At 40.7% G+C, this 70,968-nt stretch overlaps 7 protein-coding genes across 8 annotated transcripts in view; 4 read left to right on the plus strand and 3 right to left on the minus strand.

Moving 5' to 3' along the window:
* The window catches only part of LOC115689795 (leucoanthocyanidin reductase-like), a 3,899-nt gene extending 859 nt beyond the window's left edge, over positions 1 to 3,040 (plus strand). Inside the window, exons 3-5 of the mRNA XM_030615947.2 lie at positions 66 to 303; positions 2,260 to 2,463; positions 2,575 to 3,040. Coding sequence (XP_030471807.1) covers positions 66 to 303; positions 2,260 to 2,463; positions 2,575 to 2,831 — 699 coding nt within the window. The 3' untranslated portion in view covers positions 2,832 to 3,040. The remainder of the gene's footprint in view (positions 1 to 65; positions 304 to 2,259; positions 2,464 to 2,574) is intronic.
* Positions 3,041 to 3,367: 327 nt separating this feature from the next.
* LOC115689794 (uncharacterized) lies at positions 3,368 to 12,528 on the minus strand. The gene is given in 15 exon segments (XM_056309491.1): positions 3,368 to 3,458; positions 3,493 to 3,757; positions 4,341 to 4,420; positions 4,912 to 4,992; positions 5,156 to 5,216; positions 5,974 to 6,048; positions 6,146 to 6,351; positions 6,466 to 6,715; positions 6,808 to 6,853; positions 7,474 to 7,543; positions 9,427 to 9,496; positions 9,874 to 9,943; positions 10,159 to 10,243; positions 10,365 to 10,455; positions 12,298 to 12,528. Coding segments are annotated over 14 exon segments (1,407 nt in total). The 5' UTR covers positions 12,435 to 12,528; the 3' UTR covers positions 3,368 to 3,458; positions 3,493 to 3,672.
* A 7,099-nt stretch (positions 12,529 to 19,627) lies between these two features.
* LOC115689792 (uncharacterized) lies at positions 19,628 to 20,284 on the plus strand. The gene has a single exon (XM_030615945.2). The coding sequence runs from the start codon at positions 19,714 to 19,716 to the stop codon at positions 20,182 to 20,184; it is 471 nt and encodes a 156-aa protein (XP_030471805.1). The 5' UTR covers positions 19,628 to 19,713; the 3' UTR covers positions 20,185 to 20,284.
* On the minus strand, positions 20,174 to 26,567 carry LOC115689791 (protein CHUP1, chloroplastic). 2 transcript variants are annotated; one of them, XM_056309376.1, is made up of 10 exons: positions 26,069 to 26,567; positions 25,781 to 25,872; positions 24,881 to 25,633; positions 22,952 to 24,352; positions 22,734 to 22,865; positions 22,109 to 22,290; positions 21,731 to 21,842; positions 21,243 to 21,386; positions 20,849 to 20,947; positions 20,174 to 20,542 (listed from the first exon to the last, which is right to left on the minus strand). In XM_056309376.1, the coding sequence occupies exons 1-9, from the start codon at positions 26,181 to 26,183 to the stop codon at positions 20,849 to 20,851; spliced, it is 3,030 nt and encodes a 1,009-aa protein (XP_056165351.1). In that variant the 5' UTR covers positions 26,184 to 26,567; the 3' UTR covers positions 20,174 to 20,542. The 2 variants fall into 2 exon arrangements, with proteins under 2 accessions (XP_056165351.1, XP_056165350.1); XM_056309375.1 differs by lacking the exon at positions 20,174 to 20,542 and adding an exon at positions 20,701 to 20,747.
* Positions 26,568 to 33,752: 7,185 nt separating this feature from the next.
* Positions 33,753 to 36,328, plus strand: LOC115689830 (clavaminate synthase-like protein At3g21360). Its single transcript, XM_030615993.2, has 3 exons — positions 33,753 to 34,176; positions 34,933 to 35,186; positions 35,775 to 36,328. Exons 1-3 carry the CDS (start codon positions 33,808 to 33,810, stop codon positions 36,118 to 36,120), a joined length of 969 nt encoding a protein of 322 aa, XP_030471853.1. The 5' UTR covers positions 33,753 to 33,807; the 3' UTR covers positions 36,121 to 36,328.
* A 12,741-nt stretch (positions 36,329 to 49,069) lies between these two features.
* Positions 49,070 to 49,899, plus strand: LOC115689820 (protein IDA). The gene has a single exon (XM_030615980.2). The coding sequence runs from the start codon at positions 49,249 to 49,251 to the stop codon at positions 49,555 to 49,557; it is 309 nt and encodes a 102-aa protein (XP_030471840.1). The 5' UTR covers positions 49,070 to 49,248; the 3' UTR covers positions 49,558 to 49,899.
* Positions 49,900 to 62,259: 12,360 nt separating this feature from the next.
* Positions 62,260 to 63,667, minus strand: LOC115689812 (protein MIZU-KUSSEI 1). Its single transcript, XM_030615967.2, has one exon. It carries the CDS (start codon positions 63,415 to 63,417, stop codon positions 62,593 to 62,595), a length of 825 nt encoding a protein of 274 aa, XP_030471827.1. The 5' UTR covers positions 63,418 to 63,667; the 3' UTR covers positions 62,260 to 62,592.
* Between the last annotated feature and the right edge of the window lie 7,301 nt (positions 63,668 to 70,968).

Raw genomic sequence — 70,968 nt, forward strand, 5'->3', positions numbered from 1 at the left:
TGGGAAATGTGTATGTGGCGTTTGGTGGGTTGGCGAAATGAATGTTTCCCTCCTGTGATTTTCAGAGATTTCTGCCGTCGGAGTTCGGGCACGATGTGGACAGGGCTGATCCAGTGGAGCCGGGCCTCACCATGTACATAGAAAAGCGCAAGGTCAGGCGGTTGGTAGAGGATCATCGCTTGCCTTACACCTACATCTGCTGCAACTCCATCGCCTCTTGGCCCTACTACGACAACCGTCACCCTTCCGAGGTGCTCCCTCCGCTGGACCAGTTCCAAATCTACGGCGATGGGACCGTCAAAGGTATGCATCTCATTAAAGTAGGGTCGACTTTCACACGAGAACTTAGCATGTGGCAAATGGTCATTTATAAAAAGGAGCCGGCCAGGCGGACTGTCAAGGGTATGGACCGGGTCAAAGTAGGGTCGACTTTCTTGAAAAAACTTGGTACTTTGGCGAATAGTCACTTATAAGGGATGGGTGGCGAGCCGGCCCATCCCCACCCGCGGCATTTGCTCTGTGATTCAAGGGCGCATCAGGGGGGACGGGGCAGCTCACACGGAGCAACGGAGCCCCATCCCGCCGAAAGTAAGATTCCAAACATTTTCTCATAAATTTTGAATCCCGTTCTTACTTTAACATTATTTGAAGTCAACGATTTGTAAAAAGATTACAAATTACATAACGGTCGCAATCAATCACCCCAAATACAAAAGAGAGAAGTATTATCAAATTATAGTTAAGTTAGGTTACAAGTATCTTATTCTATTACATCTATTAAAGTGGACAATATCACCATCATGAATTGCATTAACAATTTATATATCAATGTACTATCTATGATAAACATCTATGAAAGTGTGTATGCGGTTGGGGGGGGGGGGGGCTGGGCTGTGTTCCTGCCACGTGTCAATCTATAGTCGTTGATAAAATTATGACTTAGGGACTTAGGTAGGCAGGCTTTATTTGGATACTTGCACGAAACGTTTAGAGGAAAGAGACATGGATGGAGACTCGCCCTTTTAAGCACGGTCAAATATGCCGGTCTATTAAACGACAATGTTAGGCTCGAGCGGAATAATCAAAGGATGTCATGTCAAGGAAGTGTTAACGTGTGTTAGGAGACACGGATTAAATTTACCTTATTTAACATAATTTCACTTTTGAGGTATTAATTTGGACCACGCAATCAAGTACATTGAACACTGTAAAGCTTTCTTCGATTAACTTATTAACAAGTCCCTCTAAAGTAGCCATTGACGAAATCCGGGGCGGCACTAAACTAGGCTCGCATGAATCAACAGCATCTTGGAGGGTTTTTTCCATCCCAATGTGCATGTGCCCTCGTGCCGTACGAGGAGGATCACATAACGTGTGGTGTTGTCTTGTTGGCCTTTCTTCCGTTAAGGCGACGTAGGAGAACGAGCCGACAGGGTGAATATCGGTCGTAGTGGTTAGCGTTATTAGTCAATGATTTTTTTTCTTTCTATAATGAAAGATTATGCCATCTAGAATGCCAAAATTTAGCACACGACACTTGCGTAAACCTGACGCTCGCCCACGTCCAGGTCGAATGAGTGTAATGCCGTACGGGTTTGACAGACATCCCGAGCATCATCATGTTAGATAGATGGAGTGAATATGAAGCTATGAGATCTTTTGACTTGTAGTTAGGCATGCGGTAGCTTCCCATCCCAGCTTGAGATCTATAAAACATTTATCTATTCACAATGAGAAAATATGGATAAGTGCAGGAGAAAGTGGTAGGAGAAGAATGCACGCTTCTTAAGTCTCAGATGCTTCCAACCACATTCAGCTTTCACGGCTGAAGTTGTTTGCTGGAGAAAGTCGTATCGAACGGGCCCTAGAGATCTTTGAGGCAACCCTTTTCTTAGGATTGTAGTTTGATTTTTGGAGCGGTGACGCGCCAATACCCGGTTCACATAATATCGAACGGTGGAGAAGTAGAAAAACTAATCGTTCGTTCTTCAGCTGCAGTTCACCAACTTCCCAAAGCGCCAATATAAGCAGATTATTCGTTTGCTTTCCAACTGCCCGCAGCTTAAGTTAGTCAGCAGGCCAGTTGACATGATCACTGGATAAGACCTAGAAACGTGTTTTATATATATCTTAGCCTCGAAAAACCTTTCATGATCATAACTAATGAGCAAAATCAAATGGTAGGTGGTTCACATGTCAAATTTCTTGCACGCAATCAACTCAGCTAAGAAGGTTATATGTTTTGGATGCTTTTTGCAGCTTATTTTGTTGCTGGGACCGACATCGGGAAGTTCACCATGAAGACGGTGGACGACGACAGGGCGCTGAACAAGTCGGTGCATTTCCGACCGCCTTGCAACAAGTACAACATCAACGAGCTCGCGGCCTTGTGGGAGACGAAGATCGGGCGCACCCTCCCTCGCATCACCATCACCGAAGATGACCTCTTATCTGCTGCCGCAGGTACAAACTTACCCCTAGTTAACAATGCCCCCAAACGTGCAATTAGAAGATTTCAATTGGTTAAGTGAAATGTTGATTAAAAGAAGACCTTACTAGCTCACTTTGATGTAGAGAATTGCATACCGCAAAGCATCGTCGCCTCGTTCACTCACGACATTTTTATAAAAGGCTGTCAAGTTAACTTCTCGATCGATGGCCCCGACCACGTCGAAGTGACCAGTCTCTACCCGGAAGAACCCTTCCGCACACTCGACGAGTGCTTCAGTGAATTCGCCGCCAAGCTGGGTAAGAAGGTCAATCCCAAAGGAGAAGTCACCGCACAGAACCCCGTGATGGAGGCCGTTGCAATTGCGGCGACCTGTTCATAATCGTGTTTTCGGTCTCAGCGTTCTTTTATTCCCGATTTAGGTGGAACAGAAAATTGCCATTGATCTCATACGTTGTCCCGGAAAGGAAGTGTTTAAGAAATCTTGTCTGCAGCTTTACATGGTTCATGTGACTTGTGTTATCAGAATCCCATGTTCTGGGTCTGGTGCACAACCACTCGGAAATGGAGTCAATTTTAAGTTCTTGTCAATTTGAATCTTACTTCTCTATCTCCTGTTAAAGTCTCCACTTAATCCCAAAAGGGATCTGAGAACTTTGGCAACCAGCACTAACATGTAATCAAATTATTTAATCTACATCAACCATAGATTAAAACGGACAACTAAATATACCATAAATCAAACCCTAGTCTAAGCTCTCATTTCCCTCAATTCAAGCGTGTTACCTCCCGAATCAATAAATTAATCACGGTGCTCGTGCCCCTCCTTTGCGTAGAGCTGTGGAACTTCACACCTAAATTTAACCCTATATACCATCCAACTAGATAATCACATAATTTAGCCCACTAATCTCTGCCTTTAGGGCCAATTTGCGCCATCTTCAGGCCCTTTAATTCATTGACTAACCGGAAGTGACTAGGAACTACAAATAAGAAATGCAAAATCTACCTGACAAAAGGAAAACCCAGAATGTAAAATCTACCTGACAAAAGGAAAACCCAGAATGTACGCCCAGTCCAGAATGATCCCGTGTATATATGTACAGTTTTTTTTAATTTTTGAGTTGGACTACAGCGCAATGTATCGCGCTTGCTCCGTTAAAATCACAAGCGCGAGGGGGTATGATGTTGGTATTGTCCAGTCTGTTGACGGATATAAAATTTTATACTTCATGTACAGCCACAGGCAACCTCCCTTCGATGGGGACGCGGCAGATGGGACACTTCTTACACTTGTTGCAGCAAGACCTGCGAAGCATGACAGCAAACAAGAGTCACAACGCCGGAAAGGCACACTCATCCCGGGTTTGCTCGGGCGTAAACTCAAGATTTGCTGGGAAGTATTTTTCTCTTCTTTGCCGCTTAAAAGTTCACATTGAAGGACACACGATCATTGAAATGTGGATACACAAATCAGTAAACAACAGTTCCAAAAGCCTAGAGGATTTTTACAACTGTGGGGTCGGGGTTATAAACCACACGAACCTTGCATGCATTCTCAATGTGGGAAGATTTTTACTTCAAATGAGAGAATCTGAAGGTGGATAGATCATATATTTGTTTGAGAGATAAGGAAATGGAGATGCAGAGTAGAACAGGAGATTTTAAAGCGCTGGAGAAGTCATTTTGAGTAGAAGATTAAGAGTCAAGGAGTTAACAAACAGACATATCCAACTTTAGATTCTTCTAAACTTCCATGCTCATGTCTTACATTCTAAACCGAAACTTCCAACTCATCTCTCAATGACCCTGAGTTACATATCATCCCCTAGCCTGCTAATTAGAAGCTCTGGTATATAATGACTAGCAGCCGGCCGATAAGAGCAAATACCTGCAGAGGGCATGATGCCGGCAGGGAAGCATGACCACATTGATTTGATCTTCAAAGCAAACTCTACAAAGGATCTTTTCCTACAAAATTCACCATCTACATTAGTGAAAGTGGAGTATGTCCAGAATATCTTGAACAGAATATATCTCAGGCACTTGGAAGCAAAAAATTTAGCATCTTATGTCCAGAACATCAATTCCAATTATTTGATAAACAACTTCTTTTCAATTTTTTTGAACATAGACCCTAGTGATCAGCAGCAGAGTCGAACACAGAAGAGCATCAATTTGTGCTGGAGAGACCACGGCTCATTCAAGGGAGACACAAGTGAACTCAGTTTTTTCCATTTCGGTTGATTTATCTTCTTCATCATGCTACACTCTGTAGTATCGTTGCTACCCAACACTTGCATAGAACACATTCAGAAATGCCATGCAGTGACTTGCACTGCCAATGAAGATGGTAACATCAACTTGGACCATAAAGTATTGGATTGAAAACACAATCATCTGATCCCTCAGCGAAAGCCGTGAAAAACAAAACTCAAGCATCCTAGGTGCTAAAAACATACATTTTGAAGTCTCTCATACTCTTGCTGGCTGCTTTTTGTTATTTCTGTCTGCTCACTCAGTGCAGCCTGTAATCTCCATATCTGAAGTCAACAAAATTTTTAACATGAAAAAGAAAAAAGCTACACACATATAGATATTATTCTATTAAAGTAGCATAAAGAATCAATATACTATTCTACAATTGAAAAAACAAAAATGAGATACAGGTAAGACTACATCACATGGAAAACAGACTCTTCTTACCTCCTTAACAAGATCTGACTTAGGCAACTTCTTCACAACATCAGGCGAAAAGGTATTGTAGCTGAACAAGACATGGAAAGAACAACAAGTAGAAGATTATTCCCGGAGGAGAGGGGTGGGACAAAAAGTCAGCATGCATGTGCAAACAAGCTTGTGTTAGTTGTGGTGCACATTCATGTATGTTTTTTGAGGTTTACATGTAAGTGGCTGTGGCGGCCTGCATGCTTGAATGTGAGTTCATACCTATCTATATACATGAGAAAAAGTTCAGGCAATGAATTAGGGAAACAACACAAAAAAGAAATTAAAAGGTGTCAATACAATTTGAGGCATTTCTTCATCTTGTATATGCTTTGCCAGCAAAGACAATTTCAAATTATTAGCAGAAGCAATTGGATTAAAATCAACTAATAAGACGCTTTCACTCTCAGAGCCTGAAAATCACACAGGGGGGTTTCTTGTAATGCCACCTTAGAACTAGTGTGAAGACACGAGGATATTGCACCTGTGTGAGTCCATGCGAATTTGAACTTACAAGAGCATCTTTGTAATAAATTTGCAGAATCCAAGCTAAAGGTGAGTAATCTAAATCACAGCAAAAAGAGGTCTATATGTCAGGAATCAGTCCATCTAACCATATTAAAGGTGCTTCTGGAACTGCGATGCTGTAGCAGTTACAACCACACAAAGTGATGACAACAGTGACAATCGGTGCAACAAAAACCTCACAAACCAACACGTCACTCAGTCAACACCAACAAACAAGTGCATGAAGAACATTACAAAGATAACAGACTGCATGGAATAGGAATACACACCCAGAAGAGCCACTGCAGAAAAGTCTAGCTCGTTCCTGCTGGCTGGCTTCATCTATCGATCACCAACCCAACAACCTGGTAACATCATTGAACCCTTGTCAATCAAAGTTTAAGAAGATGCATCTTTATGCGAATAAATTAGGTTTTCATACTTTCCAACTTAAAAGATTACCGTGACCCATGATGCAAAAATCCAAAGCAATCACGAATTTTCAATGAGATCAGGAAGTAATTGCTGGAACAAGCTCCACTGTGCAACATAAAGACAATCTTTTCTATCAATCTATATGCAGCAAACAAGAGCCCAGCTCCTTGCACCAGAAGAAGAGGAGCAAAAACAACTGGAAGAGGCATTTGCTTAGCACCACGAGGTGTTCCCTACAATTTAAGAGAAAGTGAGTTAGTAGGTGCACAGCACATAGCCAATGACAACTAAGAACAATATTGTATCATGTCGAATAGCTGAGAGCTTCTCAAGATGTAACGACGTACCTCCAAACGCATGATCAGAAGGATCTGGAAGACAACTATGGGAATTTTCATAATGTGGCCTCCTATATCTTGCAAGCTGCTGCACATTCTGAAATTTTGATCTTCTTCTGAAGAAACTATTAACTGTCTGTCCCAGTCAATATATCTGATAGCCATCGAGGATGGACCCGCTTCTCTTATGTAAGAACGCCCATGAATAGCTGGATTATCCCACTTAGTGCAAACCAGGAAGGCAAAGCATTCCGCAATTCTGTGGAAGAAGTCCCAGCATCAACTTTATCAGGCAAAGGGACTTGAAAAGGAGACCTTGTCAATTACAGTGCTAAACTAACTGAGCTCTACCCGTAATTTATAAATAAATCCCACCAAGTTAGACCAGTAACATCACCTGCATGAAGTTGGCAATATGTCCAATTAATCATTGGAAAGCACTCTTATATACTCAATACTAAAGCATGTCGATTTGTAGCATAAAATCATCCAAGGATGTACTGCTATGCAATATAGATTCTAGATGCCAAGAGATGACTATGACTAACATAGGCTGGTCATACATTTTGAGCAGAAGAGTTATCGGAATGTAGTCTTAGTAGCTAAACTTTTTTCAGTGGGATTAGGCTTCGAGTATAGTCCCAAAAACAACTGACTTCAGTTAGATGAAAACTGTTCCCATAACTTAGCAAACAAAAAGTCAAAAAAAGCAAAATAGTTAAAGACCATTAAAATCCGATAAGGGATTAAAAAAATAGGGGCTTTATTGGGGCAAGTAATAATGCGTTGATTGGAATTCCTCCCAACATAATCAGCACACGTTATAATATTTGAAGACAAAATGATTTGCTGCATTATTTTTGTCCCATGACAATGAGATAGGTCGAGAAACACTAGCACTAAGACAAATTGAAATAATGTATACATTGGCATGAATTTCCATGAACTTGAATCACTTCAGTCCAATTGTAAGAGGAGGACATAAGTTGTTCTAATGCAGAGAAATAAGCCAATTACCACATAGCTTTAGAAGAGTAAATGTTGTTGCAGCAATGCAGAAGACCATAGATATTGCAACCCAGAAGTGCTAGAAGCAAAAATATGAGAAAAGCAATTAGCATATACTACCGGTTGAAAGATGATACATCACTAAAGTGGTAAAGAAATGCTTAATGAAGCATGACTATCAAGAGACACAAGTCCCATCATCAATAATAGTAGTTCTTCAAAAATCAAATACAAAAGAACAAGAAAGCAAGTCTTTACCAAAAAAAAAAAAGAACAAGAAAGCAAGTCAAGGAAAAAGCACGACTTCGGTGGGACTAAGGGAAAACAGGGGAAACTAAGAGACTAGGTTAATAGAGTTGGAACAAAACTAAAATCGCATCCACCATCTTTCAATCACACAAACAAAATTAGCACAGTCAATCAAAGGTAATCTTAAGAATATCCAAATATTACATCCTCAAGTGACTCAATTCAATCAGGCTAGATACTAAAGAAAATAAATCCACATCATGTTGCACAATGTATCTTCAATAGCCAATCTAGCACACGTTTCCCAACCATCATTTTGCACACAAGTATCTGTCAAGGAACAATCAAGTTGCAGGTCCAAGGTTCAACCGGCTGAAATGGTTCAATAATCACTCAGCAGAACTTCGACCAAGAATAAATTATAGCCCAGCAGAAAACAATTAATCTTGAAGAATCTACTCCCTAGTTCTAAACTTGAGGAGGCTTTCCTTTTTTAATGACTTATCTCGTCGACATAAAACCCTGATTATGCACAAGACCATGAGAGGACCCTCATGCTCCTCACCCCCTAGCAGACCATTTCCTCCCATTCTTTGACAGGTCAGGCCATTAAAGACCTCCGTTTATCTAGCAAAAATCCATAAAAAACCCTAAAAGTAGTGTGAAAACCCTATCTCTCTCTCCTGCCCAAAGCTTGTTTATCAGCATTTTGATGATGACGAGTTGATAACAATGAGACTACTGGATAAAGAGCAGAAAGGGTTTTTAAATCGGCATTCCATTCAGATAACTTACTTAAAACAATTCAACTCCATAAGTGGCCTTGGCTATAGAGATCCCGAGATCAAGAGATAGGTGGATGACAATGCCAGGTTTTACTATAGAAGCAAGGTTGACGATGATCTAGACCGGTTTTCCACCTACTGCGTTTAAGTGAAAGTTCAAAGGGAACAGACCTATGGGAGTTTCAGTTGAACCGGCTAGTGCAGTCTGATTTTTAGAACACCCTGTTAGGATAGGAAAGGAAAAAAGAGAGCAGCTTTGATATTCACCCTATTGGACACCTTAATTAGCTAAAAGGCTAGAAGCAACATAAATCCTAGATGAATCTCACAAGGATAGGGAACGTGTGAAGCCTCCATACATCCAACTAATGCCAGCTTTCTGGAAAAATTTTCATGGTTTCCGCTCCTCAGCTAGTGAGAATTGTCCAGATGGATTGAATAGTAGAAAACATCTGAGGGGGATATTTTACATCATATCATACATAATAAATGAGGGTATTACATGACATTACAAGGATAGGATGAATGGAGAAGGTTCACACGTATTGGAGGAATTTTTGCTGCCGATAATAGAGAACAAAAGAAAATAAAAACGGTGAAACAAAAAGGTTTGTTGCCTCAATCAAGAAAAACGATGAGCCACCCATCCAGTGAAACAATTAAAAAATAGCAGCGACATCCCAAGTCCGCTAAGACAAAATTAAAGTTTCTCCCAATTTCACTTGACAGCCAACATAAATGAGCTAATTACATGTAAATGAGAAGATCTATACCCAAAAAATAGCTTAAAGATACAGCACATTTATGGTTCATCAGGAGCTCTAAGACGAAGAATACAAGCTACTCTACAAGCATAACAAACATAGCAGTCAATGGAGAACCTTTCCCCAAGCATCGTGATTAGAATATGAAAGGGTTACAAACTTACAGGAAGGGTGGCCCATATTGCATCGTCAGTCAGGCTTTCATCATCTCCTGGCATTAAGGCCCTGCACATCCTGCATCAAACTGATGATGGTTAAACCTTGAGCGCAAATGCCATATCAACCAATTCCAGGATCCGTGATCAAAGATTTTTTATAGACACTCAGATATTCGATTCTTCATGTACTTTTAAAAGCATGACAAAAAAATGATGCTTTTTTAAAAGCATCTGAAAGAACTAGAAGATAGTTTTGCATGAGCTGACAGTATTCCAACGTAGCTCTCATAAGAACGTGCCTGTGTGATTTATAAGAACTTAACTTAATCTGGGGGCTAAAAGAGCAATCCAGTTAGCCACTGGATATGAAAATTTTTAATTTGAAGTAAGACCACATTTAATAATCTTTGACCTTTTGTCAACAAAAGAAATTATCAATTGAAAGAAAAGTACCTGATGTTATCAACCAAGACTGCAATCTCAAAGGCCAGTATGGGAAGAAAGAGAATCTTCAAGTCCACAACTGTAGCATATTTCAAGTTTGCAGAACATGTCAGTCAGTCTTCTAAGATATATAAATCTATAAAATTAAACCAACTGATATCTGGTAATAGGAAAAAATTGAGATGGGTGCAATGATTCCTTCAAACAGTTTCCATCTAGAACAACTTGCAAAACCATGAAAAACCAATCATTTTGTTGACAGTGAACAAAATAAAATATTCATTTCCTGCATACCATAGGTCCTGTCGAGGTATAGACACAGAAGTAATTCAAAAGATACAAACAAGGGGGTCGCCATGATAGCATGATATGGTGCCCACTGTTCAAGAAAATAAGACACCAAGTCAGAATACGTTCATGCTTGTAGGACTCATGAAATTTGAGACACTATTCAAAAAGAAAATGTTCTTGTAAGATTCAATGCACAAGACATGTCATACATGACGATCATGAGGCAAGGCTGGTGCCGGTAAGGAGAATCTGCCACGTGCTACAACAGCATGAAATAGCCACAAAGGGGCAAAAATGACCCTGCAGGACAATGACCAAACAGAAAAACTATTTAGTGACCAAAAACCAAACAAACCACTCTTGTCGATAGCTCCATACAATAACCTACATCAAATGATCCACTTAATAAAGATTAAATCAATGCATCAGAAAGAAATTTGAATTTTTATGCAATGAATTATATCGTTATGGAGGAATTCATACATCTACTGCTCTGCTGTCTGTAAATTTACATGCATACATTACATGTCGAACAGATATGAACATATATAGACGCAATAGGTGTCGAAGAATTCATCCCACAAAAAAACTGTCGGCTGAAAGAGCGTTGATGCAAGTAACATTTAAACCCCATAAACACTTTCATGCAAGCAAGAAAGAAGAAGAGGTGGAACAAAATGATCTTGCACTTGGAGTAGAAGAGGGAGCAAATGGTATTAGTATGAATCCGTAACTAGAACAAGGGATTAAATTGGCTGTGAAGGAATAATTAGCATTGCTAAGAATCCGAGTGCTCGAGCAATTAGATAAGAATGTGTCAATAAAGCCAACAGAAGATTCAAAGACGAGCAATAGGGGACAATGCTGAGACATGGCATCGCGAACAAGAACAATTTTACTTGTTAACTTAAAACCAAGACGGAATGGTAAGGCTTTGTTTATTCTAAATTGACACCAATGGCCTATGCAAGATGACCAACTAATCTCCTAACGCTCTGCAGAGCAGGAGGTTTTACCCAAAGCTGTGATTTTGCTCACTCGTAAGCTCCGTAGAAGCATGTGGACAACTCCTAAAATGGGATTGACTGGCCCTTACTCCTAACGCACGGGCACATCTCAGGCGAAAACCTCGAATTCAGGCTAATTGATCCATCAGCTTTTATTTGCCTTTAATTTCCAGATACTGCATCATACAAGTAATGACTTCTTGATTGTCTACATGATTCAGGCTTTTCTTTCCTTGAGACGTGATTCATCCATTTTCAATAGCTTACTCTGTGCTTTCCACTTCTGGAGAATCCGATGACCACATAGCCATCAGACCAGCATTTGACAAATTATGAGCCCATTCAATTTCTTTGGTTGAACAAATACTTCAAATTCTTTTAAGTTCATCAATGCAACACCTTGCATAAAAATTTCGTTGTCCATGAAAGGTCTTATGGAAACAAATTACACTCAAGATAGTCCTCGGCGTTGTTGGCTGTTTCACGCTTGCCCAAATGCGAATCATATTTTACCATGCAGAATCATTCATTCCAAATGTGGCACTTGATTAGCGTTGGGACCGTGCCAGCCCAAGGGCAGAACGCAACCAATGCCTACCAACATCAATCTCTCTTGCCAAATTTTTCAGTACCAAACAAAGAACAGGGTCACCCATTACAGGGAAAGTTACTCAAGCATGCGATAAAGCGAAATCCAAGACAATGAATGACAATGACAAACGCAGCACCTGAATAAACCCAACTAAGGAAGCTTCCAAAAGACCCCAACAACCGCATCTACATCACCTTAAACATACTAAAACCGATCATCAACAGAACCAATGCGAGCAACATAAACAGGAAATGGGTCAAGCCAAAACATAAAAAAAAAAAAAATCAAATTTCTAAGAAAGTGAGAGCGAGAGAGAGAGAGAGAGACGAGCAAAACAACTCTTGGGCTTATCATCCGTAAAATGCAAGCAACGAAGGACAGGGAGATGGTGGACCCCCGTAGTGGGTGTCGAGTAAAAATTCTAAAATTTTCCCCTCGTCGACTTGCTGGCGACCCGAACAGAAGAGCAAAGAAAAGGAAGACAGAGAACGGAAATGATTCGCAGACAGAGAGAGAGAGAGAGAGGGAGGGAGGGAGACCGACCACCAGGGGTGCCGGACGGAGCGGTCGAGCTTGAGGAGGAGGAGGAGGACGAAGGAGAAGAGCAGAGCGTGCGCCACCAGAGCCTGCGCGGACTCGGCAACTCGCCTCCAGCTCATCACTCTCATGTCGGTGTACATGCCTGAGCTACAGTCGCCGCCGCACAGAGCAAGAAAGACGGAGAGCGAGAGAGAGAGAGAGAGAGAGAGAGAGAGAGAGAGAGAATTTAGTCGGAGATTTCAAGGAGTGGGGAAGACACCGAAGCGAAGCGAAGCGAAGGGAAGACCCCCTGTGTCTTTGCTCTCACGTTAGAATAGTCGTTAGTGGGACATGATTACATCATCTGCACTACGACGACGCCCACCTGTCCCAAGACGAGAAAAAAGAAGAAAAAAAAAACAGAGAGGATTTGGGCAGTTACTCCGTAATAATAGCAAAACTCATGAATTTGCTGCTTTTCCCGGTTTTTCGTGTCGTGCCATATTCGAACTTTTCGACTTTATATGCCTATATATGAAAAAATCGATTGAGGAGATTAGTTAGAAGGTTTACATGTCGATTGTTTAAAATATGTACATGTTACCTTTTCTTTTTGCCACTTAAATTGCCTTTTTTTCGAGGGCAAATTAGTTTTCGAACTCCGTTTTTAGATATTGATTATTTTTAGGGAAAAATTCATCAAAGGCCCCAGATTTGTATCTGTGTGGCACATTTAGCCTCCGTTCAAGTTTCGTCAATGAGAACCGTTAAAAATTTTCATGCATGGATATCGGAAAGCAAACGGTGTTGACATGACGGCGCCCACGTGGCTCAAATGAAATAAAATCGACCTTGGTTTGGCTGAAAAATCATCTTGACACGATAAATATGTCACGTTGGTACAAGTTTTTTTTGGGTAAATGTGATTTTTGATACTACAAATAAAAAATTCAGGATAAATATATCTCGGTGAGCATAATTTAGGATCTTTTTGTGGCCTTTTTTTTTTTACTTGTTTTTATCTGTTTTGGGGAAGCTTTTTATTTTGGAAGCCTGGTCGCCATTGCTATTTGGTGTTGGGTTTATATTAGGGTTAGCCGAAAAATGAAATAAAGTGGTCAGAAAAGAGAAAAAGGAGAGAATATTGCTCTTTCTTAAAAGCACAAAAAGGAAAAATTAGAGAAAGATCCGATATAATAAAAAAAGAAAGCCACTAAGAAATTACTGGGGTTTGTCCCGGTAGCCACCCTTCTTATTTGGAAAGGAGGAGGTGGGGAGCTCAATTCCCCACCTTCTTGGGGGCTAGGGGTAGGGACATGTAATTTTAGATGCGGGTTTCGACTCTTACGCCCTGCAAGAGGTAGGACAAAAGTTTGAGAGCGAGTCAAGAGTTAGAGTATGACAGAAAAAAAAAAAAAAAAAGATCCACTAAGATGATGAGCTGGAGTCGCCGTTGGTACACGTGGCACCGGCATTGGTCATCGGATCAGTGGGCCACCACCGTCTGCCGCGTCTGCTTTGCGGGTGGGACCCACCCACCACCGGGGGGGGGGGCGCACATCCGATTTTCGTTCTCTATTTATCCGCTTTGCCGTTCTGCACCGTGGCACGTGACGTGGCACCGACGGACCAATCAATGATTATTATTTTATTACTGGGAGACTTTAGTCTAGCAGGCGCTCTCCAACGCGAAAAAGATTGCATTTTTGTTTTCTCCCCAAACTCAAAATTTTATCGTTCATGTCTCATTTCGACCAAAAAAAATATATCTTATATTTGAGATAGCCAATATCTAGTCGAGTAATTTTTACTATATTCAAACATTGAAGAGGATAAGAATATAATATTATATAGGATTAATACTATAAAAAATCCTAATCCGGTACTCCCGTGACGAATTTATCCTCCGTCAATTTCCGTTAAATTTTATTGTCAAATTACTGACAGTTGACGGGTATACGAGTTTAGGGTTTTACCCTTTTGTTTATCACAAATTTACAAATTTATGATTTTTCATGGTATTAATCCAATTTAGCGGAAGGTAAATTTATTACAAATGTACTGATTTGAAGTTTTTGGTGGTCAAAAGATTAGTTTTGGATAAATTTATCACATGTGTACCAATTTAGAGTATTTGATAGTCAAAAAATTAATTTGAGGTAAATTTATTACAGATATATCGATTTTGGGATTTTCGAGGTATTAACCTTATCCCATATGATCTTGTCCAAGTCAAAAACACATCAGTATATTTAAATATTAAATTGAGCACACCAAACTTTAATGTTCTTACATTATATATATATATAAAAATAAAAAAGCAGACCGCACTCCAATATGCAAAGGAAAGGACATTAGTGCATGAAAAAGTTGAAAAGAGATTGTTGTGTGAACATTTACGAAAAGTATAGATTCGCGTAACCATACGATTGACTCTCGAATACGAAATCAAGCAGCAGCACATTAATAAGAAGGACAAGGGACCCCACAATATGGACAAAACAATATACCTAAGTTCGATTTCTGAATAATTAAGGTGCGAATGATAACCATTCTGTTTTCGAGCCAAATTTCTGATCAGAAATAGATTTTAATGTCATTGTTGATCCCTCCGCTCTTATTTAATAATTAAAATCATCCCTCTATATACGTTATATAATGATTCAAAACCGTTCTCATACTTTTCGAAACGTGCCAATTCTAAGTCGTTCCATTATAAGTTTTCCCTATTCCTAGCCGATTTTTGTTGACGTAAATAATCGGATCGCTGAGCTCGACTTTGGAGAGCACTTGCCCTGTTATGATTCGCGAATTCTTTTTTACGCAGTGCTAACTAAGCGTTGCATCAACCGCAATAAAATTTAAAAGTTAATCGAGAGAGAGATTGAGAGATTCGGAGCTTGCGACAATGACAGCTCGAGTTTCTTCGAGCTCCATGCAGAGATTCGCAATAAGTTTTAGGATTTGATTGCAACAACCGAAAGTTTTAGCGCTTAATTGCACTTTGGCACAAAATGTATTTATCCTATGAATTGGGGTGATCGTACTATGTCCAATTTACCTAGCTCAAGAGGACCCCTAAAGATAATGACAAGTAAATTAGTCCATTTACTAATGATTGCTCCAAACCAACAAGATACAAAAGATTCTTAGCTAACGATAATTTGCACCTAATAGAATAATCGATTAGGTAGCTAGTTCACGCTTCAAAAAAGGATTATGTAGCTATGGTTCGATAATGATGAAGACAACGACCCATCAACTCTCAATCATCGTCACGTCACGTTCAAAGAATGCGATGGAGTAATTAGCTATCATGAAATACCGGCGAATTATTATTACAATTGAGTTTTTCTCTGGGCTTAAAAGTTGCATCGAGAATAATCTTTTCATTGAACACCTTGAAAGACGAAATCATGCATAAGTTTTTTTTTTAATTTTTATTATTTTACAGTTTGTATATTAAAAGACACGTTGAGTGGATGTACATTAAGCACGCAATTCCTTACTTCAATGTTTATAATAGAACCCTCCCTATTACGTGAGACATTTTAAAGAAAAAAGTTCAAGGCACCACTTATTTAAATTGATAATTTGCATGTAATGTGTAGTCAACAATCTAATTTTGGAAGTGCATGAGTTGCTTCTAAGACACCAAATTTACATTGATGTACCCACATAAATTTCGACACATAAAAGGTTCCTATAACAACACTTCATGGGAATTCCTAAGACGAACTTTTTAAATATCGCATTGCATAAATTAGCGCATGCGTATCGGACAAAAGTTATCTTTTGTCTGAAAAAATATATATAGTCGACGCAACTTAATTACTGTGGATTGAAATATTCTAACCATGTGTTAAGAACAAGTTGTGTTACAATGTAACGCGTTATAGGAATACTGCAAACTGCTGTTGTCGAGGATTGCTAAAAATATAGAAATAAATTATACGAGATTGACTACACAAAAATGGGAGGGAGAAATTACGAAGAAAATGCTTAGAGGTGGGAGTAGGTTTTGGAATTATTCACCCTCTCCATGATGAGCCAACTCTTGGTAAACCATCACATTTTCTAGTCTCTTATATGAACTCAAGTCTGAATTAACTTATACTTTTTTTTTAATATTTTGGTCAAGTTATTCAATAATTTATTCCGAGTTCATAATATATCAGTGGACGACGAAGCTTCCTGTTTCTTTCTTTTACTTTGTGGTGGCTAATTAACACAGTGGAAAATGAAGTTGACGCAACAATAAATAATGGGGGATTCTCCTATCTCATAACGCTTCGAATACATCAGCTTGGCATTTATCGTCCGTCGTTTTGTCATACCAAAGTGCCCTTAATTTGAGGGCACGGCACGATTTTCTATTCGTTTCGCAGAGTACGAGGAGGGACAGAGCCCCGAAGCTTCGTCGCTTGTAACGTTGGCCCTCGTTGTTGTCGCCGCAACGGAGCCGAACAGGCGAAGAAGCTCCACGAGTGATCCTCCTGTCTAGACTTCTGTTCTAAAAATTTCAATAGAGGGTTTAGAAATCCAAGAGAAGTCAACAAAACCTGCGTGCAGTGCAGATGTTAGAAGTCCAAACGAGAAGTTTCAGCACCTTATGGGCCCTGCTGTTCGTGGAAAATGTTCTCAATTTCAATAAGGGGGTTCTTCAGCTCAAAGCTCATACGGCCCAAGCTCAAACAAGCATGCATGTAATAAAAGGCTGTCCAAGCTCATAGGCCTTTAGATCTGCAGGTAGCCTTTTTGATGTTTCTGCTGTTTTTTCTCGGTTAAAGCCATCGTTTGACCCTAGTGGGATTTATAAGCCTTTGGACATTATTCGCTAGGATTGCTACTTGATTTAAAGTGTCTCGTGTCTCTCTAGTTTAAGCCACAGCCCTGTTAGGACGTGATTTATACTCCTCATCGATAGGAAAGCATGGGCGTCCCATTCCCCAATGAGCGGGCGGAGATATGATGGGGTAGAAGGTTTTTATAATTTGGGTCTGTATTTTATTGGTAATTTGGATTTGGGCCCATAAAATCTCATTTTCTTGTAATTGAAGAATGTAACGGAGAGGTGAGATGTGCTGAATATAGTGCAATCTACTGCTGGACGTAGCCTTGATTTAAGGGTGAGCCAGGATAAAACCTTGTGCCTCAATTTTTCTTCTTCGCCTTTACTATCTATTTCATTGTATTTGTGCAACTAATCCTAACAAGCCCCAATTCTTTTGCCGACACACATGAGACTAAGGATTTCATGGTCGCAATGAACTCGAACTATCGAGAAAGTTTAACTTTGGAGGGTCTGGGATGTGTCCGCGTCTCAAACCCGAACTCGACAATGCCGAAAAGCCCGACTCGAAACCAAGGTCAAGATCATCGAGACCCAATTGAGAAGTTGGTGGAGGTCTTTCCCCCCTTAATTTTAATTCCAGCTTGCTTAGAAACTATGCATATCACATCCACGAATCTATCTCAATGCATCAACCATTATTATACACGAGTCATGCTAGGTATTATGATGAGTGATATTCTACACACAATAAGATTTTGCCAAATTATTCAATACATGCTAGTTTTGTGATCCTTCTTGCATATGAAGGACCAACCCTTACCTGAACCCACCAAACCAAATCGCCTCAAGGTTAGCCAGGAGCGGCGGCACAGCTGTACAGCTTTGCTGTCATATAATCAATAATGCAATCTGCATGTTTTTCGAACTTACTTAGGCATTTTCATACATATTAACCAAGCAATTGTCCAAGAAGTTGCCGCTTACCAGGAACAAAATATGATTTTTCTAGACATGGGGATTGACCTAATTTGGGTCCTGGAAGCTGCTGTGTACGTATGTCTGGAAAAGAACCCACGAATCAAAATCATACTCATCCACGTTTTCTCGCAAGCTTGATGATGCTTCTTAACCTTTTTCCAGAGAACATTGATTCTCATGGTTAAGTTGTGCATGTTGAATCACTCATCCAAGCGATTCAAGTCAAAGAAGTCGCCAAGCTTGGGATCACAAGTGGCCTCATTCATTTTACACCGCACGGTCGATTTGCTGTCTTACTATACTTGACATTCTGTCACTATAAGTTTGTTTACAGGACAATATGACGGTGACCAGATTATCGGTACTCGGTACTTTAGAACGTCGTTTACCGGACACATCCGACAATGATCACCATCGTCGTCACCACTATCTCCGACAATTAACCTTTGTTTGCCCATGTTACATACCCGATACGTAACCCTTTCTGCTCAATTACGTTTTTGTGAAGTTCGAGCCCGAAACTCAGTACCGGTGAACACGTGCACTTCTTTAAACCACTATGCCGAATTGGGCATCTTTGATTATTGTTCAAACCCTAATTATATTGTAATCACCGCGAGGGTCGTTGGGTCCAACTCCAAGTTGTGCAGGAACGTTTGAACGAGTCATATTGCTGTTTTTCAACGGGCCGGCCATTGAAGTGCAAGGAACATGCATTTGCACGTAGCCCCCATCATCATCCCTCAAACTAAAGTCAGCCAAATATGAATGGAAGAAAATTAAGTGATTGAAGACGTGGCCTACATTACTATTAGGCCTAGCATATGTCTATGTCACATTATTGGGGATCCACTTGCCAACCACCCGTATTTTTTTACGGAACTTCGTCTAAAAGTATTGATAATGTGTAGAAGAATTTTATTTTTATAGGCTTTTTTCCCCCCTTCAAATAAAATTATTCGTGTAAATCTTCCGTCGGTAATTAATTAGACATTAGTCCCGCATGAATCGTGTAAGTTCTTATGTAGACTTAAAATGAACGAGGTTGATCATAAAAGGTCACTCACCAAATTGATTTGCATGAAATGATCTTATATCAACTAATCTTTGGAAGGAATCCGAAATTTGCTCATTATAATAGACGGTGAAGACAAATGATGTTCAATTCATCTCGCTGATCCATTCATTGTTAAAATCTTTTTCTTGCTATTGTATAGAAGCTTAAGTATAGAGGTATAACCCTGTATAAATCTTTTGTTTGCTAATTTCCATCTCTTTCTTAATGTATATTTAAACCATCTCAGCTTCCGTTGCTTAGTTAGATCATGTTTGATTATGACAGACTATGATGCAACTTTTAATGAAAAGTCAAACCCTAACTACAAACCGGCTGGCCATCTTTAACCACCGATGAATTCTTTAATAGAGTTGTTGCCATGAATGAGACTAAGAAAATGGTCTGAGAAAATGCCTCCCACCTTCCACCGGCCATTACTAGTTGAAATACAACAATCCACATCCTTCATGACATTATATATATATATATATATATATATATATATATATATATATATATATATATATGTACTCGTCGTCTTCAATCTCAGAAATTTTTAATCAGAAAGCTACTTCGTCATTTATCAATTTTGAGGAAGAAACACTACAAAATGGTGCGCCCCGTCTCGGCGTGCACCATTGAACACCCAGAATCCATCGCGCTATCTGTTGGGTTGTTCATCTCGGTCGTGGCTCTAGTAGCGCTGTGTGCAAAACACGCGCGCCGGATCCCGAAAGTCCAAGAGAAAGAACCGGACACGCCCAGAGCCGTGAGGAAATCACCTTTGGCATCGCCGCAGCATGTCCTAGGGGCTATCGGCAACAAGGCTAATCCTTTTGCTATCACCAAGAAAGGCGATGCCGAATATGAGATCGGTGGAGATCATGATAAGGGCACTGAAGGATTCGGAGAGGGGGGTTTATGGCAAAAGTCAATTCTGATGGGAGATAAATGCCGGCCACCAGAGTTTTCGGGCGCGATATATTACGATAGCTACGGTAATCAGCTGCCAGAGCTGCCCAAGTCGCCGAGGGCAGCCAGTCCTTTGCCGAGTTTTTTGGTTTCTGTCGTGAAAGAATAAATTTGCGTCTTCTGGTACATACATATAATTAATGTTGTGTAGATTATACAAACTTGAAAGAGAGAGGCAAATGACTTTACTGTAATGTTTTTCTTTGCAACCTCTTTGCTTGCTGTGAGTCTTGCAAGCTGATCATATGATGCTTCCATTTACTCTTCATACACTCTTTATCCTCATTGATCACAAAAAGTACTCACCGAATAGTGATTCCAGAGCTTAAGACATTTCTATGAACTACTTCCACACCGTCAACTCAAAATCTTCCATTGAGATCTCTTTGATGAAGACATGGCGTACTCAAATTTCTTATGCAGATCACCCCCTCAATGCAAGCGAGCCCTGCAGCAAGGCTCAGTGTCTAGAAAGTCAAGAAAGAGAACATTTTAATCTGCATTTTCTTCTTCCATGAGATTAATTATTCAGGTCTTATAGCCTTTCTACCTTGCATGACAGTTGAATTTATTCAAGAGGAAAAAACACCAAATATAGACCTTTAAATAAATCCATGCGACAAAATTAGCGTAAATACATTCTCTTTCTGGATTTTATTCTGAATAGGAACCCTGGAAGTAATACACCAATCATTTATGTGGCTAAGCAGTAAAATATACATAATTGAATTGGAGATCAAGAAACAAGATACGAAAAAGAGGAAATGATATACTCATGCTTCCAGCTTAGTTTCTTCTTCCGTCTGTGAATGGACCCGGTTTCTTAAGTCTTCAAAAGCCTTCATGCTTTCAGCATCAAAACCTCCGGCAAACTGCAAGTGGCCACAACTCGGTCATCATTCAAAATGTCCATTTAAAAGGTGTTATCTGAATTCTAGCATCAAGGCATGGAAGTGCTCCAGTTAAAGTTTTAGAAGATTCACATATAACGGAGAGAGAGCAGAAGCATTACAGAGTGCTCAAATCTTAAATTCTAGGAGGAACTGATTTCTCACATTGACTGTTCTAAATTTTACCAATTTAGAAATTGACCAATTGAGACGACAATCAAGGAACAATGCACTGTCCTTCAGAATTGTATAAGACTTGGTAGCAAAGAAGATGTACCTGATGCACACGGAAAGCGAATCGCACTCCTTGCAGAAGCAAAAACTCTCTGTTTGGTTCCTTATCAGAACCACCCAATGCGTCAAGTTCAGATGCCACACGTTTCATATACTTCCTTGCCAATTGCACAGATGAGAGTTTGATCTGCAAATATGGAAAATCATCAGACAAGAAGCTTAACAAAACATATACCATGAGATAGTATTTAAAGTTTTGTTAAAAGCGAATTTTTCAGATGATGTATTCTTCCAGGACGAAAAGGCTTCCAGGTTTTGTTGGACTATGATAAAGCTGGTTTCAGCTATACTAGTAGCTTTATACTGTTACAACCTTAGGACAGATCATTTACTAAGTATCAAATGTCGATCTAGGAAATAGTTCTTATTTTTCTGTCAACAAACAGAACTAATTAAATGAAACAAAAAAGAAATCAAACATCTCAGATTCTCTTTAAGAATATTGAAGGATAAACTCAGGCTTGAAGATACCTTGCCAACTACCCCTGAATCCAACAACCAATCGACTGGGATTCCAAACTCCCGGTATCGCGATATGGCCATGTCTCTTGTGCGTAAGAGGGCATACACACTGTGTTCCACTCTGCCAGAGACAGAGAAAAATGAATCACATGATGTCGTGAAAAAGAAAAAAACTTAATCAGTCTGCAATTCACTCTAGTGGAAAACTTAGGCAATTGCTATCATTGTATAGCCAATCACTTTGAAGCAAAGGAATAAACGGAAAGTTGTTTTGAAGCAAACGAATAACCAGTTTATTGTTTTGCTTCCAATGCCAAAATCTTATCCCGATAGCGAAAAAACTTGGGTGATTTCTTATTATATGAGTGCGCTAAAGAAGGTGCTTACTTTTCAAGCAATGAGTACATCTTCTTTAGTGCAGCCTCGCAAGGAAGTTTTGGGTCATCAGTGAAAGAAGAAACGCGCTTCTCCAGTTTAATCAGATCCTGGTATTCAAATGCTGCCTCTCTTAATGCATCTGCTTTCCCTTCAGGCCAGTCAAAGTGCTTCAGAACTGCCCTTTCATCGACCTTGTTAATGGCAGATAAACAAAAAGGATTAGATATTTCCGCCAGCTAAGAAGTATGATTAACTAAGTAAATTGCAGAAGTCAGCAAATAGTTCGGAGATTTTGGACGCATAATTACATGCTTGAAGCTGGAGGGATTTTAAATAAGCAGGACTGAAAATTTATTAAATTCCTCCATGTTGAATTTGCGATGCTTGGACAAGAGCAGAAGGAACTACAGTAACTCTTTGTAATCTCGATTTCGTTCTCTCTCCTTTTTCTTTGCAGAGATTAATTCAGCTTGTATAGAGGTATTAAGTACGAGACTAGAATTTCAGATCTAGGATTCATTAATAGGCTCAGAACAAATCCAGATGCCTGATCCAATTACAAGAGATGTCTAAGGGTCTTTTCTACAGAGAGGGCGACAAGCCAACTCAGCAAAACAAAATTAAATCTGTTTACCAAGAAGGAAAGTTCCTCATCCAGCCAGTTGACAAATGCCACAAGATCTTCAATCTTGGTAAAGGATGCTGCTCGGACTTCTGTTGCTAAAGACTGGACAAACTCACCCTGGGATTCTACATCTGCCTTTACCTGTCATAGGAAGATGAAATATCTCTATAAACTTAAAACAACAAAAGAAGCAAAGTTGCATGAGCAAATGATGAAAAACAACTCACAGCTAAAAGGAACGATGATCTATTCTCTATTTCCCCAATCATGTTGCTCCTAGCATCTGACACATTCGCTGTGGAAGAAATCAGAGATGAAGTATCCTTCTTTGCCTCACGTTTCATCAGCGTCTGATAAAACTCCACTAGTTCAGGAGCCCGATGAACCTTCTCACCGCTTCCTGTTCCTCTAGGAAGACTGCCCGGTGGAGGGGGTGGACGAGGTGGCCCACCCGGTGGTGGCGGAGGTGGTGGCGGCGGCGGAGGTGGTGGCAGCATGCCTGGCAAGGGTGGAGGCATAGGTGGGCCTGCAGATGTAACCGCACTCGAATTATTTGCAACACTAGGGGCAGCTCCTGATGTTTTAGGTGGTGGACGAGGTGTCCTCGGAGGCCTCTTCTCAATGTGTGCAAGCTTCATTCTACTCACTGTTTGAGGATCATCTGCCTTAGCATCAGCTGACCGGCCTCCTGAATCTTGTGAAACAACTACTTTCTCCTTTATCAGAGCAAGTTTTGGTGGCAGCGAGATATTTTTCTCCCTGTCTGTCCTGCTCGAGTCATAATTAATGTTGAAACTCCTAACACCAAACTTCTCAGCTCTTGCTTTGTCGGCCCTTTCCTTGATTTGCTTCTCCCTCTCCAATGCCAACTTATGGCGGTCTTTATAAGCAGGGTACTTTTCATCCACAACACCTTCTACAGATTTAGACATCAACTGGAATGAACTCACCACTGAATTCAACGAATCACCAGACGGTGTTTCACCCTTAAGCTGAGGGGTACTAGGCGTGTCTGGAGAATCAACAGATTCATGCTCCATCCTACCAAAAGTTGTAATGGCGTTATTGTCACTTGCATTCCTCACCATCAAGGCCTCCAGTGGGCCCCTCAGTCGTAGACTCGTGCTCTTTCTGCTAGGTGACCCACCTGAGAAGGATCTCGCAGGCGACGTAAAAGCACTTGAATCGTCTTTGCTTCTACCCCATTTTTTCAATTTCTGTAGTAAGCCAGGCTTCCTACTGAGACTGCTATATCTGCTGGTGGAACTATCTATAGAAGCATTGTCAAAGTCCTCACTTCCAGGAGAAGAAGGGTGTGAGAAGTTGCTTTCGACATCTGTATCTCCTTGTCCACGTTCTGATCCAGCATACTCTACCATCAGCTGTTTGGCCTTTTCTTGCGACTTGGGGCTTAGGCTCTTGCTAAGATCACGAGCTGAAACCTTTCCTGGTGGTGTCTGGTAGTTCCGGAGCTCATACCTCAAACATGCATTGACCCAACGGAGGTAGACTAACTCCTCAACTTCGCTGAACCTGTTCATCTGAAGTCCTTCCACCTGCTTTGACAGGTCTTCATTTATGTGTCTCAACTTGTTGACTTCCTCTCTCACGGATGCAACCCTTTCGGTCTGCACAAAGGAAGCATTATTGAACATGTCTACTCTAGTCCGGCACTTGCTAATCCAGTTAACACAAGTTTCTAAATGACGATAGCCCCTCAATCATAGTATCTGCTAGTGTAAAGGCATGCTCTCCAGTAAGTTAAGTAGCTACTAAGGCAGCCTTTTCTAATATCAGCAACAACCGATGCTTTAATGTATGCTTTAATGTATGTAGAACACTACTTCCGGAACCCTCCTATTCGAGTCATGTATCAGCATTTCTTAGGAATTCGGTCATCTATCAGCAGTCTTAGGAGACGAAATGATGATTTGCCAAAACTGAAATGAATTATATGAGGCCGTTCAGACACTAAGGGATCATTTTGTGGTTATTCACAAGGATCACTTGATACCGCAAGCTGTAAAGTTGCATGTTAAAGATCCTTGCGTTGCTTGGGGATGGGACAATATCTGCTCTTATATAGATAGATAAATGCAGCAAAACATCAAATTAAGAAGCAATAAATTGGACAAAGAATAAAGCAGAACTCTCACCTCGGTCATATTCGAAAGAGCTGCAATTCTAGCTTCCGCAGCATCCAGTTTTATAGTCAATTCTCTTTTCTCGTGCTGAAGTTCTCTGTTTTTCCTTTTCAGCTCCATGACTTCTACCTCCAACTCCTTCATTGCTTTGAGCTTCTTTTCTACTTTGGCTTCTTTTTTAACAGCTTCTTCCTCTTTGGCCTGAAGTCCAGACACTTGTTGTTTGAGCAACAGCAAATGGCCTCTTGTCTGGTTTGCCTGAAGTTGAATCTGATTCTGCAGTTCCTTAATCTTGTTCCTCGCTACCTCTAGGTCCTTCTTCACTGAAGCCCCACGAGCAATCTCGTCTTGCAGCTTCTTCCTCTCTGCCTGTAGCGAATTGATAGTGATTTTCAGCATGTCGATTTCAACAGTCTTAATTTTCAGCTGCCTTTGCAACTCGACGATGTCTGATTCTTGCTCCTTCAACCCATAATATTCAAGCAATTCACCTTCCAGCTTCATTTCCCTCTCCTCTAATTCCTTCACGAGCCTACGCATCCTCTCTAGTTCACTCGCATTGTTTGCCATTTCAATTTCGTAAACTCTGTCTCCGATCGCATCATCGAACTTATCATCAGGTAATGGAAATTCTATCTCCCCTGAGAGAAGATCTTCAAATTCAGGGAAAAAGTCCTCGGTTTCCATATCAGGTACATTGCTCGAAGCTGCGTTAATTACACTGCTGATCAGTTTCACTTCAACCTCCTCTTCCTCCTCTTTTTCCTGCAGCAAATTGGAAATAAACATAAATTTCTAAAAAAGCCATGTTTTTAGTCCCAGTTTTCTCAAGCTAACCAACAAAAGAAGACTGACAAATTCAAGCTCTATACACTTATATCAAAAGATGAAATAATCGCAAACTACACTTACTTCCTCCTCTTTGAGGCGATAAGTAGAATATGTAGAGTGCTCTTCATCTCTTCCCTCACTTCCCTGCCTTTCAAAGCTGGTGTCACCATTTTCTGAACAAGAGCATCATCAGCATAAGAGCAGAACAAGATTCCCCGAAAAGGCAGATACACAGAGTCATTACCATATAGGCACCAACATGATGAAACATATCGTATCTTCCCACTTCACAAAAGACACCAATTCAAGAAAAGTACAAAAACCACGGATAACTGGAAAACCAACACATCTTAAAAATGATTACATTACCTAGAAGCTTGACCTTGAGAGAAGAAGATGGTGGTTTCGAGCCTCTAACGTTTAGCTGCTTAACTGCATAAGCTGCAATTGAAGCAGCAACCAGAAAGCCTAACCTCAAAATCATGTACGTGAAATCTAGATGATAAAAATCTCAACTTTCCACTTCCCTGTAGACATAGCGCCAACACCCATCTCTGCTCAACCCCGTAACCGACACTTCAACCCATCGAATCCCCAAAAGAAAAGAAAACCAATGGAGCAACTGAGAAACCCAGAACCAAAAGACACAGAAGCAGTCCAACGAACTGTCAGAAGAGTTGGAGCAGCGAGAAGGAACAAAGGGCGTGTATCCAAGTACTAACGCAAGTTACGTTATCGTCTTATCGGGTCCTCCTCGAGAGACAGACGCTCGTTGCTTGAAGTTGAAAGGAGACGACGAATTGTCTGATAAGTAGAATTCCAACACAGCTTTCCCGCTAAGGGGTACAGCAGCCACCAATAACTAGTGGCCAGTTTTTCTCCATTTCTTTCTTGATTTTCTTCAACAAATCGTCCGAAGAAAAGAAAAGAAAAATAAAGGGGGGGGGGGGGGGGGGAGGGGTCGAGAATGTGACTAATTACTTCACATCTTCAGAGACTTTTATAATAAGCCAAGAAATAGGAATGAGAACGACTGCAGAAGCTGTTAAATCTTTATTATCCCCTTGTGTTTTTTTGCCACCCAAAGAAAAAAAGGAAAACAAGCCCGACACGTCCCGCCCGACATCTTCCTCGTCCCGGACGACCGTTTCTATCTGGCCGTTAGAAGAGGGGGGAGTTATGGCTCGTGCTTCATGACAGTTGCTGGGGTCTCCTCGTTAAAAGCCAGTCTTTTTCTTCCTCGAAGGTATCGAACGATCGGTTCGTCTGCAAAAACCGACTGGCGCGACGAACAGATGGATGAACTCAAGCCGTGGGAATGCAGCTTGAGGTGACCCACAGGAACTTGGGGGTCAGGAGCAAGATTAGGCAGACATGATCGAAGATGGGGGCGTTCAGCGGAGCGGGTCCCACCTCGAGAGCTGGACGTAAATGCTAATCGAGACAAAAATCGAATTGGGTTCCGGCAGTTTCGGAAGGTGCATGCAGGGGTGTGCATGGTCCGGGTGGGCGGTTCCCACCCTAGAATCGTGGACCTCCCGCTACAGGACCGGTTCCAAAAATTAAAATCGAGAACCGCCCGTCGGTTTCATAGACCCGCCCGAGAACCGGACCGCCGGTCCGATCCGGTTCTTGGGGGAGTCCATGGAACCGGTCTCAACAAGTTTTCCTAGATAAATAAAAAAAAAAATCTATGGACCAACATCGGATCAACAGAACAAAAGGAAAAGAACATAACTTTTCATATAATTCCTACACTATAATCGATTATATTAACCACATCATCCATAAATCAAGTGGGTACCCATTAATTATTGGGAAAAATGATCAAGGTATCCCAACTACACAGGAGCTTCAGACATGATAACAAATTTTCTTCTTTTTAAAAATTTTTTTTGGTCAGATTTTTTTAATTAAAAATTTAAAAAATAAAATATATTATTATTATATTACCTGTCCGGTTCGGGTGGACGGGTGGGCGGTTCCACACCGGGAACCGGCCCAAACAATACCGGTTCCCTTGGGAACCATCGGTTCCGGTCCGGTTCCTGGCGGTTCCGGACGATCCGGGCGAGTCTCGGTTCTTTTGCACACCCCTAGGTGCATGGAGTGATGATGTGGGGGGGGGGGGGGGGGGGGAAGATCCAAAAAAGCTAACGGGCCAAGAAAATGTAGCCAAGCCGCAAGCAACGCAAACCAAGCCTTTTTTTTGGGGGGGTGTGTGCGAGACCTCTTTTTGGCATCTCTGCGAAGCACGTCTCGGTTTTGGCTTTTTGGGTTTATCTGGCGATGAAATTGGTGGGGGCACTCCCTTTTGGAACCTTGCGGATGGGCAACGACGTCAACAGTCATGATCAAAAGCCGCTATTTTTATTTCTTTTCTGGTGCGTACCGGAGAAAGCATAGTTTACTGTAGAGAACTATGCTTTTCTCTTAAATTATCTATGCCGATGTCCCCGACTCATTTACTTGCATTCGGTTTTTTTTTTTTTTTTTTTACCGGACTTTACTTGCAATGAGATGACTCGAAAGATACGAGAAGATTAAAAAAAAAACCCGACCTACGTGGAAGCGAGATTTGTTCGTTACGAGCACTTTACCCACCAAAACTATCCTTCTTGTTGCGCGATCAAACCAAGCAGAAGCACCACCGAGCTTCGTGTTCACAAAATCGGGGACATCCGAGTGTTGTAACTCCTCGGCCCGAAAGAGGAAAAAAACACGGCTCTCATCCAATTTGAATCCCTTGGATCGGCTCGTTCACGTATCGAGAAACTCTGAGAGAAGGCACGAGCCTAAAGAAAAACGCAGTGACTCGGCCGCACGACTGACGTCGTCCTCGCAATTAGCCTAGGACATTAGTCATTCCCATCGGACCAGGCATAGGGACAGGCGGGATTCGGGTTTCGGACGGCGAAATGTCAGTGATTTTGGCCGAGGAATATGGGCGGCGCGGACCCGATCGAATTCGGGATCCTTTCCTCGTCCGTTTTCGAAGAACGCCGAAGACAAAAAAGACGGAGACGAAAGAAGTCCATTTCGGGCCATGAATGCCGTCGTCCCCCCACTGGGCCACAGCAGCAGAAGGCTAGCCGCCGAAGGATTCTATCCCTCCCGCCCTCCCTCCTTCCTCCTCCTCTTTCAGTGGCCTACATTTCATCGGGGCGAAAAGACAACGCATTCTTTTGTTGCTTTGCTTTTACAAGATAACGCGGTCCGACGCTATACAGGGATCTCCATCGCCGTCGATCCTAATCCAATTTATACTCGACCCTCTGTAGTCGCCCTCCGTTTGAGTTGCGATCACGACGTGCCGTGCACGCATTAACATCGACGATGTGATCGGGCATCTAAACTTGTTTGTTGTAACGTCCGAAGAAATAATACCCACGAAATGATCTGTTTGAGATACATGAGTGAGCTGTGTTAGAGAAACCCTACGTCGGATAATTGATGTGGTGTTGAGCAGTTAATATATCTTAGTTGGCCCATAACTCATAGACTTTAAGCTTTTTGAGTGAATGTGGGTCTAACTGGGTACGTTGACGGGCTCGGACTTGAGCTCCCTCTTGGCAATCTCCCCAAGTGAAGGTATTGGATTTTTACTGCGTGCTCCCAACAAAATCGACTCGGTCATATCGCGCCGTCGTCGTTGTCTCTAAACACGAGCCGTCGCGAAGCGGGTCCGCACGAGAGTTCCGCCTTTCCCGAAGGCCCAAACGTGGGTCCGCCAAAGTCCGAACCGAAGAACCGCGACTGCAACCCTAATCCGTCTCGGCTCGCTCGAAGTCTCTGGGCCGATTTCCTTTGTTTTTGGCCCATTAAATCGTCTCCCTGGGCCGACCGAGGTTACATAAAAATGGAGACTTTTTCTTAGGTCGTTCAGATCCTGGAGGCGCCATCTCCGTTGATGACGTTGACTTTTGATGGCAGGTCAATGGCCTCCTCTCGCGTGACGCATTGGCTTGCGATTGTTCCCACAGCGTGCATGGGTCAGGGTGTCTCCAACTCTCATGCAAAATAATAATAACAATAATAAACAAAATTCTAGCATGAAGAAAAGTCAGCGAACACATTCTGAATTTTGTAACTGTACCACGACTTACGATGATCAACGAAAGGATTTGATTGGATCTATTCGATAAGTTTTAAACCTTGATTACACCTTTTGAAGGTTTTAGGATTTTAATGAACTTTCGTGACAAATTATAAGACTTTCAATACATTTATTCTTTAATGTCCTTACCATTCCCTTATTTTTCCCTTAAGTTGACTACTCAAATCAATTGGAGATTATTTCAGTCCCAATATGTCACCCAATCTTGCAACTCCCTTTAGAAATTCGACTGCAGGGCGAGCTTCGCCTCGCCAGATCTGGGCGAGGGCGGAGCTCGCCCAGCCATGGCGAGCTCACCCAGCTCGGGCGAGCTCGCCCAGCGGCGGCGAGGGCCCAGCTCGCCTCGCCGGAGCTGGGCCCCCGCCGGCGAGCCTCCCCCCTGGCCGGACAGGCCAGGGGGAGAAGGAAAAGAAAAAAAAAAGAAAAAAGGAAAAAAAATTCGAAAATAATAAAAAAAAATATTAAAATATTGCCAAGTGGATGCCGGCCGGCGGCCATGTCAGCGTCGACCGGCCAAAAGGACTGAATTGGCTGGTTTGCAAAAGGTTTAGGACTGAATTGGCCCAAAAAAAAAAGGTTTAGGACTGAATTGGCACAACTGCAAAAGGTTTAGGACTTTTTTGGTAATTTTCCCGTTGATTTTATGTTTAATTCAGATTAAAGGGTTTTTTTTTTTAGCCTAGCATGCTTTTTTCAGGCCGGATTTAGGTGACCAACTGATAAGGGCACAATTAATTGATTAATCTTGTTATATTATTGTCAGAGACATATACATAACTTATGTTAAGATCCCACTAGTGGCACACTTGGACATCGACCTCATAAGCAAGCTTTGGATCATTAATTAATAGAAGGAAGATGTCAAATGAACAGCATATATTAATCATCACGAATCGATTAGGTGTGGTCATGTTAATTAGACCGTTTGTGCCGTGGTATAATTAGTTGTGCAGTCGTCAAAAAGCCGCTCGCCATAGCTTCTCAATTTTGTACCTTCCTCGTTTTTTTCTTCTTTCCTCTAATAAATTTTTTTTTTTTGGTAACCCAGGGAACCCCCGCACAGCCGACAGCCGGGAGGTAAACCCTGGGGGTGACACGTGCTAGCCACCACACACGTGCACCGGTTAAGTCACCCTACGGCGCTCGGGATTCGAACACTCAACCTTTTGCGAGAGAAACAGTGCCCTTTCCAGCAGCGCCACCCAGGCGGGTGCTCCTCCTCTAATAATTTGTCAATGTATAAGGTCAAGAAATGGGTCATTTGACAAATCTTGATACCAAATGCCGCGACGAATGTGGCAATCAATGTCAATCGGCCAGAAAGAAAGGGAAGATACCATTTGGGAATTTGCTGTGGAAGGGTTGGGTGAGATGGCTTAGTGTTAAGTGCATGGGGACAACATTAGGGTTTGGCGCTTTTGGAGGAGACCCGACGTATTCATTTGTGAAAATAATAAGGAAAATGTTTGCATAACCGTATCACGTCACAATGTTATGACCACAAAAGACAAGATCGATTTTCCGTTTAACGCTAAAGTTCTCGAGACTTCTTAGATCTCCCACTTCTTGGAACCAAGCTTTTAGCCATTTTAAGGCTGGATCAAATGCTTTTCTATGTCGTCAAAGCACAAATCACCTTGTTCCTGAGGATACGGTCACATTGGAATCTCAACCTTGCACCAGAACGAATGATGTGAACGTGTTCAAACAAAGAGAGGGCCTTGGGGACTCAATCCTTTTGGAACGACACGCATTCTCTTGGAACGTGGGGCCGTCCGTTCTGAATTTTCACAGTGAAGCGGACGAACTACGACTCGAGAAATTGGTTGGAAAAATCTCCAAAGTTTGTCTCGGATGCGTCGTGGATACATGTTCTCCCCTTTTGGTTTTTATCGAATGCATATTTTAAGTGGAACGCCCTTGGATCAAAGTATAATCGTGTTTATCACTTCAATTATTATGCGGGTTGATTCACGCCTCGTCTGGAGAATCCTAGGTTCAATAAGGTTATCATTCTCATCGGCCTTTGGCTAATAGTACTAGTCTTTTTGGGAGTTCAAAGAAACAGCTTCATCGGCTCACAGGAGCCACGTCTTGGGTGAAAATATTCCTCCTTGAGCAGATATCTCTTAATCTCAAAAGCTCACATAAGATAAACACAGACGTGTACTCTTAACACCATCTGTCGAAGTGATCTCATAATTATTGCCATTGGCGAGAGATGAAGAAGAATATGCAATTTCTTTCACGACCGTAGAATTAAAGCAGACTCTTCACAAGCATCGGCGGATACTTAATTGGATTCATATTCACTCTAAAGTTTAAACATTTAGTTGTGAACTCATAGAGAAACGGTATGACCGCACTATGTTGACATATAAGTTAACACCTGCTTGAGCTTCCTCTTAGATCTACTCGTTATGAAGATATCGAGCTTCTGCTATCATTCTTCAACAATGTCTCTCTTAACTTTTCCCTGGATCTATTTCTTTCGTCTCGTAATTTCAAACTCCTAAATGCAATAACTATAGCTATTGTGATTCAATTGATATTTAGTCTGATTTATACTCATATGTAAAGAAACCTAACCTCTTGCTAATCAGTCAAATGTAATATATACTAGCATTAGACTTCTCACATATTTGACTAGAGAAAAAAATGAAATGCTGCAAAACCCCAAACGCGAAGCCTTGTGTTGTTCATATTAGCTAACACCATCCGCATAGCTAATTTTGTATTAGAAAATAAATTTATTTCCATGGTCTAGAATGGATATCATCATATTGGTTTAGTTAACAAATTCCCGTTCAGGAACCAAATAAACATTAGACTTTTCAAGACATTAATATTTCTGATAATATGTGTAATTAGTATACATCTCATTAGATGTGCTCAATAAATGTTCTTAAGGCACTGAAATCAGAACATTAGTGATGACTATCTCTGAACTAGCTAGCACAACTTGATAAAAAAAGAAAGGTAAATGTTAAAGAGTGCCTCTTGAGCACTTACTAAATTCACTATTCGAAGTAAGTGACTTCGTTAACATGAACAATTCTTTTTTTCATTTTCAAAGTGTCTCAAAATCGGTATTTTAAACATTGGGTTAATACCACGAGAAAAATCTTAAATTGGTACATCTGTGATAAATTTACCCCAAACTAATTTTTTGACCACCAAAAACCCCAAACTGGTACGCTTATGACAAATTTACCCCAAACTAATTTTTGACCATAAAAAACTCTAAACCGGTACACTTATGACAAATTTATCCTATGTTAAATTGGATTAATACAAAAAAAAATCACAAATTATTACACTTGTGACAAATGGAGGGTAAAACTCAAAACTGGTATATCTGTCAGCTGCCACGTGTCATTTAACTCAATAATTTGACAATAAAATTTAACGGAGGGTAAATTTGTCACAAATGTACCAGTTTGAGGTTTTTAGTGGTCAAAAAATTAGTTTCGGGTAAATTTATCACATGTGTACCGATTTGGAGTTTTCCGTAGTATTAACCCTTTAACAATTAGTTAGCTTGAGTAATTCCCTCATGGCACTTGTAATAATCTCGAAATTAGGCAATTATTATTTGTTAGATAAGAAACGAGGGTAGACGAGGCTCAAAGACGCCGACACTTGGCTCATTTAGCTTGAGGCTCAGCTTGGAACAAAAGCCGATCGGGGCGACTAAACCCCAAACAATTACAGCTCTCTCGCAAGACGACACCCCCAAGAATCTCCAACATGCCGTGCCATTAATTCTCTTGATTCCAGATCATCTCGATCGTCATTAACAACACCCGCCGAATAATTAATCAAAAATTTGTAGTTTAATTGCTCCGAAAACCAATCACCCCAAACTAGCCTAATATAAATACGTCGCCACCCCAGTATCAAACTCCGTGAAAACACAACCCGGAGAAGGAGTTCAACCCTCAAGAGAAATTGATTTTGAGTGCAATACCATACCAAAATTCTTGCGACAATGGAATCCTCCACCGGCAAGGACTTCAAGATCGGAGAGTGCCAAGGCCAGAAGGTGGTCGACGGCGAGGTGATGCCACTCGTCCTGCTCCCTTCGGAGCCCGCCAAAAGCGACGCCGAGTCCCTCGTCGCGGCCTTGAAGAAGAACGGGGAGTGGTTCGACCAGATGATCATCAAGAACAGTGCCGTCTTGCTCCGTGGCTTTGACGTGAAGAGCGCCGAGGACTTCAACGAGATCGTCGAGGCCTGCGGGTGGGAGGACATCCGCTACATCGGCCCTGCGCCGAGGACTCACATCTACAAGCGGATTTGGACGGCGAACGAGGGTCCGCTGTCGGAGTTCATATACTATCACCATGAGATGGTTCTGGTGAGTGACTGAGTCAAAACACGCATAGCAGTGAAAACATCTTTCATCGCGTGCTCCCTTAACGTGATATCACTTGGGAGTTTATCAGTTCATGCGTCTTTTCGTTTCTTGACACAGATTTCACTTTTATATGCTCCGCCAAACTCTTTAAATCTTGAAGTTTCAAGATAGATATTTAGTTTGATTCGTTGCATCACGAAAGTTGGATTCGTCGCATCACCAACTATAGTTGATTTGGTTTATATCTTAAAAGAAATCTGAGGGCCAATCGAAATGAGTTCTTTTCGTGGTTGAGTAATCTAACGGAGTGAATGGAATGCATCAGGAGTTACTTTTCTTACATGTTTATTCATTCCGTCACCGCAATGAATTTAAATGAGAAAATTACTCCCCAATATGCAATTGCATCCACAATGATCAATAGAAGCATGTCCTTTTTCTTGTCTATTTTCTCCTTGTCTGCTTCTCGCATATTCGTTAGAGAACAAATTGGATAATATTCAGTTCAATCAAACACTAATTAAAAACTACTTGCAGCAATCGTGCCTTACAATTCAAGTTCATATTTTTTAAAATTGAATCTGACTAGTTCTCAATGGATTTAGAAAGCGCGCTATCTCTTTCTGTAGAGAGTAGACTTCAGCTTGCTGAGTAGGGCAAAAGTTGTTTTCAATCGAGTCCCTCTCCTGTTGAGTGGTGACCAATCTAAATTGGATCTAATTATAAGACGAACATCAACTACTGTGGATGCAACAGTTCAAGGAAAACCCCAAGAAGGTGATATTGTATTGCGAGGTGCCGCCGCCGGAGGGCGGGGAGACGCCGTTTGTGCCGAGCTTCCAGGTGACCAAGCGGATGCTGGAGGAGTTCCCGGAGGAGGTAGAGGAAATGGAGAAGAAGGGGCTGATGTACACCTTCACTGCCCCGAGCGCGAATAACACTTCCTCCATGAGGGGCCGCGGCTGGCAGGATGCTTTCGGCACCCCCGACCCGGTCGAAGCCGAGAGAAGGTATACTCGTATATGCGGTTCATGATTATTTCCATATTCTATTCATCATCACGACAAGAATAAATTTTCGCAGACTGTAGCTCAATTCCGGGTATGCAATTGAAGCGGAAAAAAATTAACATTCATTTCATAGAGGATTTTGATAGTCTATACATAATCTGCATAAAGTTTAAACTTTATGTGACCATTTGAATCCAAAGTTTTTACTCTTCTTTCTAAAATGAACTTCATAACAATTTTTCTTATGTATTCAGGAAAGCCCGTGTGAATCAAATTTTACACAAATTGTGTCTATAATACAAACCCTTGTTGGCAAATATGAGTTTGGCTTGCACTATGTAATGTATGAGGCTCGCGTGTGGAAAATCTTTTTTTTTTCCCGAAAAATGTATAAATTGAAAATGATGCCATTCATATTTCGATTAGGACCCCTCTTAAGATACTTTGGATTAAAAACACGATCTACAGATAATTTGGCTAATGCAGCACAACGAAAACGCCAGTATTCATCTAATTTTGATTTTGCTCTGTACAAAGATTTCGCGATGGAAAATTCGATTTCATTCGATTGTAAGTAATTTTTTCTAGGGTTAACGCCATGGGAATGGACGTGGAATGGCTGCCCGACGGTGGACTGAAGACGATAATCTGCCCGCGATCCCTCACGAGGGTGTTCGAGGGGCGGAAAGGGAGGAGGATGTGGTACAACACAGTGGTGGGGATGCACGGGAAGGAGATCAGCTCGGCCACCATGGCCGATGGGACGGAGATCCCAGACCATGTGGTGAAGCGATGCGGCGAGATCATCGAGGACGAGAGCATCCAGTTCAAGTGGGAGAAGGGCGACGTCCTCTTCTTTGACAACATGGCCTTGCTTCATGGACGCAGGCCGTCGCTCCCACCAAGGAAAGTGTTGGTGGCTACTTGCAAGTGATTTGGTCCCGAGTCGTGTTTTCGAAAGCTTTGAAACAGATTATATGGAGCCAGGAAGAAGTGGAATGAACTAAGGCAAAGTCTGAATAAATGTTGATTTAGTTATAAACGTTATACCATGTGTAATAATGGCAGCAAGCCGCCGCCACCGTGTCAGCGAGTTCCCACGTCGTCGCTCCTCCTCCGCGACTCAGCAGGGGAGGTCGCGACCTCGGGCAACCTCAAATCCAAGGTCGAGGACTGCCGATATGGGGTCTTCTTACTAATAAGTAAAATTTTTACTTTATGAAATATCCATTGCTGTTCACTTCCTTCTCTGCGGTGTTTATGATTGAGTTTGATGTCCATATACAAATTCCTCACGTGGAATGAAAGAGGTCCGCGAGATACATATGTTCGATCGTGTAGAAACATGGGAATGACCATGCTCGCTACTTATCTGCAAATAGTAGCAAAGGGAACAATGTATACCTCATTGCGCCTCGTCCATGTCCTAATCTACTATGCCATACAACAATCGCAATGACATCAGCAAGTCTGAGAATATCCTCCAAATTTGCATTCTTCTCCAATCCATGAACTCTTTGCGCACCATCTCAATCGACATACAGCCCTAGCCTCCAATGTCACGCCTTGGTTGTCGCCGCATCATGTTTGTCCATGCCAGGCAACCTGAGACTCTGGTGCAAGACAGCATCGATCGAGATCGGATTCTTAAGAGAGCCGATCAGAACAGTTTGAGATCGTTCGTTCTCTTGAATCCTTTGTCCAGAAGGCGCAATCTAAAATAGCAAGGAACCGCCATTTTTTCATGGCAGAATGCTCTCAAATGTTTTGCTTCCATGTTGTTTAAGAGAAATCAGAAACGACGTCATGTTCATGTGTTTGGGGGCACCGTTAGTGTCTCGCAAGCCATGTAGGAGAGAATAATAATAATAGCTGCCTTGGATTTTTCCTTCACATGACACCGGCGGACAATGTTTGCAAGTTTTGAGACATAATTTTATGAAAGGAAAGTTTCACGACTCAATCATACTTTTAAGGGTAATAGAAATATTGAGGCTTCCGATTCACTCCATTCATATATTTTATTAAAATGTAAAAATAAGAATAAAAGCACTATCTCGGCTACGTTATGCCACGTCTAAATTCTAGATGAATGTTGATTAAGTAAGCCTAGATGAACTTATATGGCACCTTGTGAATGAAGAACCATTCTATTGCCTTTTATCAGTATTGTTTTCGCTACATATACAACTACTATGCCTTCGCCGCCGTCCATCATTACATAATACTAAAATGGTGTTAACAGTGAAATGTACGTGTGTATTGTGTTAGAGAAGTCCCATATCGCAAAATTAGGATAGTATAGAGCAGTTAATATATCTTAATTAGCCCATAACTCATTAGCAAAAGCTTTTGAATAAAGGTCAATTGGATATTTTGCTAGGCTCAACACATTGGACTCTCTCTTGGCGATCTCCTGGGCGAAGGTATCGAAATTTTTTCTGCGCGCTCCCAACATTCGCCAGTTTTAGGTCTTCATGGGATGTTTGTTTGTGGATGTTTCTGGCCTTCACTGCCTCTATTGTTTCTCTTAAAATGGCCCAAATTTGCATTAGCCCACTGGGTCTTAGAATCCAAATACTCTACTAACCCTAAAACGGTCTGACCAATTCAAGTCATTGCGCGCAAATTAAAGTTTATTGTCTTCATTCTTTTCCTTTTATACTGATTTTCTCAATAAGGCCCATTTTGCAATAGCTCAGCGGGTCTGGAATTCGTACACTCTTATATCTGTGGAAGTAGAAAAATCCAATTCATTGAGTTAATCTATGTTGCTTTTTCAATTTTTTGTGAAGGGTAAACCTCTCAAAACCAGCTTTGGATTTATCATACACACTATAAATTATCTTTTCAGTTACACTAAAGTTTATTTTTCTAATGTCAAATGCATATAATTATCGTAAATATTCTATACATAATATTATCAAGGGATAAGTACACTAGAAGTCCTAAAACTTCTCGTCAAAGTGCAATTGAGTTCTAAAACTTTCAAAAAGTGTAATTAAGTCCTAAAACTTGTCACAAAGTGCAATTGAATCCTAAAATTTCGAGTAAAAAAAATTATCAAATTGGTCTAAATAAGTCATTCCGTTGATTGCACTTTTTGAAAATTTTAGGAATCGATTGCACTTTGATGACAAGTTTTAGGACTTGATTGCATTTTTTTTTTATAGTTTTAGGATTCAATTGCACTTTTATGACAAGTTCTAGGACTTCTAATATAATTATCTCTACTATCAAAGTCCAAGTTCAAAGAAGTCACAATTAAAACTTAACTACTCATTCTTCAACACAGTAAAAAAGTCATCATCTAAATCCTACTTCAAAGCCCTCTCTCCTTTCTAATCGCTTTCCAGAAGACCCCGATGCATTAGCTTTCAAAGTTTGGATTCAAAAGGATTAAAAAAAATGCGAGTTGATCTGCTTGTGCTAAAGAGATGAAGGTTACGTTTAAAAGGAACCTTTATCAGAATACTTTGATGAATGAAACTTAGTCAACTTTGTGCTTCTCCAAATAATATAATCAGCTCCGACCAAAAATAATAGTAAATATAATCAGCCCCAAAAAGAGCTTTTGCCGTCAAAATTGTAATTAGGACGAAAAAGGGAAGAAGAAATGATTGAAGAATGGCAAAAGACGATGGACTAGCAAGGCTGCAACGACTTGATGAATCATATGAAATTTGACCCTAAAAAGGTACTAATGGCGAGATAAAAGTGATAGATTCGTGTATCTCGATACAAACCTCTTAAGGTGACAACTGTGACAAAAAATCTTAGGTAAATTAACACCTGAGGAATGCACCTTTGAAACCCAACGTAAAATACTTCAGAATTGACATAACTAGTTAGAACATTAGGGAATTTCTCATGTAAGAACTAGATATCACATGATCAAATTTCACCAATTGCGTAGAAATTACTCTGAATTAAGAACTACCGCACCGATCAAAGCCATGGACTCAATCGATTACGGGTACCGTAAGATATTCTATGGATTTTCAGGTCCTCCACGTAAGGTGGGTAATTCACTAAATGCATGAAAAAGCCGTAGAATTATGTCCCAATGATTTTGAATAGGGGCGGCCCTTCACTTTCCCTTTCTCCATTTTCTTCCTCGTAATCATACAAACATCTTCTTTTTTCCACAGCACATATAAAATTCGGTAAGTCGCGCAAGAATGTCGCGAGGAACGCGTGTTTTTTCTTTCTTCAAAGTCGTGAGAAACGTGGTTAAGAAACTTTATTAAATTACATCAGTAGTAGACTTTGGGCTAGCTTTGTTGGTGTGCATAAGATAAGCGTAAATGGTTGAATAACTTGGCGAAAAAAGGGTCAAACTTTTCCGTCATTCAAACGTTGAAGAAAGGGATCCTATCGCAAGCAATAACATTATCTAGAATGAGTCCGTTGGAGGGTTCCTTGACTGAAGTATATCCCTATACAATGTCGATGAGCTTTATGTCTCGGATGAATGCATCGGGCTTCTTTCGAGTGTGAATACAGCTAAAAAAAATTAGAACTATTAGATTACGAAAGGAAGCAACTAGTAGGCCTCTTAAACCTCATGCTTGACTGGCTTAATGAAGTAGATTCATGTTTGTTTTCAACTGTCTTGTGAAATTGATTTTTCTATGGTTGTGTAAAAACTTATAAAGGCTGAGCTAGTTTAATGCTTATGTGGAAATTTCGCAACAAGTCGAAATTTCGACGTGAGAGCTTTAACTCTTCATTTTTACTATTCCGTTTAAAAGAATGGATTTTTTTTCCATTTGGGTATATTTCTGAAAGAGTTGATAAGTCTAAAATATCGTTGGTAAAGAGATTATTGGTAATAGGTAACTGATAACTTATCTGTGCCATCACTTTTATGAAGTTTTTTTACATTTTGGAAATTATCGAGTTTTCTTTTTTTTTACCGATTTTTATGTCTTTCTTACAAAAAGTAAAAACTTGAAATATATCAACTCCCATGTGAATTTACTAATCTTATTTTAGCGACTTATCAATTTTTCCAATAAAATCATCAAGAAGTTTTATATTACCAATTCTCAATTGAGTTAATTATCGATGTTTATTTTATTTTTTATTAATTTATCACATTTGGTTTTTCATTTGCTAACTTTTATTTGTCTTTCAAACAAAACGCCATAAATTTATTGACTCTTATATGAATTTACCAACATTGCTTGTGTGAGTTACCATCATTTCACCCAATAGATTACCGACTGGTTTTTATTTACCTCACTTTCTTTCGAGTTACTCACTAAAACTAATCTGCTTTTTTCATAAAAAAAAAAATAACAACAATAGTTGTATGAATTGCTAGTTTGGGACAAATTATTATTGGGAAAATTACCCAATTAGTCCTAAATCTATTATACGGATGCCAATTCAGTCACAAAATTTTTAATTTTGCCAATTTAGTTCTAAATATTTTCGGCAAAATTACGATGTAATCCTTTTTAAGTCAATTTTCGCCGAAAATTACTAACGTGACAATTCGGTCATCACCGACTGTCTTACATGTCACACCGCTACGTTAGCGATTTCTGACGAAAATTAACTGAAATGATTACAATGAAATTTCGCATAAATATTTAGGACTAAATTGATAAAATTAAAAAATTTACGACTAAATTGACATCTATATATAAAATTTAGGACTGATTGGAATGAGCGTATGAGTTACCTCTTGAACTTGCCGAGACCATTTTTAGAGTCCTAGGATGACACCTTACTAGGATGTCAGTGCCTTGTCGCGTTGTCAAACTTTAATGAGTCATTAATTTCGGAACCAAATATACATTTAGATTTGGTCCCCATGCAACTAAATCATGTCCAAAATTCACTTGTCTACTCTGAATTTCAACCATCCACATCCCCATATCTCTGACCCATTAAAACGTATCCCCACGTTATTTCTCTAGTAGACCTATTAAAATGGATCATAAACTCATTTCTTAATCCGTATATTAATAAATGAGTCATAAATAAGTTAATTATATTTGGTAAATGGGTCATAAATGGATAGAAATCTAATATTAGTATTAAATGGGTCATAAATGGGTCGTAAATGGGTTATAAAAGAGTTTACAACTGATTTAAACTCAACTCATCTCTCTCGCCCTTACTCAACCTTACGCTCACTCACTTCGCACTCTCATCTCAGTTTGGTATGAATTTTCCTAGATTTAATTAAATATGGAAGTGTTTTAGCAATATGGGTCTGATCGGGTATAGGTTGGGTATGGGTCGGGTCGGGTATGGGTCAAGAAAATTGCATTACGCATAAATGGATCATAAATGGGTTAATGGGTCAATTTGGGTCGGATCATTTATGACCCGACCCAAATCCGACCCGATTCACTCATTTAACAGGTCTATTTCTCAGTAATCGCCAGCAATGTTTTTGTCTGCAACACCAACAATGAAGAAGGTTGGACGACTAAAACCTGATCAAAGCTCCCCAATTGCAGAAAACCATTCATTGCTGATCAAAATCCAAGTGCCATGAATCGGGTTCTGATCCACCTTCCATTTGTTAACATTATTCTTTTCATTAATTTTAGTAGGTAATTGTACGGGTATTACATGAATAGATTAATCGAATGCGATAGGCAGAAGAATGGCCGAAAATTATCACAAGTTATTTTTTTGTCGGAAAATTATCACAAGTTCATTAGTCATTACGTGCGCAATTAGATGGTGATTGCGATTCGGGTTATCTTGAAGAACTGCCATGTTCCCCACCGTCTAGATGTGACGGCCCAAGCCAAGCGGCAGAGCGCGGGGAGGAGGGATGGCGATGCGTCCGCACCTCAGTCCTCGGACGTGCGCAGGGAAGGGGGGAGCCTCTCTTGTCCCACATCGCCTAAGGGGAGTCCTGGACAAGCTTATAAGGTTCGGGGTTCTATATCTATGTAACGCGTTTCACACAAGATTCCGCTATGCTGAGAACAAAGCCTTGAGGTAGGCCCGTAGTTGGGATGGCGATGCGTTCGCGCCAGTGCGGGAGGCCCAAAGAGGATAGTATTGGGCTAGGATGAAGGATGGTAGTGTGGCTGCGCCTCTTCCCCAGAAAACGTGTTTTAAAGCCGTGAGGGTCAGTGGGCCAAAAGCGGACAATATTACACAGTATAGACCCAGGATGTTACAGGTGGTATCAGAGCCGACTCCCGACCGCGTGTGGGCCCACAGCGAGGGCGCTGTGCCCGTAAGAGGTGGAGAGTGTGACGGCCCAAGCCAAGCGGTGGAGCGCGGGGAGGAGGGATGGCGGTGCGTCCGCGCCTCAGTCCTCGGACGTGCGTAGGGAAGGTGGGAGCCTCTCTTGTCCCACATTGCCTAGGGGGGAGTCCTGGACAGGCTTATAAGGTTCGAGATTCTATATCTATGTAACGCGTTTCACACAAGTTTCCGCTGTGCTGAGAACAAAGCCTTGAGGGCGGCCCGTAGCTGGGATGGCGATGCGTTCGCGCCAGTGCGGGAGGCCCAAAGAGGACAATATTAGGCTGGGATGAGGGATGGCAGTGTGGCTGCGTGTCTTCCCCAGACAACGTGTTTTAAAGCCGTGAAGGTCAGTGGGCTCAAAGCGGACAATATTACATAGTGTAGACTCGGGATGTTACACTAGACATCCTCCTCCATATTTCTTTAACAATATTTCTAATTATAACATGTCATTAATTCTGGCTTGAAGTAATACCCTCAATTAAAGTAGCTCCCTTAAAAGCTTTCCTTTGTATGTAGTAGGACTAGTATTTTTACCCATGCTTCACTTGGGTTTCATACATAATTTTTCTTTTTGAGAAGTGTTGTTTAGTGAAACTGCTTCTCTACTCTTGACATTCAATTTATTTGGGAAATAGCATTTTTAGAGTTACAGCAATGACAATAATCATGAAATTGTAAAAAAATATCACTGGGAAATAATATAAATGATATGGAAGATGAAAAATTATAGTGGATTCATTTGCCTTTAATTTTGAACACAACAATGCGTGGATGACGGATCCACCATTCCCTAAAAAATGACGGTCTCTTCTCGATCACGAGTTTCGTATACATCAATTGATGAAAGATTTAGCGGGTGTCAATTTTCAAGAATTTTAGGGGAAAAAGTTTCTAAATCAAGGCCTTGGCTGGTTCATATTTGGGATTAAAAAATAACAATAAATTTTTACGTTCAATAAAATGCAAAACCAATCCACATTTTACGATTTTGACCCATTTGATTACAAAATCATAATCAATAGTTGATCAGCGCTATCATCCACCGGTGGCAACTGCTATTGATGCCGCCCGCCAATGCCGCCGTTGCCAATCGCGGCAGGTCTCAATCGTTATCAATGGTTGATCAGTGCTCTTCATTATCGATGACAAGTATTCTCCAAAAATGCCCCATAATTATCTGTCATCCATATAACGGAATAGGTATCTTGCTTTAAGGAATGATACTACTTAAATTACGAATCCATTTGAGAATTCCTTGTCGTGGAATCAAATGAGACCTATAAGCAATCGAGTGTAAAAGGATTTGGCCAGAGAGAGTTTAAGAGTAAATGATTTGATATACATTATAACGTTTCTAATAATGTCTTAACTTTGTAAAGCTCCGGTATTACATAGCAATTAAGTGCTAAATGTCGTAAAATTAGCAACAACAAAAAAAAAATAAGAGTTGGCAACAATCAAAAGTCCCAAGGAGAAAGATGTGCTGGACATCAAGAGAACATGTTTGGTCTGAATAAAAAGAAACGAGGACAACCCTCGTTTCCGAGCAATAACGGCATCCTTATGCTAGCATTATATGTAGTATTTTACTACGCATTGTATTGGATAAAATCGAAAATTATTTTACTCTTTATAGTATATTTTATTGCAAGCAAAAAATCAATTTTTCTCTCCATATTATTCTATAATTTTATAAATAAATTTTTTCTATGAATATCTCAAATCACATATCATGCATAATAGTCATTTTACCTTATTATACATATAATTACTTTCAAAGATATTTTTTCTCATTCTCATCGGTCAAGTTTAGTACATGTTGTTAAGAGATTTTCATCTCAACTTTGATTTTTTCGTGGAAAACTCTTAATTTTTCATTTGGAAAAGGAAAAGACTCCCTTCATTAAAACTTAATACATGTAATCTTTTAATATAATATATCAGATGGTTAATCGCGATGTTTGCATCTATTAGATTGGGCGATTGATTAGGACCGCTTGGCGCTATTTTTTCTTTTTTTCTTTTTAATTTCCAGTGTGACATTCATTTTCAAACTGTGAAATGAAACTTGGCCTTCAGTCTCCAATTCTTCATTAAATTCAAATTTTCTTCCATTGATTTGGATAGTTCTTGGGCCCCAAGTCCAAATGATGAGATTGAATGGAAAGTTCAGTTTTCCATCCTCATCACGACCTTTCTTTTATGCCCTTGTCCTATGTTTCTTATGGAGGACGCCTCTTTAATTCTAAAATATTCTATGTTCAAGTTATTTTGCCAACAAGATTATTCCTTCCCTAATCTAATCTCGTTCCTTAACCGGTCCACTCAACCTAAACTAATCCCGTCACTCCCTACTTTAGCGCTACAGGATTGACAAAGTTGGAACCCATACATTATCTTATGGAGTCTAATTCTTCTATATACTTTACAAATACGAGTTCTAATAGTAAAATACACCACTGTGGCAATAATCATTGCCTAAGAAAGTTGTAGCCAGTTGGCCTTTTAGGTCCAAAACTGACATCGGCTCTTGATTTTGACAGAATATTGTGCAAGGATATTACGGCAACATGCTTTTGACGTGACTAAATGCGAAAGAGATTGGAAGGAAAGTTGGATAGGAGAGTTGAATCCCTACAAGATAATCAAAGACCAAAGTCGCACATAGGCATATTATTATGTTAGGAAAAATCTGGGAGGGGCAACCCTAGGATCCCTTTTGAAGGTCGGTCTCACACCTACCATGGAGCGTTCGGCATTATACCATAGCTATTTCGCTCCAGTCGTGATTTGAAGGTCCGCCGCACCTTAACTAAGACGTCATATTTCTCTCTACATGAGATACATGCTACAGTTAGGCAATACAGCACGAGTAATTCAAAGATTCACCCATGACGTAAATCGAACTCATGGCCTCTTAAAAGATGGATGGCCCTTTTACTATTAAGCCAACCACCTTTGTGATACACGCCACACACACATAGCAGCATAGAAAAGTTGGATTTAAAGCGAGGAAGTTCATTGTACCCGGCTAACCAAAATTGGCAGCAAAGCGAAGGAATCTCTGGTCTCTTTTTTTCCCTTATGATAGGCACATGAGCCTAATCAACAAGCTGACAACTTTTGCAAGGCCACGATTCTAAGGGTTACCCCATCCATCCGCAGCGCACGCAATGCATGCCTCTCCCTGGCCAACCCTTTGGACTCTCAGTAATTGCAGGTCAACTCTTCCCCTTAATTCGTTTAATCTCCATGACCTAGCATTCATCTTCCTTGACCGAACTGGTATTGACCGTGGGATATGAATCGAAAAGGAGCCTTTTGAATCTTGGAATCTCCATGTGAACACAGCTTATAGTCCTCGTGTGTGAAACGGTATTGCACCCGGCTAGCTATTTATGACTAGGTCAAGCTGTGGAGCGATCTGCTTCTGCAGGAGCAACTTAATTTTGTGGAACGTGTTTGACTCCTCGTTTGTTCGTCATTCATTTCAACCGACGCAGTGACTTGGTTGCGGTGAGTTTTGAAGAGTTCTTTTTGGAGTTGGTGGCGAAGCGAACTAGTCTTTATTTAGCGAGATTTGACGTTGAACAGCAAGTGAATCAGAGAGGAGTTTGCCTATTGACGCGAACATTTGCTTCGGAGATAGGAAATTTAATCGACCCCGAACATGCTCCCGCTTCGACCGAGCAAGTCATTAATCGAGGTACCGCGAAAGCTATCATGAATCTCTCTAAACGAGAAAGATGTAGACCCGATGTGTTCTTTCTCTTTTACATCTCGGGAAACGAGCTCCCATGGGAGCGCTTTTCCGATCGAGTTCCTCGGAAAGGTACATAAGTTTCGGCGAAGAGGCAAAGTTTGATTTGATGTTTTCCCCTAGCTGCAATGCGCTTCTTTTAGCATTCAATGTTAGTCGCTCTCACGAAAATGCCAAAATATTATAAATAGATAAAAAAAAAATGGTAGGACCACGAAAAATTGGTGCGACCGCGAGATTGGGAGGACCAGGACCCTTCTCCTCCTTAATCTTGCACTTCACGCCGAGCATTTTCCGGGAAAACGACCCGAAAATTTTGAACAAGCCAAGAAAACGTCTTCCACTTGAACCGTTCGCAAGACGCTTTCAATGACCAGCCCACCCCGCATTTTTTTTTTCTCTTAAAACAAAATTACAAAATAAAACTATGTAATTTCTTTTTCCGTGCACAAACCCACCATTTTTTAAGGCTTCATCTGAACTTTTGGACGTAAAATTCGGAGGTATTCTCTGGAAAGAGAAGAGAAAAACTTTATCCTCAATTGGAAGGTTGGTCGTACAGTCACCGACATGTTAAAATAAGGAAGGTTGTCCTGTTAGTCTGCCAGTTGTATACACCTGGACAGGCTGGGGCTGTCCCAGTCCTAAGCAATTCCCCTGTTGTGGTGAGGTACCCTCGATAATCACCGTCAATTATCCATGGTAGGCTCCTGATCTACTGAGGTCACGACCTTGTGGAAAAAATAGAATCTCCACAATCTCTTTCTTTTTTTTCTTTTTTTTTGAATAAGTAAGTGCCAAAACATTATTATTATTCTTACATGCAAATCGAAAGGAATAGAAAAAAGAAAAAACAGAACAAGAAAATCTCTGTCCGAGATTCGCATGGAAATAATATGGTCTTGGAGCGCCTGCGTCCCACGTGCCGCTTACCTGCTCCGAATGTCGGTCTCGCACCGGCGTGGGGTCATCTATTTCCTCGTCTCGCGCCTAATCCCCCCCCACTCCCACACAAACGGACGGTCCCGATCGACTTTGCGTGCGTTGACTTTTCCGGCGAGGACGACCCCCCCGCCCCTCGCGCCCCAACCCCGTAGACCCGGGCTCTCCACTACGGGTTCAACACGTACAAATCCCGCTCTCCGTTCAAAGTCTCCGGTTGGGGGGGGGGGGGGGGCAGACCCTTTTCTCGATTCCCTTTCCTCTTTTCTTTTCGTCCCTTTGCTCGCTCGCTAGACACCAGTTGGAAAGGGGGGCACAACGCGATTATGCCCGCGTAATGACGGATTCTTTCCTCGCTTTGACCTTGGGAAACAGTTAGTATGTTGTCGGCGGGTTTGCGTGGGGGGGACGACGGGGTCGTCGAATTTGAGACCGGTTTGTTGATGAGTCGGTGATGCCAAAGTGGGCCTGGCTTAGCCTGTATGGTTCGATGTCTCCGCGCATCGTGCCCGGGTTCGAATCACGCTGCCGGCGGTCTGTCCGCTATAAGACCTTTTAGGCGTGTGGCATGGCCCGAGCCGAGGCATGGGCTAACCTCCCCTCCCTCCCAAACTTCTTCCTACCAAAAAATAATATAATAGGTCGATGTTCAGTCCAAAGAGAGAGAGAGAGAGAGAGAGTGGTGAGATTGGCGCAGGAGTCATCGTGATGCACATCATCGTCACCCAAGTGTGCTTACAAGGATCGGGGCGGGGCGGGGGCCACACGAGGTGAATTGGGGGAGGCTTTGGTTTCTTATGGAAAGCTTCGCACGCAAAAGATTTCCTTGGGCCTTCTAAATTGGTGTTGAATTCCACGTCTTCTCTATTGAGTAGGTGACGCGAGGAGGGGGGAAATTAGGTCCACTTGGAGCTCAATCGCAGCAATTTTCGATGGCGGGACTTGAGTTACGTGACTTGCGAGTTCTAGAGTTGTGACGATTCTTGAAAGCAATTAGCTCGGCTACATGATTTTGTTGGACTTAGTCCGGTCCTACTGTTACATTCCCCCGCCAAAAACGCTCCTTCTGGTTAGGATATTTTGTCCCACGAATCATGGCGCGGACGCTTATCTTTCAATGTTCGCGGTGGACTTAATCGCGTTCTAATCTAAAGAACCTGATCGCATTGAATTGGACGTCCTTTGATTAGGTGACGGCGATAATGTTGAGAAGAGAGAGAGAGGAGACAGGTTGACGACGGACTAAGCAGAAGATACATGCTATGCTAGGCCATGAGCATGTAAGAGATTCCTTAAATCAACGGGAGGAATTTCATTACCACTCGTAATGTTAACAACGTTGCCCCCAACATATTACATATATGTGACGAAATATTAGATTGGCTACGGGTATAGTAGATAGACGGAATATTCCTTCTCTTTTTGAAAATAAAAAAATCTCTCTTCTCGTCAATTAGCGGCATATACGAATGAAAAATAACGCAATAATATTTCATCATTTCGAACCGATCGACCGTATATGACATAACTATGCATTCCAGGCTACTTCTTGAAATTAGGCAAGACGGCTCTGATATTTTTTATTTTATTTTTGAAACACAGCCCATTTGATTACATCTCTCTCTTTTCTCTTACGTTATTCGTTAAAAGTCTCGACACTGTTCAGGCGTCGTTAGAACATGGTTGGCCGTGGAGATCTTTGTCAAGAACAGGTGACGGCACTCAACCTTCGAAATTTGACTAAATGCCCTTCGCGTTCGTCGGTGTCCTCTTACGTTTACCTACATGAGAACAGGAGCTTCGAAGAAAAGCTCCATGTATTGACCCGAAAATCAATAAGAAAAAGAGACGGCAGTCCCGTGGCCAGAAAGTTGGAAAAAGGAAACCCATGCAAAATACTTTTTTATGTGGCTTGCTTTGACATTTTTTAGCGTAAATTCCACTCTCTCTCTCTCCCCTCCTCCTTCCATCTCATTGCATGCCAATTGCGTAGTTGTGGCCACTAGTCTTCCCAATTCAATCCTTATATATATCGAGCACCGTCTCGTTACGAAAAGATTAAGCCACTCCAAAACCCTACGAGGCTCTACCAAACCGAAACGACGCGCGCGCGCACGCACAGCCCCGATGGCCTCCTCATCCTCTCCATCTTCGTCTTCTTCGTCGAGATCCGGAACCCTCCTGTCGAGGCTCCTGCGCGTTGCCGTCCTGATCCTGCTCCTCACGAGTTCTTGCTCGGCCACCCGCCTCGGGATGGCGTCCCCGGCGTCGTCGCGGATCGCGGTGAATCTGGACAGGCCCCGCTGCCAGGAGGGCGTGACGAGCTTCCGGCACCGGGGCCGGGTCTTCAACTTCTTCCCCAAGGGGTCGACGGTGCCGCCTTCCGGGCCGTCGAAGAGACACAACAGCGTCGTCGACTCCGAGCCCCACGACTGAGGGATCGATCAGCATGGAGGGTGCGTAGGTTTTTGAGCCGCTTCTCTACTTTCTGCTCCCAACTTTTCCATTTTTTTTCGGGGTATAGGATTACTGAAGAGAGGATTCGATTACGGGACGGATCAAGAGCCCAGCAAGAAGAGATCTCCAAGGGGCTGATTGATGATTGATTAATACCTTCTTTTCTTCTTCCTTTTTTCTGGGGCTTTAGCATCGTATGTTTCGAGTTATACTGTACAGGGAAGATGTTCATTTGTTTGTTCTCCAAAAGCATGTCAACAATCCATGACACAATATAGATGAAAGGCTTATTATTCGCCAAGATCAAAATGTTTGATCAAATCTCTCTCTCTCTCTCTCTCTCTCTCTCTCTCTCTCTCTCTCTCTCTCTCTCTCATATCAAAATGTTTGATCAAATCTCTTCCTCTCTCTCTCTCTCTGAAAACGTCGGTGTTGAGAGTTGACTTTGATGGCGTAGAAAATGACAGCCTTCGGATCGTATTTTTCTACAACTGTAGCTTGAAAAAAGCGCCAAATGGCGACCGGAGAAAGTCAAAGTTGAAATCGCGAACAGGGTTCGTTGGGTTGGGACTAGACTAGGGCGGTATAAGCTGGCCCACCCTCTGAGGCGTTAATTCGGCTGAAAGCCTAATTGAGCGTTTGGTAGATTAATCTCATATGTATAGTTTATGATCTTTCCACTTTCTATGGTGTTTCTTTTAGGGGGGGCTTGATTATTAACATTTTGTTGAATAACATAACCCAAAGTCATAACCCGCTTTTAGCGCGATCGCTAATTTAGCGGAACCTAAATTAGTAAAGTCGAACCATATCGAAAATAACCATGAAGTTACCGCACGAATACATGTACGTATCCGTGTGTATGACACATGTATAAGTATTTGTTTATCTAGATTAACATGGATGTATCCACATAATCTTTAGTAGACACAGGAAGTTTTTTGCAGAATAATAGAAAGCTAAGCTTGCGCCAACTGGAGAATTAGAAAATGAATAGTTGAAGTACGCGTGAACGGATTAACTAACAATTCTGTCAGCTTGTGCATGGAATCATTTAGCTTTCTTGTTCCTTCATATAAACGATAAAGATGCATGCACACGCACTTATCTTAAAAGAAAACGATGAATGTCGATTTTAAGAAAAAAGGTCGAATCATCAGCTTCCTCATGCCTAAACCCTAAATAGAAATTTTGGGATAGGCCTAGAAACTAGAAACGGCAAGAGATTTCGAAACGTCGTTATGTGATTGTGAGCATCGTCTTTTGAGAAAAGTATATGTGATTACGATTGTTAGAAAAACGAATCCCTTAAAGTCGGAGATAACCCTTGTGGGAACTTGTTGTTCGAGGGAAATAGACCCATCAATAATTTTAAATACGGTGATGAAGTGATTTATAATCGTATAAAGAAGTCAAATGATCTAAGTAGAACGAGGAACGTTATGAATTGATGGAATGGTCCTTTGATCTCTAGACTCTAGCGCTGTATTCCGGCACTTTAGCGTGCTCTTCCAAGGCTTACTAGATCTTCCCTAGCTGTTAGGTATGACCTTCGTATTTATACACGAAAAGTGGCGTATAACTTATTTCTTTTTAGTGGACCAAAGAATGTTTGGGCATATAAAGCTCATCACACGAGGAATTCGGAGCGAGGATATATGGGGCCAAATAAATTGGCCCGCAGATTGGGTGACGGTGACAGTGGATCTATAGTCATCTTTATCACACAACCAGCCTTGTCCAGGGAAATTACTAAAAAAACGGTCCTAAATCTATTGCGTTTGTACCAATTCAGTCCTAAACTTTACGACGATTTACCGATTCTATCTTAAACATTTCAATTGTGCCCAATTAAGTCATAAATCTTTTGAAATTGCCAATTTAGTCCTAAACATGTTGATAATTTGCCAATTTAGTGCTCCGGCCAGCCACCTTGCTGGCGCAAAAATTCAAAAAAGAAGAAAGGAAGGAAGAAAATAAAAAACGACGAAGAATAAAAAAATTCTGAAAAATTTGAAAAAATATTTAAAAAATTACAAAAATTGTCCACATCAACGCCGGCCGGCACTGACTAAACTGTCGCGCTAGTAATTTCTAAGTTTGGATCTTCTTGTTCTCTCTATCTCAGTGACTAATGATTCTCCTTACTTAGTAGGGATAATGACACAAACAGTCCCTGAACTTTGACTTAATATGCAATTTGGTCCCTGAACTTTTAATTTATTCAATGTAGTCCCTGAATTTTAACCCAATGTTCAATGTGGTCCATGAACTTTCAATTTGTTCAACTTGGTCCCTGAACTTTTAGTAAATGTTCAATTTAGTCCCCGAACTATATGAAAATATACAATATAGTCCCTGAACTTGAATTAATGGAAGGACTACATTGAATATTTTTATAAAGTTCAAGGACTATATTGAACATGTACCAAAAGTTCAGGGACCACATTAAACAAATTGAAAGTTCAAGGACTATATTGAACATTGGTTTAAAGTTCAGGAATTATATTAAACAAATTAAAAATTTAGCGATCAAATTGTATATTGAGTAAAAATTCATGGACTGTTTGTGTCATTTTCCCTTCTTAGTAAATACATTTCTCTCTCTCTCTCTCTCTCTCTCTCTCTCTCTCTCTCTCTCTCACGCACGCACGCACGTCAAAGTGGCTTATCCTCTTCTCGAAAGTGTCTTCCTCCTCTCTCTCGAGTGCACCGATGTGGCTACTTCTCTGCTCAACCAGATTAGCTACGACTCTCTCTCTCTCTCTCTACCTACAGTCTCCAATCTAAGTCTTGTTTTTATAAGGAGTCTTTATGGATCCATTCTATAGTGTTGGTCCATTCTATGGTGCACGGAAAATAGGTTAATCAAGGAAAATATATTCAATCAATGAAAAAGGTACCTTCAAAATAGGGGAAAACGACTTCCTCTTTTCAAAACAGTAAAAAGGAAATCATTTTCTATACTCTTTTTCTCACCCAACCTAGCACGTTCTCCTCCCCCTCTCGTGTACTTCCTCAAAAGCCAGCTCCTTCACCTTCCTCTTCACCGCCTACTTGCTCCTCATCTCTCCCCACCTTCAGAGTTCCTCTTCCTCCTCCTCCGCCTTTCCGTCAACTTCGTCCTCATCTCTCTTCGCCTCTAGAGTTCGTCCTCCTCCTTCACCTCTCCTCCTCTGGAGTTCCTCCTTCTCCCCCGCCTTCTTGCTCCTCATTTGTAGTGTCGAGCGCAATCGATCGAGCAAAGCTAAATGTATTTGGAAAAGAAAAGAAAAAAAGATAGTAAGGGATGCTAATTAGTTCAACGACTCATTTGAAATAAAAGAAAAAACAAAAACAAAAACGTTCGAATCTTATAACATGACATCACTTCATTGGAGCAAGGACTCTTCTCGACACCAATTATACGTGTATAAATTATGAAAAGAATTTGATGAAATAATCTTAATAATGTTATAATTAAAAAACAAAAGGTGTTCGATTGTTTATGTATATGTATAGAGATCATGACATGGTAGATGGATCAGAAAGCGACTAATGGACTTGACTATCTCAATGGCCCATATATGATTCTCCTAGAGCTAGAGCTTTACCACTTGGCCCTTGACTCGTATAGGCTTTCGACCCAACTTCTGATCCAGCTATTGGGAGGTTCTTTAAGTTGTTTTTTGGCAACACTCTGACCTTCCACTCAACCAATCACGAAATACGAGATGTTACGGACTTTGTTATCTTTGTTTAATAACAATAAAGCAAAATTTCAAATAAGGGCTTGAAGTACCCTCATTTTCTCAAATAAAGACGTGAAATAGATCTTGTTGCAAAATGAGGGCCCGCCATTTTCTCAAATAAGGGTCTGAAGCAGATTTTATTTCAAATAAGGGCATGAAGTGGCTATGTTTGTTTCAAAAAAGGGCATGACTTTTCGGATAAACAATGGCATTTTCGTCTTTTACCTTTTTTTGAATTTTTTTCCCTTTTTTTCTTTTTTCTTTCTTTTTTCCTTTCTCTAATATTTTCTTTCTTCCGGCCACTGGCAAAGCCCAGAAAGGCTGGGCGAGGGCATCACCCAGAAAAGGCTGGGCGAGTGCATCGCCCAGCCGATCTGACGAAGGTTGCCTCGCTAGCTGCCTGCGAAAAACGACCTCACCTGGGAGAGGGGTGACTGGTGAGACCCTTGCCCAAGCGAAGCCGGTCCTCGCTTGTGGCTTTCAAGGGCGGCCTCGCCGAGGCGAGACCGGCCTCACCCATGGCCGATGAGGGCGACCCTCCTTAGCCCTTTCCACACTTTGCCAATGGCCAGTCGCCGGCCACTAGCAAAGAAGAAAGAAAAAACCAGAAAAAGGAAAAAAAAGAAAAAATAATTTATAGTTAAAATTATCCAAAAATGCCCGTGACCGGTTGGAATATATAGCCGATCGATCGGTGACTAGCGAGATTAAGTCCTTATTTGAAATTGTCATGGTCACTTCATGCTTTTATTTGAGACTGATAATCACTTCATGCTCTTATATGACACAAGGTCTACTTCCGGCTTTATTTGAGAAAATGAGAGTACTTCAAGCCCATATTTAGATTTTCCCTAACAATTTTGTTGATAGAACTTAGGTGCTCCATAATTAATTAGAGGTTAGCTTAGTAGTGCTCCAAGAGCATCTAAAATATTTTCTCCTATCATCTCATAAATATCTCCTAAAAATGTTAGAGGGTTACTACTAGGAAGAATCATAAACTAGTAAACTTGTAACAAATTTATCTTAAACTAATTTTTAAATCACAAAAAACTCAAAACCAGTACACATAAAATAAATGTATCCCAAACTAATTTTTTGGATCATCAAAACCCTAAACTGGTATAATTGTGACATATTACCCTCCGTTAGTTTCCATCAAATTTACCGTGAAATTACTGAGCTGGATGACACATGACAATAACTCAATTGACATAGCAAGTTCACGTGGAAATTCATATCTGTTTGGAGTAAATTTGTCACAGGTTGATCGATTTTTAGTTTTTAGTGACTCACAAATTAGTTTGGAGTAAATTTGTTACAGGTAGACCAATTTGGGGTTTGTGGTATTAACCCAACGTTAAAAGGAGTGGACACGGATGGGAAGAAAAAAGGGAAAATGACACAAATAGTCCCTGAACTTTGGCTCAATATGCAATTTGGTCCCTAAACTTTTAATTTGTTCAATGTAGTCCATGAACTTTAGCCGAATGTTCAATTTGATCCCTGAACTTTTAATTTGTTCAATGTGGTCCCTGGACTTTTAGTACATATTCAATTTAGTCCCTGAACTATATGAAAATGTTCAATATAGTCCTTCGATTAATTCAAGTTCAGGGACTATATTGAACATTTTCATATAGTTCAGGGACTAAATTGAACATATACCAAAAGTCCAAGGATCACATTAAAAAGATTAAAAGTTTAGGGACTAAATTAAACATTAAGCTAAAGTCCAGGGACTATATTGAACAAATTAAAAGTTTAGGGACCAAATTGCACATTGGGCCAAAGTTCAGGGACCGCTTATGTCATCATCCCAAGAAAAAATAACCACTCATGCCCAAAATAAAATCAAAATAACCATAGTACAAAATATTGTTTCATGGTCATATATTGTTGACCAACTCCTCGCTTCAAGTCAAATAGTTGACGTTCGATAGTGGACACCTAGAACCATACGAATTCATCCTCCACTTTTCTCCTTGGTTGCTCCGGGGCTGGCGACAATGTCATTTATAGCTTTACAGATGGAGAAAGTGTTGGATGTTTGTTTGTAAAACAAACAAAACAATGCTTTTTCCTTTGTCCCACATAGGAAAGTTTTGGGTAAGTGGGCCATTTTATAACTGTGAGTGTCTTCTTACTCCTTAGAGTGAAGACAACGAGGTGTGTGCTAGTCCACACAATACCCGCGTGCGGGTGCGCTAATAATTGCGCGATTTTGGCGCGATTATTAGGCGCACTTAGCACTTCGCACGCTTGCGCGGCCGCGGTTTAATTAGCTCTAATCCCTTTAATTTTTATTTTATTTCGTAAGGTTATCTCCTTAATCTTTATTAGTTGAAAGGTTGTTTTTTGTTTATTAAATAATTTTCGAAATTATGAAAATTCGGAATTTTATTTATATATTTTATTTATTTTATTTTATTCCGAATTTTACATGTGTCTTTTCAAGACAACTTTTGGAGATTATACCTATTCAGTTTTCAACCTTTTCCGAAGGGTTGCATTTGTTCAGTTTGCAACTTCTTCCGAAGGAATATCTTTGTTAGCTTTGCAACCTTTCGTGAAGAGTTGCCTATGAAGACCGATTTCTATATATGTCAGTTTTTGGCAAGAAGGAATTATCATTCAATTTTTTCAAGTCTTCTTTCGAAAAACTACAGCCATCATTTTCAATTGTTTCCTAGAGAGACCCTAGAGAAATACTAGAATTGCTATCTAGTATTCTCATTTTGAGATTTTGTTGTATCCTGGAGGATTTTTGCCGGTAACCATTAGCAGCATTGTGGGGCAAATAAATCCTTAAGGAAAGTGATATCACGCTTCAAAGTCCGACTTGATTGCTCTTTGATTCGAAGCCATTCAAATTTTACAACAATCTTAAGGATTTATTTTTGTTCAACAATGGAGTCGGAGACAATCAAAATCATGAACCAAGACATGGTCAAACTGGATCGGTTCGATGGGAACAACTATGCTCGCTGGAGGGACAAGATGATGTTCCTACTCACTGCCCTGAAGATATCCTATATTCTGGATCCAAAATTGGCGCCTATTGAAGATCCGAAGCCTACTGTTGAGGGAGAACAACCAAGTGCGGAAGCCGTTGAAAGGGTTAACAAGGAAAAGAGGAAACGTGAGGAGGATGAATTGCTGTGTCGTGGACACATTCTGAATACACTGTCTGATAGATTGTATGACTTATTCACTGAGATGAAGTCGGCCAGAGAAATTTGGAACGCACTGGAATTCAAGTACAAAGCGGAGGAGCAAGGTACCAATAAGTATTTAATCGCAAAGTATTTCGATTTTAAGTTTATTGATACTAAGCCCTTGTTGGAACAAGTTCACGAATTACAAGTGCTCGTCAACAAAATTCGTGCCCTCAAAATTGAAATTCCAGAAACCTTTCAAGTTGGAGCAATTATTGCAAAATTGCCTTCAACTTGGAAAGACTACGGAAAAAGGCTGATGCATAAGTCGGAGGACTTCACCTTAGAGCAAATACAGAAACATCTTCGTATTGAGGAAGAGTCACGTACACGTGATAATTCTGTTTTGTATAATTCCAAGGTAAATGCTGTGGAAAGAAAAAGAAAATTCGGCCAGAATTTTAAAGTAAAGAACGGGCATACATTTAAGAAGACACACAAGAAGAAGAAGGGTTGTTGTTTTGTTTGTGGCAAACAGGGACACTATGCCAAGGACTGCATTCATCGCAAGAGCATATCAAAGGACAAGAACATTCCAACGGTGAAGGCAGATGCAAATTTGGTTGAAGAGAACTATGTGGCCATGATTTCAACCAAGTTTTCAAATATGAACATTGCTGAAATCAATGGTTCGATGGCTATGATTTCTGAGATCAATTCTGCCACTGTCCAATCCGGTTGGTGGTTAGATTCTGGAGCGACACTTCATGTGTGCAAGGACAAATATTTGTTCAAGCAATTTGAAGAGACTGTCGACACAAATGCTCAAGAGGTCCTGATGGCGAATAATGCTCTTGCAAAGGTTGCTGGCAAAGGCACCGTGGAACTTGACCTTACTTCTGGAAAGAAGATTACTCTTCTTAATGTTTTTTATGTACCCGAAATTAGGAAGAACCTAGTTTCAATTGATTTACTTTGTAAGAGGGGTTTTCGAATTTTGTTTGAATCCGACAAGGTTATCCTGTCGAAGAATGGGATGTTTGTGGGGAAGGGCTATGCCAATGACGGCATGTATCAACTAAGTATCAATAATATTTTCGTATCTTCTGCTTATACTATTGAGTCTGCTTCTTTATGGCATATGGCATAGTAGATTAGCACATATAAATTTTCGCTATTTAACAAATATGAAAAAGTTAGACTTGATTAATTTTAATGGCGAATTAGACAAATGTGAAATATGTGCTAAGTCTAAACTCATAAAGAAACCATTCCCTGGTGTTAATAGAAATTCGAATTTGTTGGATTTGGTGCATAGTGATATATGCGAATTCAATGGCATGTTAACTCGTGGTGGTAAAAGGTATTTCATTACCTTTGTGGATGATTGCAGTAGATATCTTTATGTTTATCTCATGAGGTCGAAGGATGAAGCATTCACCATGTTCAAGAAATATAAAGCTGAAGTAGAAAATCAATTGGAAAGGAAAATCAAAGTTCTACGTTCAGACAGAGGTGGAGAATATTTCTTAAATGAATTTTCTTCATTTTGTGAAGAACATGGTATTATTCATCAAGTTTCCGCACCATACACTCCACAACAAAATGGTATGGCTGAAAGGAAAAATCGATCTCTCGGAGAAATGGTTAATTGTATGCTTTCGAATTCAAAGCTACCAATTAATATTTGGGGAGAAGCATTGCTTACTGCATGTTATATTCATAATAGAATACCATCTAAGAGAAATAACGTGAGCCCTTATGAATTATGGAAAGGTAGAAAACCAAACATGTCATATCTTAAAGTGTGGGGGTGTTTGGCATACTACCGAGTACCGGACCCTAAAAGAACTAAACTTGGTCCTAGAGCTATCAAAAGTGTCTTTATTGGATATGCTGAAAACAGTAAAGCTTATAGGCTTCTTGACTTAGAATCCAATGTCATTGTAGAATCAAAAGATGTTGAATTCTTTGAGAACAAATGTTCTACAGGTTCTGAAATTATTGAAAATAATTCAAGACCTATAGAAACTCATGTAGATTCTCAAGAGAAAGGAACAAATGATTCTAGAGACGTGACTGAATTGAGGAGAAGCTCTAGAGCAAGAAAATCTAAGGATTTAGGTCCAGATTATATTACTCACGTTTTCCTTGTTGAAGGAGATAGAGAAAATAACGTGGTAAATAAATACCCCATAGTATTAAATTTAGAAGACGATCCTAAATGTTTTAGTGATGCTATGTCTTCTAGAGATGCTTCTTTTTGGAAAGAAGCTGTAAATGATGAAATGGACTCAATTATGTCCAACAATACTTGGGTGTTAGTTGATTTACCGAAAGGATCCAAGCCTATTGGATGTAAATGGGTCTTTAGGAGGAAATACAATTCTGATGGTTCTATCCAAACTTTTAAGGCTAGATTGGTGGCTAAGGGGTATAGACAAAAGGAAGGAATAGATTATTTTGATACGTATGCTCCTGTTGCACGTATAACTTCTATTCGAATTCTTTTTGCTATAGCTTCCATTTATGATCTTTGTGTTCATCAAATGGATGTCAAGACTGCTTTCTTGAATGGAGACTTAATTGAGGAAATTTACATGGAACAACCAGAGGGTTTCGTTCTTCCTGGAAATGAAAGGAAAGTATGTAAATTGACTAAGTCTCTTTACGGACTTAAGCAAGCTCCTAAGCAGTGGCATGAAAAATTTGATTCAGTCATATTATCTAATGGTTTCATTCACAATAGTGCTGATAAGTGTATATACTCTAAATTCACTAAAGACTATGGTGTCTTAGTGTGCTTATATGTTGATGATATGCTTATCTTTGGAACAAATATGACTGGAATTATTGAGACTAAGAAGTATCTAACTTCCATGTTTAAAATGAAAGACTTGGGTGAAGTAGATACTATCTTAGGTATTAAAGTTAAAAAACATAGTGGGGGTTATTCTTTGAGCCAATGCGATTACATTGAAAAAATGTTAAATAAATTTCAACATCTTGGTTTCAAGGACATAAGTACTCCATTTGATTCTAGTATTAAATTAAATTATAATACTGGTAGGGCTGTAGCACAACTTGAATATGCGAGTGCTATAGGGTCTTTAATGTATGCGATGCATTGTACTAGACCTGATGTTGCTTATTCTGTGTGCAAGTTGAGTAGGTACACTAGTAATCCAAATATGGAACATTGGAAAGCTATTACTAGAATTTTTGGTTATCTTAAGAGAACTAAAAATTTAGGCTTGTTCTATAATAATTATCCAGCTGTATTAGAAGGATACACCGATGCTAGTTGGATTACAAGTGTGGGTGATAAATATTCCACTTCAGGATGGGTTTTCACTCTAGGTGGAGGTGCTGTTTCTTGGGCGAGCAAGAAACAGACATGTATAACTCACTCAACTATGGAGTCAGAATTTGTTGCTTTAGCGGCAATTGGGAAAGAGGCTGAGTGGATTAGGAATTTGTTGTTGGATATCAAATTATGGCCTAGTCCTATGCCTCCTATTTCTATCCATTGTGATAGTCAGGCTACTTTAGCAAGAGCTTATAGTAGTACCTATAATGGGAAGTCTAGACATATTAGCCTAAGGCATTATTTTGTGAGACAATTGATTAAAGATGGTACCATAACAATTGTCTACGTGAGGTCAAGTAATAATTTGGCTGATCCTTTGACAAAGGCATTACCAAGAGATATGGTAAAAATGACCTCACAAGAAATGGGGCTGAAACCCTTTAATTAAAATCACCAGTAATAGTAACCCAACCTTTTTCTAGAACATCACTAGTTAGAAGGTTTAATGGGTAAGAACAAGTTACTGAATGTGATTGTTTGATACTGACGCTAGCCCTAATATGAGAAGTTAGTATCGTCTGTTACGTTTTAGAGGATGAATTGAATTCTTAATGAAGTATAGAACAAACTTGTAATGTGTTAATAGTAACAGAAACACATGATAGATACTTCACCTATATGAGCTTAGGAGTGGTGCCGCTTCTTACGAAAGTTTGGGTTACTTTCTAGAGAGCTCATGAAACAGGATCAAGCATAAGGCCATAATAGTGCGGAGTAATATAGAACTTCTCGCTGAAACAAGAGGTTAGTTTATGTGCGGTATGTCCGATTCTATTATTTAAAAGTACAAGTTTAAAGCCAAGCTACTTGTCACTTTGATAGAGTTTTGAGATACTTGCACTAAGTAAAGGTTTAACTCGAAAGAGACCTTTATGCATGTATATTAATCTCACCGAAATCTTGGCTGTATGGTTTTTAAAGTTTTTAAATTTTTTTTTAATCTTTGTTTTACAAACAAAGTGGGGGATTGTTGGATGTTTGTTTGTAAAACAAACAAAACAATGCTTTTTCCTTTGTCCCACATAGGAAAGTTTTGGGTAAGTGGGCCATTTTATAACTGTGAGTGTCTTCTTACTCCTTAGAGTGAAGACAACGGGGTGTGTGCTAGTCCACACAATACCCGCGTGCGGGTGCGCGAATAATTGCGCGATTTTGGCTCGATTATTAGGCGCACTTAGCACTTCGCACGCTTGCGCGGCCGCGGTTTAATTAGCTCTAATCCCTTTAATTTTTATTTTATTTCGTAAGGTTATCTCCTTAATCTTTATTAGTTGAAAGGTTGTTTTTTGTTTATTAAATAATTTTCGAAATTATGAAAATTCGGAATTTTATTTATATATTTTATTTATTTTATTTTATTCCGAATTTTACATGTGTCTTTTCAAGACAACTTTTGGAGATTATACCTATTCAGTTTTCAACCTTTTCCGAAGGGTTGCATTTGTTCAGTTTGCAACTTCTTCCGAAGGAATATCTTTGTTAGCTTTGCAACCTTTCGTGAAGAGTTGCCTATGAAGACCGATTTCTATATATGTCAGTTTTTGGCAAGAAGGAATTATCATTCAATTTTTTCAAGTCTTCTTTCGAAAAACTACAGCCATCATTTTCAATTGTTTCCTAGAGAGACCATGGAGAAATACTAGAATTGCTATCTAGTATTCTCATTTTGAGACTTTGTTGTATCCTGGAGGATTTTTGCCGGTGACCATTAGCAGCATTGTGGGGCAAATAAATCCTTAAGGAAAGTGATATCACGCCTCAAAGTCCGACTTGATTGCTCTTTGATTCGAAGCCATTCAAATTTTACAACAGAAAGTACCACCAATCAGTAGAAAATCTTTCGGACAAGAGGGACACAAATAAAGAAACCAATGATCGAGAACGAGGTGCGGCACATGTGACGACAGCAGAGGGCGTCCATGATGAGCTCAAACGAAGAAACTATTTGGCAATTTCACGACGCACAAATGTGTTTTTCAAATTGACAATGGTTGCTGTATAGGCCAATCGAAAATGTGAAGCAGACTTCTAGTTCTAGCATCATGATTCCTGACCAATGACTTCTGAAATGTAATTCAAACCACATCGAGTATTAAATGTCTGTCTAAGGGACAAAATTTTGCATTGTAGGAAACCACATTAATCTTTCGCTGGAATTTATTTTCAGAAAATTATCAAAGTACCTGGGTCGTAAGTAAATTCAAAGTTCAGTGCATTCAATTGTAATGCCAAGTAAGGTGATCTCAATACACTTGACTCTAAAGTACAAGGACCAGAAAATGAAATTTAGCCTACATGTAAAACTATCCGATTCATGCCGTATCAAAGTAAATGCGTGGACATTTTTTAGATACCTAAGTAAATATCCCAAAAATAAAGAGCCGCACGTACTGTCACACTCCATTCTCATCGGCAAATCAAGTAATCGAGAGGCAAAAAACTGGATTTGACTATCATATCGTCATCATTTTCATACGCACTTTGCCAAGAGCAATAAAACTCAAGAAGTGACCAATAATCGCAGCTTATTCTAGTCAAAACAAAACGAGACAGACGTCGATGATCTTCATTCGCTACCCTTTTTTACTCGTTTAAGAACCTATTCAATTCAACCACCTTTGGCTGCTGAAGTAATACTAAGAACACATCATCAGTCCAACAAGAAAAGACAAAACAAGCAAAAAACAAGCCAAAACTTAAAAACACCAAGCAACTCTCTCATCCTTAACTCCCATTTCATCTTTCACCAAGAACCTCAAACTCTGAGCAAGTAAAGGCTGAGCTCGGGACCGCCGCTCCCGTCGGGGCTCATCATGTAGAACGCCTCCGAATCCCCAGTTCCGACCACCCTCTCAAACCTCGCCCTCATGTACATCATCTCCCCCTCCTCCCCCGCGCCATCGCCCTCATCGCCCGGCAAAACCCCGGCCCCCATCGAGACCACTTCCAGCGCCCTCAGCACCTTCTCCTCCTCCTCGCCACACCCACTTCGCAGTGCGTAGCCACACTTCCTCCCGTTGCAGTACGTCCTCCACAACGCCTCTTCTATGAGCTTCCCGCCATTCTTCTTCTTCTTCTTCTTGGCGGCCTCTGCCGCTGCCGTTGCCTTCTTATCGCACTCGAGGGCGATCCGCACAAGCCCTGATGCCATCTCACGCACCAGGATGCTCGTCGGCACCGCCAGCTGGATTAGGAAGGCCGGGGCCGAACTTGGGTCGTCCTGGAACGCGAAGTGGACATGGCCCCGCCGGTTGCCGAAGAGCGTCCCGACCACATGCGTCCTACGCAGGGCGTGGAACTTGGAACGCTTCTTGCTGAAGAGGTGGAGTGCGGAGCGGAGCTTCGGGAGCTTCTTGGGCGGGGCCTGGAACGGGGTGAGAGAATTGGGGACAGGGTAGTCGGGCTCGTCATGGATGGGGTCGTCATCGTCGTCGAAGAAGTGATCGGAGGAGGAGCTGAACTTGAAGTTGAGGGTTTGGTCTTCGTCGTCGCTGGTGAGCTTCTTTCTCCAGTTGAAGTAGCGTCGGGAGAAAGAGAGGGAGGACTCGTGGGGCGAGCCTGAGAGGATTGTCTTCATCATCACAGAGAAGACAAGAGAGAGAGAGAGAGAGAGAGAGAGAGAGAGGGCGTTTTGGTTCTCTCGATCAATGTAAGGTTTTTGCTTGTAGGAGGACGCTGAATTGCCGGGGAGTTGGAAAGAAATATATATATGTGAGTTAGTGTGGAGTCATTCTGTGTTCTCCGGTGGTGCTTTTTGTCAGCGTTTGTGGGACTCACTGATGAAGAAGGAGGAGGAGAAGGAGAAGAAACGGGTGAGAGAATAGAGACAGAGGGAAGGTGATCAGTCCCACCTAACTGTTAACAATGGAAGACGAAAGTACACAGACAAAAGTCCACAGAACGAGACAAGTGATGAGATCTAATCCACGAAAGTGATGATACACACACAGAAACAGACCCAGAGAGACACAGAGAGACGGAGACAGAGAGACTGTTTCACAAAAGGCTACTGTTGAGCTTTTAGGATCCAAGGTCCCCCTGTTCGGGTATTCATACTCCCTATTGACAAAAATACACGAAATCCACTCCCCGTGCGCAGGTGGAGATCGGAACCACCCCGATAAGGTCATAGGGAGCACTGGAGCAGCGCCCCGCAACACCAGAGGGCTTATATAGTTCGAATCCGTATTTTCTTGATAGTTTGGGCTTGGACCCATTAATAACTACTGAATATATATATAATATTTTTTTTATTTTGTAATTGAAAGTTATAACAGAAAGATATGAGGTATTAATCATAATAGAATTCTCTGCTAGACGTAGCTCTAGTTTAAGGGTGAACCGAGATAAACATTGTATTTCGATCTCTCTGTCATTTTTACTTTCTATTTTATTGTATTTATGCGCTTATTCCTGATACTCCTTAAGTCATCAAAAATTGAAGGATTAGGGAAGTGCCATTACTTTGGATTAGTGGGTAAAAGAACGCCACGGGAGTCAGTAAATCAATACCTTGATTTTCCTAATGGAAAGCGACGTACCTCTGACTATGACAGTTAACTTCCGTTGGTGGGAGCACAGAACAAAACTCTGGCTTTGCATTGGCAACGGTTAAGTTGGGGAAGGTAAAAGATGCACCAACCAGGGCGACCAAATACCCACCCGGCGACCGCTGCCTGAGCCCCTTCAGTAGTTCATTCTCCTTCCCAACTCCGACCCAAGCACCACTGCACGGACTCCTACCCTCGCGTCACCATCGGCCCATGCACAACATGACCATCGATAATGAGACGTTTGCCTCGTCCTTACCACCTCTCGTACCCACCTAGATCGGCTTCATCCATCGTGAAATTCATCATGAAATTCGATGGTCATGTTTACACTGTATCAAGTTATCAACAGGTCGCGGTACAGACGAGAATTCTACTGTCTCATTTTTCTTATGCCCACCTGTCATGCATATGGATGCATTATCCCAAAAAAAAAAAAGATAGGGAATTTAGAAAAGAGGGTGCTATCAACAAAGGATCCTAGGAGCGCATTATGACCTGAGACCATAGCATATATGTCACAAATGTCGTGCCTACGGATAACGGGACAAAACTAAGCTGATTACCCTATTCGGGAACGGGCTACATGTCTAGAGCGAGCGACCTACCTCCAGTTATTTAAGCAGGAATCGAATCAGATCAGGGTCAAGAAAAACCGATCAAAATAGGGTTTGAAAATTGGTGGATCCTGAGAACATATTGGGTTCCCCATTTTCTTTTCTTGGAGGAGTCAAAGGGGTTTGGAATTAGAGCCACGCTTTCATCTTAGAATAATGACAAGCGGGAGGACCAAACCGGGCTTACAGATCAACTAACCACGATCCTCAAATCGCACCAAACTCCTAAATAAAAGTGCATGCCACCTCACTAATTTCCACGAGTGCCCATAGATATAGCGGCCTTTTTCGATCGTTAATTTAACTCCACCAGCTTCGCATATGACTTCTATGGGTAGATTAGAACTATCAACAAGCTCACGTATGGGTTGGTGCAACACAAGAAAGTTTCGGTCCAATAATCCATCCACGCATTGGCACAGCATGGCGTGGCATGGCACAACATGAAATAGAGATGATCGGTTCTCAATTCAATCCAATCTCACCTAGGAATAGGGAACCCGGCCAGGAAGACCAATTCTCAATTTCTGAAACTGGAAACTGGACCGACCCGAGCGATCCAATGAAACCGGTGGCACGTTCTCTCTCTTCCCAGACCAACACACCCATGGGAATTCGGATGGGTTAAACCCCTAGAAGAATGCCCAGACCAACACAGTCCTCGTTCTCTGCCCTGACCAACACACCCATTACCTTCCCAAACTCAAATCTCTCTCGCACTCCATGAAAGTGAAGCGTCGCCCACACACACCATCAACAAATAAAAGAGCAATAGAGGGAGGCTTCGAGCTTGATCGAGAGGGAGGCTTCGAGCTTGATCGAGAGGGACGCTTCGAGCTTGATCGAGAGGGACGCCAGGTGAGGCCTCGAGAGGGAGGCTTCGAGCTTGATCAAGAGGGATGCGAGATGAGACCACGCGTGGGAGGCTTCGAGCTTGATCGAGATGAGTCATGATTAGATCTGTTAAACGGATAGATCGGGTCGGGTTTGGGTCAGGTCATAAATGGTCCGATCCAAATTGATCTATTAACCTATTTATGATCCATTTATTTGTAATATAAATATTCCGACCCATGCCCGACTCGACCCATATTAGTAAAACACTTCTATATTTAACTAAATATAGGAAAACTTGCTTCTTATGACTCTTTTTAAAATTATACTACTAAAATATTTTCATACAATACAAGGTTAGTGATCAATTTTTATAAATTTTTTTTAAATTGAGGTTCTGTTTGTTTCATGAAAAATGTAACATTTTGATAAAATATTTTCCATAAAGTCATTTTCCAATAAAATAAAAAAATTTCCAGTGTTTGGCTGAAACTTGAAAATGAATTAGAAATTTTTTTCCGACGTTTGGTATATAAAATATGATTTGATTTTACTTCATGCATGCATTTTAATAATTTTAATAATTTTTATTTTTTTAAATCGAATTTTTAATTATTTTTTATTTTTTTCTGTTTCCTTTATTCTTGGTCGGTGGCCGACCACGGCGAGGTCGTATCTCCCTTGTGGCCGGTGGCCGGTTGCCAACTGTCGCCGTGGCTGGCCACCGGCCTAAAATAAAGAAAAACATAAAGAAAATAAAATAAAAATAAAATAATTTCGATTTTTTAAAATAAATATTTTTATAAAAGGGAGTGAGCTTAATGGGTGGGTTGGAAATGGGTTCTACACTCAACCCATTAAGAGCCATTTATGATAGACTTAAAACTTTAAAAGCCATTTAAGATGGGCTCTTCAAAGTTGTATTAACCCATTTATGACCCATTTATTTTTAAACGAGTCATATATAGGTTTTAAGACCCATTTAATAGGAGTAGTCATGATTGAGAGTCATGCGAGAGAGCAATTGAGAGTCCAACGAGAGAGGCGTAAGCGATTAGGGATTGTGAAAGTCCGAAAAAGGCATGATTCAAGCATGTGTGGTGTGTCTACAGCGTGAAGTTAATGGGAGATAGAGATAGATTAGGTTTTCTTTTTTACAGAATTTTAAGAAATTAAAAAAATTAATAATCGGTTCGGGTGGGCAGTTCCATCCTTGGAACCGGAAATCACCAATTCCAATTTTATGAAACCGAACCGGTCCCCCCGGGAATAGCCCAAACCAGCTGGTTCAATTCGATCCGGGCAATTCCTTGTCCGGGTGGTTTCCGTTGCTCATCCTCATTAGACCAGTCAAAATGGATCATAAACTCATTTCTTACCTCATATATTAGTAAATGGATCATAAATAGGTTAGTTATATTTAGTAAATGGATCATAAATTTGTATATGTATAATATGGGTGTTAAATGAATCATAAATAGGTTTACAACTTATTTAAACTCAACTTATCTCTCTTGCCCTCACTTAATTTCGCGTTCACTCACTCCACACTCTCATATTAGTTTAGGTATGAGTTTTCCTAGATTTAGTTAAATATGAAAGTATTTTAGCAATACCGGTCGGGTCGGGGATGGGTCAAGAAAATTGCATTGCTCATAAATGAGGCATAAACAGGTTAATTAGTCAATTTAGATTGGACCATTTATGACCCTACTCAAACTCGATCCGACCCACCCATTTAGTAGGTCTAATCCCCAATATGGAACCCAACATTAGATTAAGCTTCTACAATATAGAATTGCCGAGATGTTGTCTACAAGTGGCGTTAGAAACATGGAGAAATTGTCCAATTGGTCCTAAACTTATTGTACGGACGTCGATTCAGTCCTAAACTTTTTTATTTTATCAATTAAGTCTCAAACATTTACGCGAAACTCTAATGTGGTCCTCAACTTATTTGGAGATCACTGATGTGGCGGAAGGACTGATTGTGTAATTTTCCCAATTAAGACACAACCACCGTGATTTCGTGTGTGGTAGCATCTATACGGATCTATTGAAAGAAGTTGCTCAAGGGGCGATGCCGGTCATGTCTCTCATTTGGTAGGTGTCGCGACCTAAAAAAATCGGGTTTTCCGATCTTAGGCTAATGGATTACTAGATCAATTAAATTAACTAACCTAGCTCGAGTTCTCCCAAACTCTACCAATTCGCAACTTAGGTCCAATTATGAGCATGCAAATATTTTCAATGGGAGTCGTCACTAATCATTTAAGGTAGGTTGATTAGAAACCTAAATAAAATAGCGGGAGTACTATTTTATTTTTGCGAACCAAAAATTATGGATTCGGGGACTTGGTTACGCTAGATTCCCTAACGCCCTTTCGGTACCAATTTCAAGAAAAATACTTAATTTGACAATTTTGATAAATCCTGACTTAGAGTTCAAAGGTGCAGAAATTTTCTTTTTTGATTTTTTTTATTTATTTAAATGAAAGCTAACCTATATGTAATGGCGTGCAAAAAATTGACATGCGATTAATGCAACCTAACATGCAAACTATATGTCATGCGACGACGTGACCTATTTCTAATGACGGACATATTATTTTTTGTATTTTTTTCTTTAATGAAATTCGGAATTAAAAATGCCAATTATCTAAACATGCAATTTTAAACTAAAGAAATTAACCTATTCTAGAGTAATATTTTTGGCATTTTTTTTATCGAAATTCGAAATTAAAATCCAGTAAAAAAAATATAACCGCTAAATCTTTCGAATTAAGTTTCGATCTGAAGCTTGACAGATCGATCCTAAAATTCGAAATACCCGCTATGGAAATAACTCTATCTAAAGCCTGATAGATATATTTATTTTCACGTGTGCGGTAACGGATTAGGAACTTTTCCTAATCGATCACATCTTGAAAAAATTTAGATATCTTAAATATCTTGGATATATTCAAAAGATTTTGAAAATTCTAAATTCTATCCAAATTTGAAAAGTAATAGATATCCAAGATTTCAAAAAAAAGGAAATAAAATCCTAATTGGAATAATGCTTATTATCCAAATATGCAAAATTAGATATCAATAAGCACAAATTAGGCAACCAAATATTCGAATCAAATCGGGATATGATAATTACCTGATTTGCAGATTTCTTTCCTAATTTGAATCTGCAGCGGATCGGGATTGCGGATCGGAACGGGGTGGCCAGCGAATGACGGTGGCGGCGATGGCGACGGCGTCCGAACCAGCTCAGCTCGTGGTGGTGGTGGAGCGAGGACCGGCGGTGAGGGGCTCAACTGGCCGCGACGCCAAGGACAGTGGCACCTTGGCTAGGCTCCAGGCTCACGGTTTGCTGGAATGCTTGTTATGAACTAGCTGGGGTGGTTTGCCGAGCCGAGGAACACATTGATCTGGAGTGGAAGCTATCGCCTGGATTTGTCCGACGTGTGGCTACGCTTGTGCTGGACCGTCGACTTGGTTGAACAACAAGCAAACACTGGAGAAATTGGATCAAGCGACGCAAGGTAAGGACTGGAGCCCGCCTATTTACTGATTTTGCTGAAAGAACTGCTGGAACACTGAATCGCAATAGCACGGACTGAATTGGAGTTTTGGAACGTAAGATGCTGCTGATTTGGAGCACAAGAAGCAGCAAGACCCAAGTGATGGCGTTGGTGTCAGTGGTAGACAACGCAACACTGAAGAAAACTCCAACTTTTGACTTTTCCCTGCACTTGCTCTCACTTTGTGAATTTCTGTGTGCGCTTGACCATGTCTAGTGTTGACTAGATTTTATTGCTTTGGCAGTGTGTCTTCAATGGCTATTTCCCTCGAACGATGGAAGTGTTGGCGCGGCGATGATGGATGGTTGCCAAGCACGGGAGGAACCACCGCGGGAGGAGAGAACTTCTCTTCTTTTTCCGCCATCAATCTCTCTCTCCAAAAAAATTCTGATCTGGGAATTATGAGAGCCTCCCCCTCTTTATGAGACATAAACATATATTTATAGTGTAAACCTAGGTCAATTAGCCGGGCTTTATAGTCCTAATGGGCTTAGATTTAAGCTTTAATTTAATTCTAAGTGGGCTGAATTAATTTGGGATTTTCTTTAATTAAGCATAATGGGCTAATTTAAGCTCAAATTAAGACAACCAAGCCCTTTTGCATGTGATTTTCGGCCCATGCTTTCCGAGTGAGCCGAGTCTCGTTCGGTGCCCGAGCTCGATTTACATGATGAATTTTAAGCTGGCTTACCACCGCCGATCCGATGCGAAATGCAGTTAATCTATATGAACCTAAACTTTATGCTATGCGATTTGTAATATTTTTGTTCAGGGGTTAAAATTTAATCCCTAATTTTCTATGCGATTAACCACTAAATGATGCGCCGAAATTTAGGTGTCAATAGCTGCCCCTCTTTGAGTGGAGGCTCGTAGAGGTTTCGCTCAAAGACTGAGACCTAAATTTAAGCTATGCACAATGATGAATGATTTTTTTTTTATGCAATGATGCATGATATGCAAACAATAAAGAACGTATGCTAAGGCTTCTCACTTCGTGTAGAGCGGTGAAAGAGCCTTACATACGGATCGCACAAAAAGCGTCCAAGTGAGGAAAAGCTTTATAATGCTTTGACTTCCCTCAATCTCCAAACTTCTGGTCCACTGGAAGTAAGGTTCTCGAGGTACTGGATTGCCTATCTGTTACCTGTAGTTTCCTACATATGCGAAATAGCGCATGATATAAAGAAAGAATGGGATGTGTTGCCCATACCACTGGGCAATCACTAAAAGGATCATGTCACCTCTTCCATTGGATGAACATGAAATGGGGTGTGCCGTGTACTCCACTTAGCAACACCAAATGAGAAATTATGCTGCCTGTACTACTGGGTAAATATGAAATGGGGTGTGCCGCGTACTCCACTTAGCAACACCAAATGAGATATTATGCTGCCTGTCTTACTGGGCGAACATAAAATGGGCTATGCCGCGTACTCCACTTGGCAACACCAAATGAGATATTATGCCGCATATCCTACTGGGCGAACATAAAATGGGGTGTGCCGCGTACTCCACTTGGCAGCACCAAATGATATGTCACCTGTTCCACTTGGCG

This window comes from Syzygium oleosum, unplaced genomic scaffold (genome assembly GCF_021117445.2).
Source record: "Syzygium oleosum isolate NSW1041296 unplaced genomic scaffold, Sole_v2.1 Sole_v2.03, whole genome shotgun sequence".
NCBI classification, from domain to species: Eukaryota; Viridiplantae; Streptophyta; class Magnoliopsida; order Myrtales; family Myrtaceae; genus Syzygium; species Syzygium oleosum.

What these genes read in the sequence shown, in the direction of transcription:
- LOC115689792 (XM_030615945.2), top strand. Translation starts at nt 19,714, where the DNA reads ATGGTGCGCCCCGTCTCGGCGTGCACCATTGAACACCCAGAATCCATC.
- LOC115689791 (XM_056309376.1), bottom strand. Translation starts at nt 26,183, where the DNA reads ATGATTTTGAGGTTAGGCTTTCTGGTTGCTGCTTCAATTGCAGCTTAT. An exon ending in ATCGCCTCAAAGAGGAGGAA is followed by an intron (nt 25,634 to 25,780) that starts GTAAGTGTAGTT and finishes AATTTGCTGCAG; the next exon opens with GAAAAAGAGGAGGAAGAGGA. An exon ending in TCGCTTTCCGTGTGCATCAG is followed by an intron (nt 20,948 to 21,242) that starts GTACATCTTCTT and finishes GGCCACTTGCAG; the next exon opens with TTTGCCGGAGGTTTTGATGC.
- LOC115689830 (XM_030615993.2), top strand. Translation starts at nt 33,808, where the DNA reads ATGGAATCCTCCACCGGCAAGGACTTCAAGATCGGAGAGTGCCAAGGC. An exon ending in ATCACCATGAGATGGTTCTG is followed by an intron (nt 34,177 to 34,932) that starts GTGAGTGACTGA and finishes TGGATGCAACAG; the next exon opens with TTCAAGGAAAACCCCAAGAA. An exon ending in CCGGTCGAAGCCGAGAGAAG is followed by an intron (nt 35,187 to 35,774) that starts GTATACTCGTAT and finishes AATTTTTTCTAG; the next exon opens with GGTTAACGCCATGGGAATGG.
- LOC115689820 (XM_030615980.2), top strand. Translation starts at nt 49,249, where the DNA reads ATGGCCTCCTCATCCTCTCCATCTTCGTCTTCTTCGTCGAGATCCGGA.
- LOC115689812 (XM_030615967.2), bottom strand. Translation starts at nt 63,417, where the DNA reads ATGATGAAGACAATCCTCTCAGGCTCGCCCCACGAGTCCTCCCTCTCT.